This window comes from Pristiophorus japonicus, chromosome 22 (assembly GCF_044704955.1).
Source record: "Pristiophorus japonicus isolate sPriJap1 chromosome 22, sPriJap1.hap1, whole genome shotgun sequence".
NCBI lineage: Eukaryota > Metazoa > Chordata > Chondrichthyes > Pristiophoridae > Pristiophorus > Pristiophorus japonicus.
This window is the reverse complement of record NC_091998.1, coordinates 19,532,928-19,604,481: the sequence shown is the minus strand read 5'-3', so window position 1 is coordinate 19,604,481 and position 71,554 is coordinate 19,532,928. Positions and strand designations below refer to the sequence as shown.

General features: G+C 42.2%; 3 protein-coding genes across 7 annotated transcripts in view; 2 read left to right on the top strand and 1 right to left on the bottom strand.

Moving 5' to 3' along the window:
* Window positions 1-1,835, top strand: part of msx3 (muscle segment homeobox 3) — a 3,713-nt gene extending 1,878 nt beyond the window's left edge. The window contains exon 2 of the mRNA XM_070865374.1: window positions 1,107-1,835. Within this exon, the coding sequence (XP_070721475.1) occupies window positions 1,107-1,522 (416 nt within the window). The 3' untranslated portion in view covers window positions 1,523-1,835. The remainder of the gene's footprint in view (window positions 1-1,106) is intronic.
* An 11,369-nt stretch (window positions 1,836-13,204) lies between these two features.
* Window positions 13,205-25,309, bottom strand: znf511 (zinc finger protein 511). 3 transcript variants are annotated; one of them, XM_070865737.1, is made up of 6 exons: window positions 25,024-25,309; window positions 20,276-20,346; window positions 19,948-20,149; window positions 17,504-17,628; window positions 16,188-16,397; window positions 13,205-14,234 (listed from the first exon to the last, which is right to left on the bottom strand). In XM_070865737.1, exons 1-6 carry the CDS (start codon window positions 25,255-25,257, stop codon window positions 14,165-14,167), a joined length of 912 nt encoding a protein of 303 aa, XP_070721838.1. In that variant the 5' UTR covers window positions 25,258-25,309; the 3' UTR covers window positions 13,205-14,164. The 3 variants fall into 3 exon arrangements, with proteins under 3 accessions (XP_070721838.1, XP_070721839.1, XP_070721840.1); XM_070865738.1 differs by lacking the exon at window positions 25,024-25,309 and adding an exon at window positions 24,533-24,782; XM_070865739.1 differs by lacking the exon at window positions 25,024-25,309 and adding an exon at window positions 24,274-24,625.
* On the top strand, window positions 24,946-68,074 carry tubgcp2 (tubulin gamma complex component 2). 3 transcript variants are annotated; one of them, XM_070865736.1, is made up of 18 exons: window positions 24,946-25,077; window positions 29,709-29,867; window positions 30,442-30,570; window positions 31,699-31,872; window positions 34,090-34,249; window positions 34,950-35,157; window positions 36,401-36,600; window positions 37,338-37,527; window positions 38,593-38,738; window positions 42,076-42,256; window positions 45,072-45,252; window positions 48,259-48,431; window positions 52,658-52,786; window positions 54,743-54,863; window positions 57,414-57,557; window positions 64,160-64,288; window positions 65,780-65,943; window positions 67,723-68,074. In XM_070865736.1, exons 2-18 carry the CDS (start codon window positions 29,718-29,720, stop codon window positions 67,832-67,834), a joined length of 2,691 nt encoding a protein of 896 aa, XP_070721837.1. In that variant the 5' UTR covers window positions 24,946-25,077; window positions 29,709-29,717; the 3' UTR covers window positions 67,835-68,074. The 3 variants fall into 3 exon arrangements, 2 of the variants coding, with proteins under 2 accessions (XP_070721837.1, XP_070721836.1); XM_070865735.1 differs by having other exon boundaries at window positions 25,076-25,163; XR_011588355.1 differs by lacking the exons at window positions 65,780-65,943; window positions 67,723-68,074 and adding an exon at window positions 57,639-57,895 and having other exon boundaries at window positions 25,076-25,163; window positions 64,160-64,234.
* Window positions 68,075-71,554: the final 3,480 nt, after the last annotated feature.

Here is a 71,554-nt window from a genome sequence, read left to right as displayed (position 1 = left end):
GCTAACAAAATAAGATGTAGCGGGATGTGGCTGGTGCCAGATTTGCGAACTCCTAATATCTATCGAAGGGGATTCGTGCCTGCCTTTAAATCATGGGGCTCACCCTCAATTTAACTCGGACCCTCCTCGCTTACTTCGAAAATTTCTGGTTGTCATAAAAAAATGAAAATTCGCATTTCCCTCTTCAGAGTCAAGACTCTTGTAATGGGATAAATGGAACGCTGACTGTTAATTGAAATGAATCGATGACATGTTGAAGGGAAAGCGAAGGCATTGACCAGGGGCGAGCTAAGATGGGCGTTCGGTGCAGTACTGTTTGCAGTTCCGAACCACCAGCCCTTGGAACACTTTGCGCTGCCGAATATCAGGCGTGCCTGGCCGGCGTTAGCACAAGTATGGGTGTGCTGTTGGTGCATTTTCGCCAGCCCATTAACTTGCACTGGATTCTTGTTTATTTATTCGTTTAATAACCCTAAATCGAGATGAAAGTCCTGCACGGGCTGTCCAGTTTAAAATTGACATGACCGCAATTCAAAGGTCGTAACTCAATATACCCCTACCCCCACCTCATCCCGCCCCCATTCTTAGTAATTGGGAATCGCCGTAAACTTCTGAAGGGCGAGGAAGTGGGGGCTTTGATTTACCCTGGATCCCAAATTAATGGGACTGACTGTGGCGATGAAAGCGCTTGTGTGATCCCAATAAACTCATTGCCGAGTTCTGCTCAAAAGTTCTGTGGAGTCTTTTTCGCCCTTCTTCAGTGGAACATTGAACGAATTGTCCATTAAATATCGATTTTATTATCGTTTATGAAAGATAAATTTTTTGAAAGTGTCCCGCACACGGATAACATTATTCACATAAAACAGTGCCCGGTTTAAACTTAAAGTTCACAGCTACTAAAATGTGTAGCAATGTTGCTAACTATATAACACTTCTCCATGTCCATGTCCATTTAATTTAGGCATCTTTCGAAAATGTCTATTCTTCTAGAAATAATTTCTGCCTCTTTCCAGTGCTTTGATTTCCGACTGAGTGTTTTAAAATTCCGCTGCAGACAGAGAGGCTGAAATGTGTGTTGTTTTTCTCTCTCTGTTTTATTACAGGGCATCCCAGTCCTCCTCCGTGCACTCTGAGGAAACATAAAAACAACAGGAAGCCCAGGACACCCTTCACAACCTCGCAGCTCCTGGCCTTAGAACGCAAGTTCCGACAGAAACAGTACCTATCCATCGCCGAGAGGGCAGAGTTCTCCAGCTCGCTCAACCTGACCGAGACCCAGGTCAAGATTTGGTTTCAGAACCGCAGGGCGAAGGCAAAAAGACTGCAGGAGGCCGAACTGGAGAAACTGAAATTGGCCGCCAAACCCTTGCTTCCCTCCTTTGGGTTGCCATTTCCCATCGGCTCCCACCTCACATCCCCGTCTTTATATGGACCGTCCAATGCCTTCCAGCGCCCCGGTCTTCCCGTCCCGGGACTCTTCACCACCCCAGTCACATATGGAATGTATTATTTATCGTAAATTGTAACTGTTACCCTGACTTGAGAGAGACCTCCCCTTTTTTTTATTCCCCTCCGATATTGGACAACTAGCCAAATGGCTAAGAACTTTCTTTTAAATAATTCAGATAGCCCTGGAATCACTGTAGTGGTCGGTGCTAGCCGCGCTTAACCCTCGCAAATTTTGTCTCGTTAATCCATCAAAACTGGGTCAACAAAGATTATTTTATTATCCTATTTAGTCATTGTTTCCCGGTATTATTAGACACAAACGTGCAATTCAATTTCATCAAAAAAATACAGAATAATTTATATAGAAAGACAATTCTTCTAAATCTATGCCGTTCAACTCGATTTTTTTTAACTTTCGAAATTCCACAGCAAAAAGACGGCGATAAATCATTCGCATAATAAAGCTGTCATCTTATTTGGTTTAGAGTGTCCTGGTTCTCATGATAAATGGAAGAGACGTTTGAGCCTTGCAGTGACTCTAGTCTGCGCCTTATTCCTTGGGGAAAAATAAACTTTGGTGTGAATTATAAGTAATTCCCTTGCTCAAAGAGTTCTGTGCAACACTTAAGTTATGAAGTTCGTTGAATTGGCACACCCGTCCCTCTGAAGAGATTTTCGGCGGTGTGATTGAAGCGATATTGAGGAATAGGCAGCTTAAAAGCCCAGCCCTGCCACAGGCCACGACAGTGGGAAAGAGCTATCTGCTCTTTAAAAGGGAGGACTTCATACATGGCACTGTGTCGTTTTTAGAAAATTGTCACGTACAAAGCAGCCCCTTTGAGAGAGAAGTTGCACCTATACCGTGAGTTTTATTAGCGTGATTTGACCATTTGCTTCCGAACAAAATCGATTCCTTCACTTTATAAATAGAGTGGCGGCCACGCGTTGTAAATATAGTGAACGTGTATCCATAGGACTAGGGCTGGTTTGTGTTTGGGTTTGGCATGTGTTGTCAGCCACAACATTTATAAATCAGACCAGACAACTCTGAAAATTGTTTACCAATATTTAAATATATATTTTAAGTGCATTTAAAGTACGTTTTTAAGAACTGTTTACATTTTCATAAATAGTGTACAGGTTATTGTATGTACAGATGGTAAAATGAGTCACGAGGGTTCTACTTGTGTTTTTGTACATTGATCGTCCAATAAACTCTTAATTCTTTGTTTTTTCTAACTTACTTTATTCTTTTTGATTATTAGCGCGCTGAGGTTACTAAATATGTTTTGCCAAGCAGATTAGAACTATATATAAAACAGTCCCCGAGTTTTGGATTGATAACTCGGGAAAAAAAATAAACAGGTCTGAGTGTGGGTCATTTATTTATTCGGTGTGGGGTCTGGGGGGGTGGGCAGTGGTCGCGGCTATTTCATTGCTGCAACCAGCCCAATAGTCATGCGGCTCGCAACAGGCACGTCGGAGCTCGCTGGGCAACCGAACATCAAACGAGTGCCTCTCGATCGGGCGATTTATGAGAATTATGCAGAAAGCAGCGGATCTCCGGTGTTGTTCGGATACAGCTCCCGGGTAGATGACACAGCAGCAGTCGGAAATTTGGTTTGTGTTTTGGAGGGAGGGTGGGAGAATTATTGTTTGTAATTTATTTATTTCCTTTAAAAAAAGAAACTTTTTTTAAATGAGTCTCTTCTGCGGGGTGTAGTTTATGGATGGTAAGCGACCCCTTGAGGTTTTAGTTTGAGACTTTTTTTTTACAACTTTAATTTTATTTTCTGCCATTTAAAATAAATGTAAGGAATCTTCTAACAATCAGATTTAAAAATGAATTTACGAAGCATCCGTTTATAAATGCTTGATCACTAATCTAACAATTATAAATGTTTTAAACTGTGTGCTTTGTTGATTAAATTATTACTTAAGGGAAGATGTTTTTGTTTTAGATGTTTTTTAAGTTGTTGATGATTGCGGGAGTCTTTGGCAGTTTGTTGTATGCCAATCCTGTGCTTACATTTCTGTTTGGTCGGAGGCTGCAAGTCTACCCGTTCTTTAACGGGATCCCCTGTTTGATGACTCCCTTAGCCACATTAATCTGCCACTTTAACGCCGCACGCAATACGCTTTTCTTTTTACCTAACAAAAAGTTTTGTAACAAATTGTCTAGGAAGCTGGAGGGGGCTGCAAGGGAATTTGATGATGATTGTAGTCATTTAAATGAGCAGTACGAGTCTCCCGGCCCGAGGAATGTTTCCTCGCCCGTGCAAAACGGAGAGATTCGCAAAATTTGCTCAAATGATCGTCGGCACCCAGCCCTTTTATTGGTTTATGTAACGGTGGGTTGGGAGGCAACATTTCGCTCTTTGATGTTTACTATCCAAGTTGAAAAAGGACTTGTAGACATTAAAATATTAACAGGAGTGTTACGCTATCGAAAACACATCGCCACCAATCCGTGTGCTCGGGGTTATTGCACAGAGTTTAATCATTTTTTAAAAAGGGTCACTTTCGATACAATTAGAAGCTATTTCAGCTGGATTTGGGCTGCATTTCAGTTAAAACAAGCCCCCCAGTGTATGTACAGGGCTGAAGTGGCCCAAACATAATGCAATCGCCCCATCTAGCGGTCGTCTCATAGATTGCCTATTCAATAACCCTTGTGTTGTTTGGGCAATTTACAGTCCAGATTCCGCCACCCCTCCCTCCCACTGGTCTGCCTCATATGTGTCATCACATAAGTCCCATTTCTTTTTTAAAAATTGGCTTTCTTTGTATTCACCGTAACTGCGTTTAGCTCCAGGGAGTGGAACCCAACATTTAATAAAAGACAAATGAGCCAAGATTTCCAGCCATGCATTTTATTGTGAAAAATTTGCGTAGACATGGATAATATCCCCCAAAACCCCATGTGGCAGAAAGATCCAACGATCATAATGCCCTTTACACTAGTCCACTTGTGTGCGTTCCAAATCATAACCTCACTGCTTATTGCTGAGGGGATTGGGCCCCGTTGAATTATAATGAACGAACTAACTTGCTAAGATATATGCTTCGCTCAGCATTGAACACAGACTGCGAATTCCTACCTTTAATCACCAACGCAGCAAGTTAATTTATTTAAAAAAAAAACCAATTTGCCAAAAAGCAAATGTTGCTCTGGAATAATAATATTCAGGATGCTGAGCAATTAAGGTATGAATAATTGGAGGGCATCTCATCACGTAGCAGGATTATATGTAAATATAATGCAAATATATGTAAATGTTGGGCTGGCGCTCAATAGGGTTAAATGGGAACCAGCGCATCCGAGTTAAATGCTTGGATTAGAACGCTCATTGCATTACTGCAAAGCCCACCGAAAGTTAACAGTACATTTTATGGCTATCATTACTCCCTCCTTCAGTCTGTTTTGACTGTTTATAATTCTGCTTTTAAAATCACCAATAATTCCTTTACACCGTGCTGTGAACCATATTACCATCTCTCAACCTTGTATAAAATACTGCTGTTCTTTCCAAATGTCTTCTTTCTTGAAGACACTCACATGCTGAGATATGATTCCATCCGCTCAAGAGCCATTAAAGTGTCAGCCGTGGCTCAGTGGGTAGCACCCTCGCCTGAGTCAGAAGGTTGTGGGTTCGACTCCCACTCCAGAGACTTGAGCACCCAAAAATCTAGGTCTACACTCCAGTGCAGTGCTGAGGGAGTGCAGCAGTGTCGGAGATGCTATCTTTCAGATGAGACATTAAACCGAGGCCCCGTCTCCTCTCTCAGGTGGGCATAAAAGATTCTATATCGAAGAAGAGCAGGGGAGTTCTCCCGGTTTCCTGGCCAATATTTATCCCTCAACCAAAAACTCATTATCACATTGCTGTTTGTGGGAGCTTGCTGTGCGCAAATTGGCTGCTGTGTTTCCTACATTGCAACAGTGACTGCACTCCAAATATTACTCCATTGGCTGTAAAGCGCTTTGGGACGTCCGGTGGTCGTGAAAAGGCGCTATAGAAAAGCAGAATGGTGGGCGTTCAAAAGCTCTTTGACTACTGGAGGAAATCACAGTCAATCCTGACCACACTTGCCATCAATGTGTGTTCATTTTCCGGCAACAGTCACTGGTTATGAAAAAGGAGAGGGAGCCATATCTGATTATAATTAGTTTTAGAATTGCAATTTGTTTGCCAAGAAGTGCAAGATTAATTTTAGTAGCTGGACTGCAAACAGCTAACTCAGCGCAGACCACATGTGGGACTTCCTCGGTCTCAGTTCCAAACCAGGAAGTATATTTTTCCGGTGATCTATCAGAGTAGCTTCATTAAACATTCTCATGAGCGTAGGTGCCTGGAGCACACCGTTTGTATTTTCATGTCCCACCTCCAGGCATCCTAGAATGCTTCATATCAGTGTTGACGGTACACTTTCTCAATGTCCTCTGGAGTGTCAGACTGCATAGCAGTCAGTGCAGCAGTAATTCCTACTGCTGTGACAAAAACTATCTGTACAGAGACCAACAAAACCGCGCCACAGCTTTCAATCTTTGAGGAGCATTAGTGTGGCTTTTATTTCATTGAGTTTTTATTTAGATGTATTCTGATCTCCCGTGGTATTGTTTATGGGTAGACCTGGAGATAGATTTTGTTTCTCATGTTTATCGCTGCGTGACTATCATTGTAAAATAACAAATTTATTGACCCACATTATTCACGATTTTAAAAGCTGTTTTTACTTCTCCCTCACTTCCACAAAGATGGGCAGTTCTTGCTGAAACCATCATTGGCACAGTACTACACCTGCGTTTCCAATGAACAGCACTGTGGGCACATGTCATTTACCACGCTCTAGGTCTTGCTGCAGTGTCTGAGGTTCAGCTTCAAAGTGCCTCAAACATGACCTCCTGGGACTGGTCCAAACATTGGTTGACACAAAGAAAAACCTGTGGAATACTCTTGGCTTAAACTGCACAAAATGTTGGTGGAAAAACATCTTTTAATTTTTTTATGCTTCTTATAAATGTTATGCTTGGCTGTCATGTGGCATGGATTGTGATGGCGCTCTCTGCATTTGTAGTTCCACAGAAACAGTGTACAAAGTCAACTCTCATGATTTATTTTGCTCCCCCACATAGAATTTGTCAACAGGAATATGAAATCCTGGGCCAGTGATTCTTTTCTAACTCATTGTCTTGTCATATTGATTGGCAGGGTACAGTTCCACAGTGAGGGATGAAAGGAAAGGAAAGACTTGCATTTATATAGCGCCTTTCATGACCACCAGACATCTCAAAACGCTTTACAGCCAATGAAATACTCTTGGAGTGTAGTCACTGTTGTAATGTAGGAAATACAGCAGCCAATTTGCGTACATCAAGCTCCCACAAACAGCAATGTGATAATGACCAGATAATGACCAGATAATCTGTTTTTGTTATATTGATTGAGGGATAAATATTGGCCAGGACACCGGGGATAATTCCTAAGCTCTTCTTCAAAATAGTGCCATGGGATCTTTTACGTCCTGAGAGAGCAGACGGGGCCTCGGTTTAACGTCTCATCCGAAAGACGACACCTCCGACAGTGCAGCGCTCCCTCAACACTGCACTGGAATGTCAGCCTAGATTTGTTTTGTGCTCAAGTCCCTTGAGTGGGACTACAACTCACACAAACATTCTGTTCATAAGAACTGGAAATCCACAGAACACAAAGCTCATGAAATTTGTAATACTCAAGACTACAGCATAGTTGGAACCTCAGCCCAAAAAGGGCAGGCCTCAGTGGGTGAGATTTATTTCAAAGATATCTAGCCTGAATCAATTTTATAATTTGGGTCCCTGTCATGTGTTATACAATTTATTTATATACTTTATATTCAGTGGGTTTAGCAATCACAATAATGACCAAAATCATCTTAAAATAAAATAATTCAGCAATGTGATTTATTCAAATTGCAGCGTTTGAATTCATTGGTTTTTTTCTGTAGGTTCTTTCCCCAATCTATATTTGAACCAATCAGTATCGTTGCATGCCAATAAGAAAAGTATGACCAGATGGTTTTTTTTGTTACAAATTCTGTGCCACCCTGTCCACAAAGCAGGACAAATCCAATCTGACCAATTACCACCCCATCAGTCTGCTCTCAATCAACAGCAAAGTGACGGAAGGTGTTTCACCTATAATCTGCTCATCAATGCTCAGTTTGGGTTTCACCAATACCACTAGGCTCCAGACCTCATTACAGTCTTGGTTCAAACATGGACAGAAGAGCTGGATTCCAGAGGTGAGGTGAGAGTGACTGCCCTTGACATCAAGGAGCCCTCGTAAACTTTAAGGAATCAGGGGGAAACCTCTTCACTGGCTGGAGTCATACCTAGCACAAAGGAAAATGGTTCTGGTTGTTGGAGGCTAATCATCTCATCCCCAGGACATCGCTACATGAGTTCATCAGGACAGTGTCCCAGGCCTAACCATCTTCAGCTGCTTCATCAATTAACTTCCCTCCATCATAAGGTCAGAAATGGGGGTGTTCGCGGATGATTGCAGTGTTCAGTTCCATTCGCAACTCCTCAGATAATGAAGCAGTCTGTGCCCGCATGCAGCAAGACCTGGACAACATTAAGGCTTGGGCTGATAAGTGGTAAGTAACATTCACATGACACAAGTGCCAGGCAATGACCATCTCCAATAAGAGAAAGTCTAACCACACCCCCTTGACATTCAACGGTATTACCATCGTTGAATTCCCGACCAGCAACATTCTGGTGATAATGTTGAACATGACACCACATCTTGTAGCAAAAGAACCAGAGACGACATGAGGAAACATTTTTTTACACAGCGAGTTGTTGTGATCTGGAATACACTGCCTGAAAGGGTGGTAGAAGCAGATTCAATAGTAACATTCGTAAGGGAATTGGATAAATATTTGAAGGGACAACATTTACAGGACAATGAGGAAGGAGCAGTTGAGTGGGATTAATTGGATAGCCCTGCCAAAGACCTGGCACAGGCTGAATGGCCTCATTCTGTGCTGTATCATTCTAGGATTGTTCAGTTTATGTTCATTAATATTCCAGAGACAATTTTATCCAAATTTCTCAGTCATTCTCCACACCGTCTCTCAGGAACAGAACTTGTGATTTGAATTTTACACCCACTGAGCAGGGCCAGGTTTAGATGTCAGTAGCCTTATGGTCTCCTGCATTCTCTCAATCAGCAGTTAAACACATTGCCACTTTGGCCCTATTCCATACAGCATGGTTTTCCTTGAGCTACTGTGCTCTTCTATGTTACATACAGAGATCTGATTAATGCACAGATGCAATTAAGATAATTTTTGATAGTATATTTAAAATAGAAAAATTGAAATTAGATTATCTCATATTGAGACCTAATTAGTTTGTTCTTTGGAACTCATATGCCAACTATAACTTGATAGCTTGATTTCCCTCCAACCCCATTCCTTTCCTTATTCTATGCTACTTTCATCCTTTTGCATAGCACTTCAAAACCACACATCTTCCTCCAGCTAAGTGGTACGGCAATGGATCGCAACTGCCATCACAGATACTCAGCCCATCTTGTAAGTGGTGCAGTTTAAGTGAAGCTGTTGGAAGGGCACAACTAAATATCACCCCTCTTTGCTCACTATTATTTTAGCAAATATATCATCTTAGCAAAGGCAGAGGGAGTTATAGGTCCTACAATGGCCTAGTGGGTAAAACACCACCCCATAACACAAAGTTATAATGTCTAGTCTGTGCAAGAGTTAATCAATAGCACCTATGGCAGTAGTTGGGGAAGTACAATTGACCTTAGCCCCATGTTTGGGAAGAGAGAAAAAAAGCCATTGTTCTCACTCCTGTTTTTTATCTGGGGTCATGCCTGAAGTCCAGTGTGTATGTTGCACGAGAACAGGATCACAGTCACATAGCCTCCAGACACTGACTGTCCAGTCTATCACATGAAGAAGAATGCTTACTTGGACGAGGTACTGCAGGCCTACACCCTCGGAACCATATCTCAATATGAATGAATGGCTTGAGGAGAAGATGGAGGAAAATTGGAGGGAAAAAAAGAGGGGCTTCTCAAAACCAGAAGACGTGAGTCTCAGCGTCAGAGTCTTAGGACTCGACTGTCAAACTTATTAAGAGCAAAAAACGATACTTTTTATAATAATCAGGGTGCCAGATGCAATCAGCTTTATTAATGCATTTATAAAGTTGCAGCAACACATTGTAATTGAAGACCAAAAAAACATATACTAACCAATCTGGCTCATATTTATTTTCATTAATTACATGTCAACACTTACACTGTTGTGTATATAAGTGTCAAATTCAATTAGCTCATTTTAGCTGTATTCGGATCGTTATACACAACATGCTGGACAGTTTCCCGGTAATCAACTGCAGCTTGTTTTTACAGTGATGGTGTCATAAAAGGCAATTCTCTTTTTCCATCAGGAAAGGAACAGTTGGGCATCTGTGCTGTTGGTTGCTCCTGGCTCACGTGCAGAAACAAAAGGCTCCGAACTAACTCAAACCCCGATGCCAATAGGATGTAAATTAAATCAAGCGCTGCAGCATGATTTCGGAGTTCAGATGATAATTATAAAGTTTAATCCTTGCTTGGCATAAGCCAAATTCCAATTGCCTTGTGATCATTTTCAACTATCTACTATTTTCAGTTTAATTCTTACACCAGCACAAAAGACAGCACTCAAAATTGCATAAAACTAAATCACTTGATACTGTATTTACCACAAAACTGGTATCTGTGCATTAAATGAAGTAACTGCAGCAGAGTGAACCGTTAAATCTTTTCATTTCTATTAGTTATAGAGGGAATGGCTCATGGATATTCTTCTCTTTTTCTCCAATGTAGTGCTTTCCTCGAACTGGGACGGGAGTTCAGACCTTATCTGCTTTCGGATCATTTGCAGAAAATATGTTTGGTAACGTTGATTGGAGTACATGTACTGTGGATGTAAAAAATCCCCAGGCAATCGATTGGCGAGCATTTCTCGGTAACCTTTCAGTCGTGATGTAATCGCCATCATCTTGTGCGTCGGGGTCACGGTGTACCATCATCATCATCATAGGCAGTCCCTCGAACGAGGATGACTTGCTTCTACAAGAGTTCACACGTGTTTCAGTGAAGGACCCGATGTTCTCGTCCTGAACTCCAATTGAAGGGGTGGAAATGAGTGTCCACTGTCAGCGCAAAAAAAAATCAAACCCCCTCCTCCCACATAAAACTGTAACACGACACAGAGTAAATAATTAATCCGATTTCATGGAGTGACTTTAAAGCTGTAATCTGATCTTGGAGTTCAATCCCATTACCAACTCCTCAATGAAAACATTCTCTTTGAGTTGGTTCCATATTGCCACTATTGCACATGAATATTTGCCTCATAATAAATTTTAATATAAAATTGCTTCAGAGCAGGAGTGGTAGTTACACACAAGTCCCAGTGTATCACTGCATTCTCAATTTTAAGCTGAGGTGAGTGAAAGCCAGGCATTTCCCCACGGAGAGGGGGAACTCTCTCTGCTCTGCACCTCATAGAAACATAGAAAATAGATGCAGGAATAGGCCATTCGGCCCATTCAATATGATCATGGCTGATCATGCAACTTCAGTACCCCATTCTTGCTTTCTCTCCATACCTCTTGATTCCTTTAGCCGTAAGAGCCACATCTCATCATCATAGGCAGTCCCTCGGAATCGAGAAGACTTGCTTCCGCTCTTAGCATGAGTTCTTAAGTGGCTATACAGTCCAATACGAGAACCATAGTCTCTGTCACAGGTGGGATAGTCGTTGAGGGAAAGGGTGGACAGTAAGCCTGGTTTGCCGCATGCTCCTTCTGCTACATGCGCTTGATTTCTGCATGCTCTTGGCGACGATACTCGAGGATCTCAGCGCCCTCCCGGATGCACTTCCTCCACTTAGGGCAGTCTATGGCCAAGGACTCCCAGGTGTCAGTGGGGATGTCGCACTTTATCAGGGAGGCTTTGAGGGTGTCCTTGTAATATTTCCTCTGCCCGCATTTGGCTCGTTTGCCGTGGACGAGTTCTTAGTAGAGCGCTTGCTTTGGGAGTCTCGTGTCTGGTATGTGAACTATATGGCCTGCCCAGCTGAGCTGATCAAGTGTGGCCAGTGCTTCAATGCTAGGGATGTTGGCCTGGACAAGGACGCTAATGTTTGTGCGTCTGTCCTCCCAGGGGATTTGCAGGATCTTGCGGAGACATCGCTGGTGGTATTTCTCCAGCGACTTGGTGTCTATTGTACATGGTCCACGTCTCTGAGCCATACAGGAGGGAAGGTATTACTATGGCCCTGTAGACCATGAGCTTGGTGACAGTTTTGAGGGACTGGTCTTCAAACACTCTTTTCCTCAGGCAGCTAAAGGCTGCACTGGAAGCGGTGTTAGATCTCGTCATCAATGCCTGCTCTTGTTGATAGGAGGCTCCCGAGATAGGGGAAGTGGTGCACTTTGTCCAGGGCCACGCCGTGGATCTTGATGTCTGGGGGGCAGTGCTGTGCAGCGAGGACAGGCTGGTGGAGGACCTTTGTCTTACTAATGTTGAATATATCTAACGAACTGGCTTCAACAACTTTCTGTGGTAGAGAATTCCACAGGTTCACAATTCTCTGAGTGAAGAAGTTTCTCCTCATCTCGGTACTAAATGGCTTACCCCTTATCCTTAAGACTGTGACCCCTGGCTCTGGACTTCCCCAACAGCGGGAACATTCTTCCTGCATCTAACTTGTCCAATCCCGTCAGAATTTTATATGTTTCTATGAGAGCCCCTCTCATTCTTCTAAATTCCAGTGAGTATAAGGCCTAGTCGATCCAGTCTTTCTTCATATCAGCCTTTTCCAGAGCTGCACTGAAGCCTGTGGGCTGGTCAATTAATTTATTTTATGGCTAAGTGTACTGTATGGTTTTGGGAGACCAAATTTGGGAAGGCAGAAACAAATTATTTTTCACCCAAATTTGCTTCACCTCTCCTGAAGGCATTCATTTACTGTCTGCAATACTAAAGTACCTCGCCAAAGTAATCATTCTTCAAGTGTGCCAAGCCTGCAAGTATTCAACCAAAATAGGCTGTCCTCTCCAAACTTCCTCATGTATATGTGTGGCAGGAGTCACAGGAATAAGAATCCTTGGCTGTCACATCCCATCCCATCCTACAGCACTGAAAAGAATACATTTACATTTTTTTTTCAGGCTGTCACATTAAACAGTATGCTACTTTCTTATTTAATTTCTGCAAGATACGTTTGATGGCTGTTTAGTTTTGAGAACTAATGGGAAGAGACAGGAACTAGAAACAAAAGCAATTAGAAAATAAACCATAAACAAACAGGTTTCTCAGAGAGCATCTGTGTGCAACGAAGATGAAAATCTTGGTCAATACTGAAATGTTTGTACACGATGAAAGTACAAAAATCCCCCCCACCCCCCCCCCCCCCCCACCCCACATTTAATGAGATTCCCTTCACATTTTTGGAAAAGGGGAACTTAAACTTTGTTGCCTCTTTTATCCCTGGGAGTGGAGAAAGGCTTTTACAATCATAGAAATTTATGGCGCATGTGACAATTGTGTCTGTGCCTGCGTAATCCTGGTGGGAGTCCCACGTTCCAAGTAATAACAAACGTTAACTGTCCAGATTTATTCAATTGTAATAAAGAAATGATTTATACCTGCTGCAAAACACCATTCAGATACCAATGTTAAAAGAGATGCTTAAATGCTAAGCAGTGATTTAATTTCCAATTTCAAAATTATTTCGACATCTTGAAATTCTTATAGCTGGCGTTAAATGTGTTGTCCAAAGTCCAACATTAACTCAATCACAATTATACTAAAGTCCTTGATATAGAACTTTTTTTTTTTAAAAAACAGAGCAAAAACCTAGCTCGGTGTTTGTGCTGGACATCAAATAACTGCTTAAAGCAGTAGGGACCAGAAGGCAATGCAAATATACAAAAGAAAGGAAAACAAGTCCTGGTGAGTAGAACTAAGCATTATAGGGGAACGCTATCTTATTGAAAATAAAGTGCCACATTTCAACGATTTACTCACAAAATACTCTGCCAAGTATTTTGAACTATGTCATTGTACTGTTCCAAAACCAGGCTCATAATTATGTATTTTATCACCAGCTTAATAGGGGGAGTGCCATCAATTTTTCCATTGTGTATTGTATTCTAGTAAATTACAGAACTGTGGTTGGCTTGTGCTCTTTAGCTGTCCTGGGAATCATTCCAAAAAACGTTGGCCTGAGTAAATCAGACCATTTTAATATTGAATGAGCTAAAATTACATGGTTTCTACAAGCAATACGATGAATTCAAACACCTAATGGTGTCATCCTATCCAGAATTCGGTGGAAATTTGCTTGGAAATGAAGGGTCTCCAATATGGATCACAGAGCTGCGAAGCAAAGGATTTATTTTGCTCGTATGTAATCAATATGTATCTGTTTTCTGAACAGTATTGGTCATTCCCTTTAAAAAAATACAGTTGCGAAAACATTGGTTGATAATTGTATCCGATTGCCTCTTGGGGGCTGAGATTGCTTCACCTGAGCAGGGCAAAAGTGACGAAGTATTCTTCCAAGTTCACATTTATAAATGTCCTTCACAGGAAAACGTTCTTGTATCCAGTGACTAATCGTTTCACAACACAGATCACTTCTTTCTCCTTGTGTTCTTAAAGCCGCGTACTGACCCATGGCCAAAACAAATTGTCGCTGGCACCCTATAATGACAAAAAATAAAATATTAAGCCTTACAGATGACGAAGGTTCAGGTTACATACTCTGTCTTTGCTGAGTTAGCTCATCTCACCCAAGGCAATGGTGATGGTGTTAACAGGCCTCAGTGCGCCAGTCTATGAAGGTGGGGAAAATAAAATGTCAGTACAGGTTCCCACTCCCAATTGTGACCCAATGGAAAGTGCACGTGTTTAGATGTCAGGCAAGGATAGAATTGGTACAGCTGTGATGCCTCCCACAGTCAAACATCTCCCAATGCTCATTGCCTTGGCCTATGTGAAGGACTGCCACTTGGGTGAGGTACTGAAGGGCAGGTAGCACCCATGGAACTGTACTTCAGCGGCTTTGAGAGAGACCGGGAGAAATATGTGGGTTGGGCGTTGAAGGAGAAATTAAACCGCAGTACGGCTAAAAGGACCAAAAAAAGTAAAATAGGTTCCTATTAATAGGAAATTTCACTCAATGTAAAAGGGAGAATGTGTCAGCATTTCCACATTTTCTTTACATTTTAGGCTGCAATGCATCAATGAGTTATAACAAACTCAAATTGAGAGCGCAAAGCTTCAGCTTGACCCCAATCTGAGTAACTGCTTTGAAACACATTCTGGCTCATTCTATATATTTACTACTGGAGCACCCGTCAAGCTACATACCGGGAGGTAAAATCAGGCGTAGTCTTCAGGTGAAGCAGGGTTAGAGGGTGGGAACTCCTGGATTAGGGTACGCTGAAGTAATCCAGTCCAATTTGAAAGTCATGCATTCTATCCTGATTTTTATATTTCCATTTTAGATTGCTATGACATTTATAACGGAAATTTGTTATGTAATCTTGTCACGCCATAATTACACCCATCTTTTAGTGGTAATGATGCAATTGCTCCACTGGCAGGACGGTGTATTTACAGTGTGACAAGTTGACATGAGCAGTTTTCATTATAAATGTGGATGTAGGAGTTTATAATGGAAAAAGTTGACTTGAAATGTGCAGACGCCAATATTTTTTAAATTATAGATTGAGTTGAAAATCTCAGGATGAGGAGGCGAGAAGGTGGTTCCATTTTTATAACTTTTTATTTGTTAGCAACTGGTGTGATGGTTGACGGTGGCAGAAGAGCAGGCCGCTGGGCCAAATCACAGGACTTAAAACTGAAGTGAATCACATAATTCACGTTACAGTGCTGCTAGGCCTTATTTTCATACCTGTATATTTCATGTGTAGGGAAAGCAGCTTTGAATGCAACTTCAAGGCATTATTTATTCTTCAGTTTACTATTTTGTTTCAGATAGTGAACTTTTTGAACTCCAGCTGATTTTGGTTTTCTGTGTTCTGTAATTCTGGCAACTCCCTCCCCTCTCCCCTCACACCCGCCCCCCCTCCACCCCCCGCCAACATGATTACAACCACGGAATTTTGCATTATGAAACGAGTTTAAAGAAAAACACATACTCTGTACCACAAGACTGTCAACTAACATTCAAATAACAGCATCACTTGCCAGCTTTTTAGATTTTAAACAGAGTTACAGTAATGATGTATACATATTGTTCACAATGCCACTCCCATTGTATATAAAATTATGAGGGGCCTAAACAGAGAGGTCAATAACCAGTGGGTATAGATTTAACGTAATTGGTAGAAGGATTAGAGGGGAGTTGAGGAGCACTTTTTCACCCAAAGAGTGGTGGGGTCTGGAACGCATTGCCTGAAAGGATGGTAGAGGCAGAAACTCTCACCACATTTAAAAAGTATTTGGATATGCACTTGAAGTGCCGTATCCAAAAGGATCAAGAGCTGGAAAGTGGGATTAGGCTGGATAGCTCTTTTTCAGCCGGCACAGAAATGATGGGCTGAATGACCTCCTTCTGTGCGTAATATTCTACAATTCTATTCTTTTGTACTTAGAAGGTAAAAGTAATAATGGTAACAGGGCAGTAACCTGTAGGAGAAATATGGCCGTTGCTGCACTGTAGAAGCCCTGGATCTTTCTTGTCCTGGTACAGATGAACTCTCAGCCTCCATTGATTCTACTGGCGCATCGTCCATTGATTCTGTGGATATTCTGCGTAAAATGTCATATGTTTCTTTTTGACAAATAGGTGTTTCCACATCCATGTCATGTGAACTCCTATCTTGATTCTTTTGATTGCTGTGGGGCAGGAAGGAAGAAAAAAAAAACACGTTTGTTTTGCTGTACTGTCACCTTAAAGAGTAGCGACAACAGAAATTATATTTAAAATGACTACTTTCAAAATGGTTCACGATTTTAAATTTGCTTTCACCACTTGTATTTGTTAAATGAACACAGAAATACAGCCAGGCTGGGAGTATGGCATTTACTGCCACATGGCAGAACTGTTTGGCCTGTGCTGTTTGTTCTGACTGCTACAGGGACACACTGCTCATCTAGTCACTAAAAGACAATGGGATATATTGTCCTGTTCCTGGTAGCGTACACAGAACAGAATCGGGTGGGGATGTTTGTATGCCTATAAAGCAGTGTGCCCAATTAACGATCCACTAATCCTCCCCATCCGATTGTGTGGGGAATGAAGAGCATTTTGTGGAATGGGGCCTTCTCTTGGGAACACTGGAGATCCTTCAAGGGGTGAAGATGGAGGAAGGTGGGTTGTAGGATCTACCTGTACTTAGCAACGGTGTGGGAGCAATTGGTAGAGAGTTCTGTCGTTTGGGAATATGCAGGGGGGAGGGGGGAGGGCTGAGGAAGAATGTGGCAGCACTGAAGGGATGCAGACAGCAGAAGTTTTCTTACTTTGGGAGATATATGCATCTGAGGAAGACACTGAAATTGGGAGACTGAATGGGGCAGTGAGGTTGCTCCTGCACAAAGTCATAATAAAATAGAGCAGGAGACCTAGCTCTACCAAAGAGCCGGCACAGGCATGATGGCTTGAATGGCCTCCTTCTGTGCTTTATTACTCAATGATTTTGGTACTCTCACTTCTGTCTGTAGCGTTTCACAGTGAGGATGGCAAATGCTCAAACACTCCATGACTTCAGTGTGAGGAGTCATTCACAATGAAGGATTAACTGAAATTTCTTTATTACAATTTTATCAAGAAATAAGTTTCAATTGATTGTCCTGCAGCCAGTATGAATTCTAGGACAATGAAGTAGAATTAAAGAGGAAGACATCTGAAAAGCATGGCTCTATTGTTTTGAGACATTTTACTCAATTTATTAACTCACCCCACTGAGGTTGGCATAAAATGCTGCAGGGAATAATTTCCTTACCGTTTAGGTTTCTTTGGTTTATCAAATCTAAAGTCAGATGGATAACCGTGAACTTTGATCAAATGTTTTTTCCGGTCACTGGACGTCTTGAATTTTTCTGTGCAACTCTCCACCAAACACAAATACTAGAAAATAAAATAAAGCGTTTGAGTCACAAACATAGATTGTGAAATTCTCGGGGCCCACTGTGATGGGGTGGGGTGGCTGCAATTTGGAGACAAACCTGGTACTGCCCTGTGCAAAGTGCCCTACAAATCCCAGATTGGGGAGACTGAGCGAGTCTTGCATCCACCCACTATCACAGGAAGTCTGTATACCCTTTTGAAGCCCCAAAAAGTCCTCCAGGAAAGGTAATCAATCCAATAAACGTCAATGAACTTTCTGGAGATGGGCATTTGCGCCATTAGGGGCAGATGATAATCACCTTTCTGGCTTATCCTAGGCCTCCCTACCACCCTTGGAGCACCATTAATACACCTTCACAGGTGTGGGGCATCATTCTCAACTGTGCTATGACCCCCTTCCTGCTGGAATTTTGGACAGGGTCAGTGTCTTCCTCAACTGACACGTGCAGAATCCTTCCTTGGGCAAAAATTTGAGCTGCTGGAGATTGGACATTGCTTTTATCGTGGCAGATGAAGCAAATGGCTCCAGTAAGTAAAGCCTAGGCATTGCTAACACTCCTGACTGACATTCGAGCTGTTTTCACAACAGTTTTCAAATTAAGAAGCATGTATTTATTTGCATAGCACAAGATTACACTATTACATTAGCATCAGAAAGTATGGAAAGAAGGCTGACATCCCAAGCCCAAAAGATGAATGGAGATGACTGAATTGAAATCTCCTCCTACAGTAAATGGAAGGTAGATATGGCTGCTGCACACATCTTGATAGACCCAAGCTTAAATTTTGCATCCAGCGTTTTTTGAAAACAGTACAAAACTGGTTGTACTGTCGGCTAAATTGTTAAGATCCTCAAAGTAATCTCAATAATAGGCCATCGATATGGATCTGGATGACTGGATATTAGACTACCACTCTATAGGGTAGAGAAATAGGAAGTATTGAGGTACTCTAGGCCTTTATCGTCACCTTAGGATACTCTTGGTCCCCATCCCTGTTCCTCTTCATGAATTTGAGACCTGCTAAATAGATCTGTCAAATGGTTTGTCACTCCAGCTGAATGGCCAGAGACCTTGTGAGATATCACAAATATAAATTTCCCCAATATCCTATTCAGTGGAACTAGGAACTAGATAGGACCAGGGTTCTTTTATGAGTATTAGTCAATAAGGATATAAAAAACACCATGAGATCTTTAATGTTGGTCTTCATAGCGAGAGGATTTGAGTACAGGAGAAGGGAGTCTAACTGCAGTTGTACAGGGCCTTAGTGAGACCACACCTTGAATATTGTGCACAGTTTTGGTCTCCTAATCTGAGGAAGGACATTCTTGCTATTGAGGGAGTGCAGCGAAGGTTCACCAGACTGATTCCTGGGATGGCAGAACTGACATATGAAGAAAGACTGGATAGACTAGGCTTATATTCACTGGAATTTAGATGAATGAGAGGGGATCTCATAGAAATATATAAAATTCTGACGGGATTGGCCAGGTTAGATGCAGGAAGAATGTTCCCGATGTTGGGGAAGTCCAGAACCAGGGGTAAGCCAATTAGGATCGAGATGAGGAGAAACTTCTTCACTCATTGTGAACCTGTGGAATTCTCTACCACAGAAAGTTGTTGAAGCCAGTTCGTTAGATATATTCAAAAGGGAGTTAGATGTAGCCCTTACGGCTAAAGGGATCAGGGGGTATGGAGAGAAGGCGGGAGTGGGGTACTGAAGTTGCATGATCAGCCATGATCATATTGAATGACGGTGCAGGCGCGAAGGGCCGAATGGCCTACTCCTGCACCTATTTTCTATGTTTCTATGTCCATCACTGGCAGTCAGTCTTCTAACCTCACGTGAGGGATGGTACTATTCGTAATTTGATGTCTTTGAAAATGCAAGGTAAAGTGAGATGTGTTAGTGCTGATTCGGAGCTTGAACCCACAACCTTCTGTTCCAGAGGTGACTACAAATGCAATTGATACAATTCTGTTCTCCAACAGTGACATAACCTTGCCTTGATTAGCATAAATTTGAATTACTTGTACATCGTAAGAGCACGAAGTGTCTGCCTTCCTTTCCTCCAACTCAACAGCTACATTGTACACGGAGTACCCAAATAGTTACTCTTAAAACTGTATTGCCACTGTATTACATTACTAAATGTTAATGAGATTCCTGGAGCATCCTGCCACTATACACATATAGGTGTTCTTGGATCCGTATGGAGTTCAGACAGCTCTGTTCTCTAAATCAAACATAAACACATACACAGATGCAACACAGGCCAGTGAACAGCTCAAGTATGAGAGTTTCATAGTCACTTACCATGTTCTGTTTTGCTGCCAGAATCTGGAAAAGTGAGTCGTGCCATTCCAGGATGTGAATATCGAGCAGGTGACTGGACGGGAAAGAGCGTTTGCAGGAGGAGCAAACATTGCGGTGGAATGTGTTATAATGATGTTCGTAGTTTGCTAGGGTGTCGAACCGTTGACTGCAACCTGCTATATGGCAACAGAATTCAGAAACCCTAAATTAAAAACCAATGGATATACACAAGTTAGTGCTTCAGGAAAAAAAAGAGGGGAAATTCAAATAGCTTTGATTCAATACAGTTAGAAAAGAGATATCCTTAAAAGCAAACAGCTATTCTTACTTGGGTCTTTCCACTTCTCCCACACTTGTTATGGCATTTCGCAGATATAAATGTCGATGGATATCACCATCCTGAAACAAAATCAAAATTAAAAGTAACAATTATTTTCTGTAAATCATTAGCTTGCTAATTGCAGATTATAGTTACAAGTTAATCAATTACTCACAAACTTTTATCCTTCATTGGTAAAAGCTCCTTGTGGTGGAGGACTGAGCAACAATATATCTACTGGCTAATTTAACCACTGTCAAGAGCAATGTTTCCTATAAGCTGTGCAGTGTTCCAGGGACCCCGTGCAGCTGGTTTTACAATGCATAAAAACTGCACATGTGCAGCATTTTGAACGGCAGGGACTATGCATCACCAAACAAAATTACAGGGAACATTAGTCAAGAGCTGATAAAACACAATAATGTACCTATAAATTCAGCCAAAGGAGTCATTATTGGGTGAGGCGGTGGACCCCGGGTGGCGGTAATGGCATCAAAAGACAATGAAACCTTCAACTTTGCTACGTTAACAGCAACCACAGAAACTGCTATATCTGAGCGGTCTAGGATGTAATTCCAATAAACTGGCTGTCAGCAGATCAGCCTACAATGGCACCAGGTAGTAATGCTTCTTCCTTTACTGTATGCTCACACTCTGACACAAGAATATAGTTTACTTCCTTTATCAACCCTGAAACAACCAAGAACAGTGAAACTGGAAGTAGCAATAGGCTATAGATGCCCATATGATTTATTTAACACTTTAGTGAAGTGAATTTCAACTCCACTTATTTTGAATGTCAATTGGCTCAAAGGATAAGGAAACATATTTGTTGCAATATCAAAATCCCAGCAGCCTGCCATCTAGTCACCAATTTGGCATCTGTGCAAATTGGCTGTGATGCTCTTGATCTCATGATCCAGAAATGATACCCAGCATGGAGTTATAGCAGTATCCATTATGTTGCAGAGAAGTCAACAAAGTATGAAATCCTAGCCTTAACAGGTTGGCCTAAGTGTCAGCTGTGAATCTAGGCTGACACCCCAGTGCAGTACTGAGGGAGTGCTGCATTGTCAGAGGTGTTGACTTTTGGATGAGACATTAAACCGAGGCTACGACTGCCGGTGGATGTAAAAGATCCCATGGCACTATTCTAAGAACAGGGGCGTTATCCCCAGTGTCCTGGCCAATATTTATTCTTCAATGAACATCACTAAAACAGACTATCTAGTCATTATCACATTGCTGTTTGTGGGAGTTCGTTATGTGCAAATCCACTGTCGTGTTTCCTACATTACAACAGTGACTGCACTTCAGAAAGTACTTCACTGACTGTAAAGCGCTTTGGGCCATCCGGTGATTATGGCCCCAAGTTTCCACATGATGTGCTCCTAATTTTTAGGAGCAACTGGTGTAGAACGGAGTATCTTAGAAATCGGAATTCTCCACATTTAGTTTGCTCCAGTTCTAGTCAGTTAGAACAGTTTCACTTTGGAACAGAATTTTTTTTTCAAAGGGGGCGTGTCTGGCCACTTATGCCTGATTTCAAAGTTTCGTGAGTGAAAACTTACTCCAAACTAACTTAGAATGGAGTAAGTGAAGATTTTTGTACGCTCGAAAAAACCTTGTCTACACTTTAGAAAATCAGGCGTAGGTTACAAATTAGGCGTAGGGAACGAGGTGGGGGGGGAGGGAAGGGAAGTCATTAAATTCTACAATCAATCCTTAGTTATACTTATACAAATATTATACAAATAAATCCAACCTAAATAAAAATTTATAAGCAAAGAAAAGATTAAATAAACCATGTTCCTACCTGTGTGAAAGTGCTTCAGGCAGGCCTTTCATGTTGGAGACAGGCAGCGGTGTGGCGTCAGTGTCTCGACGGCAGCGGCAGCAAGCTTCGAGCTGAGCTGCAGTGCTTGAGGCAGGCCTTCATTCTCTTCGTGGCTGGCCGCGAAGAAGCAGCACCGGATGGACCCGAGGCCATTTGGCCATGAGATATCAGCGGCGTCAGTGGCTGGCTGGCAGCCAAAGAATCAGCGGACTGAATCGAGGCCATTCGGCCATGAGATAGCAGCGGCGTCAGTGGCTGGCTGGCAGCCAAAGAATCAGCAGCGGACGGACGTGAGGCCATTCAGCCATGAGATAGCAGCGGCGTCAGTGGCTGGCCGGCAGCCGAAGATACAGCAGCAGCCTTCGAGCTGTGAGGGGGACTGAGGCCATTTGGACAGGGAGAGGCAGCCACATCGATAGTTTTATATTTAAATTTGCAGAATGGGTGCTGCATTGTCAACACCACGTATTATTGCAAAGTTGAATTGGCACTCTTATTTCTCCAAACACACAGTCCTTAATTTGCATGCACCAATCCTTAGTTATACTTATACAAGTTCTGCAAGTTTAGCAGTGAAAAGCTGAACTCACTGATTTCAGCAGGTGATTTATTCAGCAGTGCTGCTAAAAGCACTCCCTCACACACAGAAATATCAAAAAAAATTAAATTACAAGCCTTTGCAGGATCCAAGAAACAAATCTTCACTTTTTCTGCAGTATTTTTAAAAATGTCCGAGTGCCAATGTTTGTGTGAGACTGCGCATGCGCGCATGCTCCAACGCGCACGCGCAGGGTTGCCGGCACCACGAAGGCTAATTTAAATTGTACCCGCCCCCTGCTACTTAGAAAATCGGCGCGAGTGTTAGGCTCCGTCCCCTGCTGCGAAGAGCGCGCCGCACCAAGCAGACATTGAGCTCCAAGGAGCTCGAGAATATCGGACTTTTTTTTAGGCGCAGTTTTCGGCGCGAAAAACAGGCGCCCAGCTCGGAGGTGCGCCGTTTTCGCCGCGGCACGAAACTTGGGGCTTATGAAAGGAGCTATATAGATGCAAGTTTTTCTTTTTATTTTGTTAGCCTCTGAATTGAATGCACAAATGTGTCAGAGGGCATAGGCATTGGTTCATTACAAGTGGCCCTTTATCTTTGTATTCAAAAAGCTATAAAGAGATACCTCAGGGTAGCATGCTTGGCTCCACTCATTTTCTTATCTCCAACAATACCTTTGGATATATAACCTGCCTATTTACCTGCATTCTAATTGCTGAATCTCTCCACAGTTACACAGATTCAGCTGCTTGACTCGATCATATCTTCTCTATCCTGGAGCAAACTACTTGTAAGGGTAGCTGCAAAAGCTGATAGAAGAGGAATCCTCAAGAAAGCTCAGTGCACTTCTCATTGTCACCAGCTTAAATGCTCAATAAAAACCTTATCTGCCACTAATAAGAAAATGATAGATCTCTTTGGAGATGTTCCAGCAACAACATTTGAAGTGTAGTCACTGTTGTAATGTAGGAAACGCGGCAGCCAATTTGCACTCAGTAAACAACAATGACCAGATAATGTTTTAGTGAAGTTGGTTGAAAGAAAAAAGACTTGCATCTATATTGCACCTTTCACAATCTCAGGCCAACGCAAAGTGCTTTACAGCCAATGAAGCACATTTTGAAGTGTAGTCACTGTTGTAATATGTGCGGCGGCATACCACTGCAGGAGGGCGATGGCTGACTGCAGTGCGGGCACGTACAGCGGGAGCGGCGAGGTCGGGGCGAACGAGCGGCAAGAGTTCATAGAGAGATGTGATCGGGGCCATGGGCAGCACGGGCCAGGCACACTGCGATATGTGTGCGCGTTAGGTCCGTGCAGCAGAGCAGGTCTCCAGTCGTCTTGGTTAAACCTTGCCACTGGACCAAGACCTAGTTCTGTCAAGCCCGTGTGGTGGCTGGTGTGCAATGACCACCACACGTTAAAAAAATCCACGCACAGGCATCTTCCACCCTTCGGGACCTGGAATATTAGGTCCTTCATTGAAACACCTGTGAACTCATCCCTTTTCGGCGTGAAAGCAAGTCATCTCGATACAAGAGACTGCCTATGATGATGATGATGAGATGAAACGCGGCAGCCAATTTGCGCACAGCAAGCTCCCACAAACAACAATGTTTCAATGACCTGTTCATCTGTTTTTAGTGATGTTGGTTGAGGGATAAATATTGGCCAGAATAAATGCCCCGCTCTTCTTCGAAATAGTGCCTTGAGATCTTTTACGTCCATCTGAGAGTCGAGACGGGGCCTTGGTTTAATGTCGCATCCGAAAGATGGCACCGCCGACAATGCAGCATTCCCTCAGCACTGCACTGGTCCCAGCCTGCTCTTCTTCGAAATAATGCCGTGGGATCTTTTACTCGCGCCTTGGCGCAAGACAACCTACTTCGAAGAATTCGTCGTCCTTGTCCAAACGGATTCTCCTGGAGCTGAAGGTAAAAGGTGACGCTCCCGGCGGCAGGGGCTCCGACTCCCCCGTCGCCCCGTCCCCTCCACCGTCAGAAACGGCGACCGCCAGCCGGAAAACCCGCTGATCTGCCGTCCACTCCCGCTGGAGCTCAAGCAGCCCCGGGCTCAGCATCCCATCCGATCCGCGCCCCTCCACCGCCGGCTCACCGACCCGCTGCACTGCCGCGCCTGCGCCAACCGACCAGCGACGCTGAGGCGCCTGCGCCAACCGACCAGTAGTTCTGCTGCGCCTGCGCTAACCGGCTAAAGGGCACTGAGGCGCCTGCGCCAACCATCAACGGTTCTGGCGCGCGCGCACAACCGTCGCTCTCGCTCTATCTCTATCTCTCTTCTGTTGCCGCGTCTCCCCCTTCATCTCCTCCCCCGGGTCCTAAGGCCCGCCGGCTTCTCGTCCTCTGGCGCTTTTACCTTACAGCGAGGCGGAACGGAGCGGCGGCGCCTCGGCTTTCCCGGAGGGAAGCGGTGAGGCACTGTTTTGCTTGGCGGCGGGAGGAGAAGGCAGGCGGAACGGGTGAATCCGAAGCGGCCGGCGGCCTGGAGCGGCCGGGGTGGGTGTGCGCAGCAAGGGCCGGCAAGATTCCGGGGGCGCCAGGAGCGTTGGGCCTGTCGGGATCTTACAATAGCGCCGCCCCGCTCAGCCATTTGTTGTGATAAATAACAACAGAGCGGATTGCCGCCGCGCGGGTGACCATCAGGCCCACAAGCGGCGGCACAACTGGCTGCTGCCGAGGGCGCACCGGGCCCCGGCCGAGCTGTGAGGCCCCATCCCGGAGGCCAGTTCACCCCACCCCAAACCCAGCCTAAAGAGCAGCGGGAGCGCGGAGCTGGGTCTGTGGGCTGGGCAGACACACACCAGGGGCAACAGGCCTGCCACAGCTCGGCGCATTGTTAGGGGCAGAGGGGTATCCCATTCTGTGCCTGTTTTTAAAAGTAGCTCGGCTCTTGTTTATGTTTCATTGTGAGTTGTGTTGGCCTCTCTCCATGACTTGCTTCCACTCTAAAAGTGAGTTCTCAGGTGGCAATATGGGAAATACAGTCTCTATCACAGGTGGGACAGACAGTGGTTGAAGGAAAGGGTGGGTGAGGAGCCTGGTTTGCCGCATGCTCCTTCCGCTGCCTGCCCTTGATTTCCGCATGCTCTTGGCGACAAGACTCGAGGTACTCAGCGCCCTCCCGGATGCACTTCCTCCACTTTGGGCGGTCTTTGGCCAGGGATTCCCAGGTGTCGGTGGGGATGTTGCACTTTATCAAGGAGGCTTTGAGGGTGCCCTTGAAACGTTTCCTCTGCCCACCTGGGGCTCGCTTGCCGTGTTGGAGCTCCGAGTACGCTTGTTTAGAGAGTCTCGTGTCAGGCATGTGGACGATGTGTCCCGCCCAATGGAAGTTAGTGGAGCGTGGTCAGTGCTTCAAAGCTTGGGATGTTGGCCTGATCGAGAACACTGACGTTGGTGTCAGTGGATTTGCAGGATCTTGCGGAGGCAGTGCTGGTGGTACTTCTCCAGTGCTTTGAGATGTCTGCTGTATATAGTCTGTGTCTCTGAGCCATATAGGAAGGCGGGTATCACTACTGCCCTGTAGACCATAAGCTTGGTGCCAGATTTGAGGTACTGGGCTTCAAATACTCTCTCCCTCAGGCTGCGTTGGCACATTGAAGAAGGGATCCGTGCAGGCACTGTTTTGGAGTTGAGCAGACACTTATACCGTCCGTTGGTACTCCCTGCATGCACGCGATGTGCTTCTGTTTTTATATATCATGGTAAATCTGCAAGGCTCATTGCATCGTGCAGCAGTTGCATCCCAATGCTGCATCGTTTTGGGATATTGGAACAGGTATGGACCCACACCTCTTCCAGCTTCCTCATTTAAAAAAATCTTGATTTCACATCCCTCCATGGCCTCACCCCTCCCTATCTCTCTAACCTCCTCCAGCCTTACAAGCATTCGAGATATCTGCGCTCCTCCAATTCTTGCATCTTGTGCATCCCCAATTTTAATCGCTCCACCATTGATGGCCGTGCTTTCAGCTGCCTTGGCCTTAAGCTCTCAAATTCCCTCCCTAAACTTTCCGGTCTCTTTATCGCTCTGCCCTCTTTTAAGACGCTCCTTAAAACCTACCTCTTTGACCAAACTTTTGGTCATCTGTCTTGATATCTCCTTCTTTGGCTCGGTGTCAAAGATATTTATTGATAATGCTCTTGTTGATGATCATCATGGGACATTTTGCTATGTTAAAGACTCTATATAAATGCAAGTTGTTCCCTTATCGCAGCCAGTGCAAGTTCAGCAGAGTTGTGCTGCACAAGTTATGTCGGTGCAGTGCAACAAATTGCTTTCCATTCTGTACCACAAGCATCTACAAATGTTAAAACATTTTTTCAAAAGGCACAATAGTTACCTAATTGCTGGATTTATTAACGGATTGATGTGATGCAGAATGTACTGATGTCTGAGAACTGTGAAGACATTTAAACAAGGGTTGAGACCCTGAGAGGTTCTGTTAATACAGCATGTCCAATCTTTGAGTTTGAGACACTATGCAATCCCAGTAACTGTGTGAGAGAGAAAGAAACCTGCAATGTGATAGCAGAAATGAGAATGAGTAACCGAGAGCCAAAAGTGAGAGAGGGGGAAATTGGGAATATGAAGGAAGGAATGAAAAACAGAGGACAAAGGGTAGAGATCATTAAACCAGATATTGGGAGGAAAGGAGGCACAAAATGATAATCCCAATATTTGAATACACACCAGCTCTCTCGTATAACTTTTCCCCCTGTTGTCACCAATGCCACATGAGGTCAATTTATAATATATTCTACATTACAAGGTATATACACTGACTCACTGAGGGCAACACCATAGGATCCACGCATAATGAATGATGTTAACTATCCAGCCTGTTTTACTTGTACAAGATGTACTGCAATTCATGGATTTTAAAATATTGTTTATTTCCAAACTAGAAGATTTGAAACGGTTTTTTGTGACTGTCAGTTAGTGTATTTCACTGCAGCTTAGTTTAAGTAACTGATATATTATAAACAAAGTATATTTCTGGACAGCGATGCAGATCTTTTCCTGAATGTGTCACAAAATTCAAACATCAGTGATTGTAATCTATGCTCAATTGGGCCAGCGATGTTCTTTCCACTGCTGCTAAGATGTGGACCGGTGAAGCTGGTGTTCACATTAGTAAAAGAAAGAAAGATTTGCATTTCTATAGCGCCTTTTCCACGACCACCGGACATCCCATTGCACTTTACAGCCAGTGAAGTACTTTTGGAGTGTAGTCACTGTTGTAATGTAGGAAACTCGGCAGCCCTCACAAACAATAATGTGATAATCTGCTTTAGTGATGTTGATTCAGGGATAAATATTGGCCAGGACACCGGGGAGAACTCCCCTGCTCTTCTTCGGAATAGTGCCTTGAGATCTCTAACGTCCACCTGAGAGAGCAGCTTGGTTTAACATCTCATCAGAAAGACGGTACCTCTGATAGTGCAGGACTCCCTCAGTACTGCACTGGAGTGTCGGCCTAGATTTTTGTGCTCAAGTCTCTGGAGTGTAACTTGAACCAGCGACATTCTGACTCCGAAGCGAGTGTGCTACCCACTGAGTCATGGCTGACACAGTTGTCCCAGTAGTTTTTGTGGTTCCAAAATAAAACTTTTCTCGCTGAAAAGTTAGGAAAAGCTCTCTTTCTCTACATCATGCATTTGATTTTAAGCTGTTATCTGCATGTGGAGAGTTGCCAGCTATAATTACTGAATTTATACTTAATTATATTCCTAAAATGAATAATATAGTGGGAATTGGGGATGTTTAGTTTCAACTCTGAGTGTTCTTTGAATAACAGTTAGCAATTTGCTCCCCACAATCGTCACAGGTAATTTTGTTGCATACTCTTGAGGAAAGTTAGTCTTGTGATGCATTGGCAACTTATTGCTCTTTAACCATTCTGCTTTGATTTCATGTTCTTGTACAAATTGTTTATGCAAATTATAGATGAGAATTTTCAACCTGTTCAAGTATCATAGTGATTAGGTGTAACTCAGTAACGTGCCATAGACACACATCTGAGAAGTGGCTCCACTAATCTGTTCACTTTACCTCTGTGATTCTTATCTAAAAATTCTTGACTTTTTAAATCCTTTGTTTCAGTTAAAATGTTACTTACTTATAACGGACTCTACAGCAGACACCTCAAAGCGCTGGAGAAGTACCACCAGTGCTGCCTCCGCAAGATCCTGCAAATCCATTGTCAGGACCTGCGCACTAACGTCAGTGTTCTTACTCAGGCCAACGTCCCCAGCATCGAAGCATTGTTCACGCTCGATAAGCTCCAATGGGCGGGCCACATCGTCCGACACGAAACTCCCAAAGCAAGCGCTCTGCACAGAGCTTCGACACAGCAAGCGAGCCCCAGGTGGGCAGAGGAAACGCTTCAAGGACACCCTCAAAGCCTCCTTGACAAAGTGCAACATCCCCACCGACTCCTGGGAATCCCTGGCCCAAGACCGCCCAAAGTGGAGGGAGAGCATCCGGGAGGGCGCTGAGCACCTTGAGTCTCATTGCCGAGAGCATGCAGAAATCAAGCGCAGACAGCGGAAGGAGTGTGTGGCAAACCAGACTCCCCACCCACCCTTTTCTTCAACTACTGTCTGCCCCACCTGTGACAGAGACTGTAGGTCCCGCATTGGAGTCCTCGGTCATCTGAGAACTCCCTTTGAGTGGAAGCAAGTCATCCTTGACTCCAAGGGATTGCCTATGATGATGATGACTTATTTTACAGAGATTTGAAACACTTATTTATTGAGTTAAAGGAGAACTCTAAGGCTATTTTCAAAATGGCATCTTTAAGTACATAGTTTGGAATATTGCAACCTATTTCCATGATTGGTCATATCTGCCACTTCCTTGGTTTTATGATTTATTTGTTTTAGACAGGTTTCTTGGGGCAATTAAAATTGTCCTCATGAAATACTTGGCTGTAAAGTATACTTGGATATATTGAAGAGTACTGTAATGTTGCGATGAAATTATTTTAACTCTTCAGTAGACTTTTCCAGCACGTTTACAGTTTCTTGTTAACACAGGAAAGAATCATGAGTGAATTCCGAATCCATCATGATGTCAATGAACTGCTCAGTTTGCTTCGAGTGCGTGGTGGCGATGGAGCTGAAGTGTACATTGATCTCCTTCAAAAAAACAGAACTCCATACGTCACAACTACTGTATCTTCCCACAGTGCAAAGGTAATGTGTCCAGCATAGACCCTGCTGCTTCATTTTCCAGCAACTTAAATTTGCTGTATTTAAAGTACATTTTTATTTGTTGCGATCTGGAACGCACTGCCTGAAAGGGCGGTGGAAGCAGATTCAATAATAACTTTCAAAGAAGAATTGGATAAATACTTCAAGGTTTAAAAAAAAATTCAGGGCTATGGGGAAAGAGCTAGGGAATGGGACGAATTGGTTAGCTCTTCAAAGAGCCAGCAAGGGCACGATTGGCCAAATGACGACCTCCTCTACTGTATCATTCTGAGAGTGGTGATGACGTCATGTTACAGATTTGCACACTTATGTACACTACTATTGAGTGGAATCTAGGGAGTTGCTGAACAGAGGCTGGAGATTTTTTGCAGCGCGAGTGGAAGGGGAAATTGGATATGGGGTTTTCAGCTGGCTAACTTTGACAAACCTGTTTGTGGCTAACTAAGGGCACCATTAGTGGCCAGGGAAAGGGCTGATTGAGGTGGGGAGGGAACAGAGAATGCTATTTTGTATACACTGCTTAAAAGCAAATGCATTTTTTATTTATATTTGCTAGGTAAAAATAGCTGAGTTTTCAAGAACTCCAGAGGAATTTCTCAGGAAATACGACGAGCTGAAATCGATAAATGTTCGGAACGTGGATCCATTGGTGTACCTGTTGTCAAAACTTACCGAAGATAAAGAGGTTTGAAATATATTTTCAGTGTTTCTGAATCTTTTGATGCGATTGTCTATAAAATTGACACCGTTTCATATTCTTGATCTGTCTGCTCACTAGCGTTACTTTCATTGAAATTGTTTTTGGAATCTTTGATGAATTTACCTGTGACGTTGCTCAGGGGTTTGGAATCCAGTTGCGATTTGTTGCATGGTTTCATTCCACGCTGTGCAGTGGAGCACAGGGAGCTAGGGTTTTCTTTCAGGTATCTGTTAACTTTAAAACAATTTGACAACGCACCAGACCAGTCACAAAATCCTGGTGGTTTCAGTTCCACACAATCTGTTAGTTATTACCAAAGTGCTCCAGAAGATTCCCTCCTCCTTACCAAGCAATGTTCATATTAGTTTGACTAAGCACTGCCTGCTGGTCCATGTACCTGTTTGAGTGCCAGGGACACACTGAACTGTTCTGACAGAATTTCTTTCATCTGACTTCTGATCAGAAAGCTTTATCTGGGTGAAAAGTCATAAACTTTGGAACAAATCTCTCTCTTTTGATATTGTAAATTCTAGCAGTCTGGTCATAGTCACACAGCCAACAGACAAAATCCAGTTCTTGAACTAATTTAATCAAAGGTGGATTTGCCAAAAATCTATGGGAGTTTGGATTTATTTTTCTTGTGGTTTGTGGCATCGACATGACTCACCCAATTTTACAGATGGTGCTTGTGCAGCTTTTGGGGCACTGTCTCAGCACTGATGCTACCCATACAAAAGCAAGTTACTGCGGATGCTAGAAATCTGAAATAAATACAGAAAATGGTGGAAATACTCAGTAGGTCAGGCAGCATCTGTGGAGAGAGAAACAGTTAAAGTTTCAGGTCACTGACCTTTTGTCAGAACTGGAAAAGGTTAGAAATGCAACCGGTTTTAAGCAAGTACAGAGACAGGGAAAGGCATACCAGGCTTTTGATTAAAACAAAATTGATAGAAAGTTCAGCAATTCAGTTTCATAAATATGTTGAAGGGCAAGTTGTCTTGCATGTCCTGTTGATTAACAATGATAGCCATGAAATTGTGAGTTGTAAACATTCTCAATAAATATTTAAATGCTGCAAGCTTAAAAGCAGATTTATCTTTCATTTTATTGCAGACCCTACAGTACTTGCAGCAGAATGCTAAGGACAGAGCAGAATATTCAGCCAACGTCTTAGCTAGCAGTAGCACATTCAGTCTCCCGTCAAGTACTGCCAAGCTTTCTCTACAGGAACTTGAAGAACTCCGAAAACAGCTCGGTAGCATCACTACTGGCTCAAGTTCACAACAGGTAAAGAAATTGAACTTTGATCAATCTAATTATTTACAGGATCTTTCATACACTCGGTATAGATGAATTACAACTAGAGGATTGAAATGTGTTGAGTCTGTACTAGTTTTGTATGCTTGTAAATTTATTCAATCCACTATTTATAATTTTTTTAAAGCATATTAGTTAATACTCTCCCTTCATACTGATCTGGGCACTCCAGATCAGTGCTCCTCCTCCAATTATAAGCCCCATCTATTTGTTAATTGCTGTTTGTGGGGCCTTGCATGCGTAAATTGGCTGACGCGTTTCCTACATTACAACAGTGACTACACTTCAAATTACACCTCCAATTATAAGCCCCATCTATTTGTTAAAAATGGTTTACAACAGAGGTATAGGCAAGATATTTTTCTCCAAATATGTAAATAAAACACTAGTCTACTCTGCTTAATTCGCATTGTGATAATTCAATGTTTTAAAGAACATTTTTTATGTTAATTCAAATTGTTAAATTATTTAACATTTCCAACGCAAAAACTGATTGAATTACACTTTTCTCCCCCCTCGATTTTCTCCCCTCCTTTACCAAAGGTGCTAACACTTGCTGTGGTTACATGGAAGCCAGTGGTGCGCTCTGGTATTTTTGAAGGAAAAAGAACGTCTTGCATTTATATAGCGCCTTTCACGGCCACTATACAGCCAATGGAGTATTTTGTAAAGTAGGAAACGCGTCAGCCAATTTACATATGCAAGGCCCCACAAACCAATTTCCGAGTAGCTGTTCTACAGGCTCAACAGGCCAAATGGCCGCCTTCCATGCTGTAACCATTCTATGGGCCCAAGTTTCGATTGGATTTGCTCCCTTTTTTTTGGAGCAACTAGTTTTTTTTTGGAGTATCCTAGAAATTGCAATTCTACACATTTCGTTTGCTCCAGTTTCAGTGAGTTAGTTTAGTTTTGTTTTAGATCAGTTTTTTTTTCAAAAGGAGGCGTGTCCAGCCACTTACACCTGTTTTGCAAGTTTAGACCGTGAAAAGTTACTCCAAACTAACTTAGAACGGAGTAAGTGCCCAGTTTTGTACGCTCAGAAAAACCTTGTGTAGAGTTAAGAAATCAGCGCAGCTAGCCAGAGATTGGGGGAGGGGGGTGGGGAGGCAGGAGGGAAGAGAGGGCATTAAACACCATCATTTTTTAAAAATAAAGAACCACCATCAATAATAAATGATCAATCAATCAATAAATCAATAAATCAATAAATTTAAAGTTCCTACTTCACCGACTGTAGCACCTATCCATTCGGGAGCACCGGGAGCCCTCCAGCAGCACACGCAGCCCTGCCTGCCTGATTACATTTTCAAGTAGTCAGATGCGCGGGAAGGCAGCGGTCGACCTGTGTGGCAGGCCACTCGGCCCGGGCTAGGGACGGCGAACATTGCGTCATCCCTTCGGCCAGGGATAGGGTCGCCCAGAGACAGGACGCGCTGGGAGTACTAGGAGCTACCGCGCACGCGCGCAGACTCCACTGCGCATGCGCGCAGCTGCCGGCAGTCTTTTTGGCACAGGGCTGTAGCTCCGCCCCCCGCTGCGCCGCGCCGAGTGGAATGGAGGCCTGCAGACCGTCCAGAATACCGAGGTACTTTTTAGGGGCACTTTTAATTCTACAAACTCGGCGCATCTCTGAGGTGCGCCGTTCTAACCAACATTTGAAACTTGGGCCCTATGATTTTTTTTACAACTGTTCAAGAAGACTTATGTGTCGGCAGGTTATGTGCTGTGGATGGCATCACTGTTAAGCCTCTGATCCTGCCCTCATCCCAATGTCCACATATATGTGCTTTTCCAACAGAGATTGTTGTGAACAGGAGTGGGAACATTGGTTAATACTTGGGGCTTTTTAGAGGATTTTGGTGAGAGATGAAAGTTGTTTCACATGTCTTAAGGAAGTAAAAAATCCCCTCCATTGTTACAGAAGCCCCCCCCCCTCCAAAAAAAAAACTGAACACAAAATATTTTAGAACTGATTTTAAAAACTGAAGAATTAAATATTTAACAGATACCTAAAATATTGCATAACCCAATAAGAAGAATGCATTTGTAGTACATTCAGGAGTTTTGATGTCTAATTTATGACAATTCATAGTTATGTTAAATAGCCACTGTAATCATTTAATGTATCTGGTTAAAGTGTTGTGCTTATGGAGTCATTTTTTAATATTTTTAAATTTCAATTTCTAGCCGCTTGAAGTAGTCCGAAAGCTCCTTCGTGACAAGCACAACAAGAGAAATCCAGGGCTGATTATCCCACATTTCCCACCGTGGGTATATGAGAGGCCAGCTCTTCTGGGGGACTTTATAAACAGCTCCAGTCCAATCACTGAGACAATAGTATCTATAGGTATGTAGGGTATACATCATTGCATTTTTATTTTATTATTAGTCTCATTCAACACTGAATTGAGTATTTGAAACTAGAAGTGCGATTTTCTCACATATTGTCTGTATTTTTGGATTCTTCATTACTAAACTTATTTAACTTACTGCCATCAATACACTGTAGGAAAAATCCTACCTGCCCTTGTGTAATGTTGCGCTGCAACACTTTTAGGTGATGAAGTAAGAATAGACTCTCATTCCACCAACCATCAATACTTCACCATATATAGCTCTAAATGTTCTCTTCAAACATCGCTCAGATTTTGAAGCACTCTATCCAAGCAGAGCTCTAATATGTTGAACAAATTTCACATTTATTCTGTCTAGTTGAAATCTCTGATTAAGCATAACGTATTCCTAAATAGTCTTTTTGCAATATTTTGCTGACTAAATAAGGTAAATCTATTGCTAAATGTCACTGATGTATGCTAGTCTAGAAATCCCTTCCTCTTTTATACAAAATGTTTCAAATGTTTTTTGTTTTTGAGATTGAAATCTTTTGTGAATGGTTTTGCTATGACGTAATCTTGCAGATTAACTGTTTTTAAGATGCATCTTGTAGAAAATTATGGTACAGAATCTTTCAGAACAAGCTAGTTGTGACTAATCACAACTCAGCTTCATTACATCTGTTTCACTATCAAACCGCTCCTCTCCATCAGGAACTGTTGCACTTCCCGCACAAGAGCAAATGATAGTTGAAGACTTGCTGTACGTTTTGATTGGAGTAGATGGGAAATACATCACAGCCCAACCATTGATGGGAAGACAGAGTCGATCCTTTGCGGTTGACCCCACATTGGACATGTCTGTGAAAGAACTTGTAAATAGGATCCTTCCAATAGCAGCAAGCTATTCCTCTGTCACCAGGTAAGCAACCTCAAATGTATTGAAAACGTGTGGCCCAATTCTGGCCATGACTTGCATCAATTTTTTGGGAGTAAGTTTTTTCTGGCGCAAGTTTAAAAAAAAAGCCATTTTCCCCCCAACATTTCCTCGAGTTAGGTACCTTTTTTTTTAGGTTAGTTTTTTTTTCCAAAAGGGGGCATTCCCAGACACTTACGTGAGTTTTGGCCATTTATGCCACTTTGGCCAGCAAAAACTTACTCCAAATCGACTTAGGTCAGCGTATGTGGCCAGCTCTGAAAAACCTTGCGGGCAGTGAAGAAAAAGCAGCGCACTTTCGGCAGACATTCGGGCAGGGATAGGGGAGGGAAGGGAACTGGAGAGGACCTCAACAACCAAGCACCAAACATTGCAAGGAAAAGCTCAAACAATTAAAATACTAATAAAAATGAAGTAAATCCAACCGGAGAAATGTGAGCTGCTGGCCGCGACGTCACCCGGGGGGGGGTAGCTAGCCAGAGAGAGAGAGAGAGAGAGATGCTGGTATACAAAACACTTTTTCTCTTTCTCCTCCCCCTCCCCCCCCCCTCCCCCCAAAACTCTCCTTCTCTCCCGCCCCCCTACCCCCCAATCAAAAGTCTCAAGCATAGCCACTAAATAAAAAAATAAAAGCGAAGTCCTACCTGCCCAGGAACTCAGCAGGCCGGCCAGCTGGTGCGGGAGACCACTCGGCTGGATATAGGGTGCGGCGAGACCGGGCCTCCATTTGGCCTGGGATAGGGGCTGCGAGCATTGGGCCCTGCTCACAGCCCACAGGAAACGCTGGGAGGGCAGGAGCATGCGCGCAGGTGCCGGCAGTGCTTTCTGCGCTGGCCTGTTGCTCCCCACCCGCTGCCCCCCCCCCCCTCCCCCCCAGTCTCCATGCCACGACTCCGAAGAGCGGCCAGGATGGGACCCCTTTTTTTTTCTGGCGCCCTTTCCAGTGCGCAAAGTTGGCGCGCTTCAGGTCAGTACGCTGAAAAAACGGCTTGAGAAATGTTGGGCCCCTAATATTTACATGGCTTCTTCCTGCACCAGAAATGTTTGAGATTTTAGTGAATGTTCCAGACGGTCATGCCCTACAGACTGACTTAAGGGACTGTGGTGGAAATAAGTGTGTATGAATATTAGGGATGGGCAATAAATGCTGGTCTTGCCAGCGATGCCCACATCCCATGAACGAATATTGTTTTGAGCTTTAATAATTCTGCTTTGTGTCTCTGCTCAGGTTCATTGAAGACAAGTCCTCCTTTGAACATGGCCAAGTAAACCATGCTTTGGCCGCAGCAATGCGGACACTCGTGAAGGAGTACATGATCCTCGTGACGCAACTGGAACACTTACAGCGACAAGGGCTGCTGTCATTACAGAAACTTTGGTTTTATGTTCAACCAACCATTCGAACAATGGAGATTTTGGCTTCAATAGGTATTGTTTTGTGTTACACCTGTGTGTGTATTTTTTTTTAAATAGCTGGCTTAATCCGTCTTTCGGATGAGACGTTAAACCGAGGCCCCGTCTGCTCTCAAGTGGACGTAAAACAATCCCATGGCACTATTTTGAAAAAGAGCAGGGGAGCTATCCCCAGTGTCCTGGCCAATATTTATCCCTCAATCAACATAACAAAAACAGATTATCTGGTCATTATCACATTGCTGTTTGTGGGAGCTTGCTGTGCGCAAATTGGCTGCCGCTTTCCTACACTACAACAGTGACTACACTCCAAAAGAACTTCATTGGCTGTAAAGCGCTTTGAGATGTCCAGTGGTCGTGAAAGTTGCTATATAAATCCAAGTCTTGTAATTTCCATGTAAAGATGAGGTTCCAAAATCTTGGAAGTAAGTACAAAGTTCACTCATGTAGAATGGCCTATTTTTGAAAAAAATAAATCACCGACAAAGCAGGAACTATAAATCGAAAATTACTCATACACATTAAAATATTTATAATTGGAAGGAATCTTTGAGTAATGTTTACTGTGAACAAGCCTTGGTTGTAGCATGGAAACTTTTAATAGCTGATCACTACAATATACATAGCCAACAAGATTTTTTATTTTCCTGCAACAAACAGCAATAAATAATTTTTGCAAAATAAATGATAGCCAAACAAATATAATTAGTAACTGATTCAACAGGACATTATTCCTCTTTGTTTTGTGTCAGCTACTTCTGTGGAGAAAGGAGAATGCATGGGAGGATCAACGCTAAGTGTGCTCCACGATCGGACGTTTAACTACACAGGTGACAGTCAGGCACAAGAGCTGTGTCTCTACCTGACTAAAGCAGCAAGTGTTCCTTACTTTGACATTTTAGAGAAGTGGATCTACAGGGGAATCATACTAGATCCTTACAGGTATAAGGTTGCCCACTGGAAAAGCGTCACTCCCGGTCCTGTTATTTTAACATAGTATTTAATCTGTTTGGTACTGAGGCTCTCGTGCTTCTTCCCTATCCTTTCCCACTGGCACCATTCTCTCCCTCTTCCTCCTCCCCCACCCTCTCTTGGGCTCTGCTGTTTGTGGAGTTGTTCTTCCCCAACTTCATCACTTCTGGATGTTGTTACTCCAGGAGATTAAATGTTGCTGTATGGTATGACCTGGAATTCTGGATCTTATGATCTGGCAGTGTTGCACTTAATTTTTATTTCCACCTCCGTAACACTGCCCGCCTCCGCTCATATGCTGCTGAAACCCGCATCCCTGCCTTTGTTGCATCTAGACTTGACTACCCCAACGCACTCCTGGCTCGCCTCCCACATTGTACCCTTCATAAACTTGAGGTCATCCAAAACTCGGCAGCCCGTGTCCTAACTCGCACCAAGTCCCAATCACTCATCACCCCTGTGCTTTCTGACCTACATTGGCTCCTGGTTAAGCAACGCCTCGATTTCAAACTTCGCATCCTTGTTTACAAATCCCTCCATGGCCTCGCCCCTCCCTATCTTTGTAATCTCTTTCAGCCTCACAATCCCACGAGATGTCCGTACTCTAATTCTGCCCTCTTGAGCATCCCCGATTATAACTGCTCCACCATTGGTGGTTGTGCCTTCAGCTGCCTGGGCCCTAATCTCTGGAATTCCATCCCTAAACCTTTCCACCTCTCTTTCCTCCTTTAAGATGCTCCTTAAAACCTACCTCTTTGGTCATCTGCCCTAATTTGTTCTTTTGTGGCTCAGTGTCAAATTTATTTATTTTGACTTGAAGTGCCTTGGGATGTTTTACTACGTTAAAGGCTCTATATAAATACAAGTTGTTGTTTTACAGAGGTAACCGGCTTGTATATTGCAGGTGATCTCTGTCATTAGTGGGGCAGATAATGCTGTGTAAATAAAATGTATCCATCTGCTTTGCTTGGGATATAATTACTTTGACGCGAAGTATTTTGCATCATAAGAATAAACTTTTTTTGTGTTGTACAGTGAATTCATGGTGGAGGAACATGAACTCCAAAAGGAGAAAATTCAGGAGGATTACAATGACAAGTACTGGGATCAGAGATACACTATCATCCAGCACAGAATCCCTTCGTTTCTGCAGAAGTTGGCTGATAAGATACTTAGTACAGGTAATACAACACTTTCTGGACTCTTTCCATTATCTATTTGTCCCTTCATATCATGTGGTCACCCTATAATCTGTTTAAATTGCAATTAAATATATATCTTTCTCTAACGTTGAAGTGAATTGATTTATTTTTATTAAAATATTAAATTAAACCAGCTTTCTTGGTATCTCTATTGAGGAATATCACTGTTCTAAAAATACACTATAGCTATACCCATTTAACTGTCATCAGGTAAGTATGTTGTGCATTCTCCACATTCAGGCTCTGAATATCTTGTTAAATTGCTGCAGTCAGGCTATGTTTGCCTGTGGACACTTTAAATCAACTGAGTACCCTTTATGTACGACCACAATACTTTACACAGCCTACATGGATGAGTTCTATTGCGACAGAATTTTCTGAAAGGAATGAGAAAAAATAAATACACTGTTAATAGGGAACTCAAAATTCCAGGTTTCTGTATAAAGATCTAGCTACAGAGGAAGATTTCCTGGGTGGGGTTTGCACAACATAAGTTTAGTTTTACTCTTTATCATTGCTTTTGTCCCTAATTCTTAGCAGGAAAGAACCAGCATGACGACCAGGAAGACTAAATAGTTGCATGTTTTGACTGAGAAAATTAACCTTTTTGAAAAGGAAACCTTAGAAACAGATATTATCCTTGGGCTCAGTTCCATTTAATAAACTTTTTGAATAAACAAGCAGGGAAGACTTGCTTTATGTCCTTGTTGCAGAAAGCTGAACGAATCTCCAAGGAAATGAAATGTTAGAATGTCCTTCTCTGGTGTAAATACATGTTCTTTATGAATTTCTACTATAATTAGGAAAATAATCCCATCCTTCACTTGTCCAAACAAGATCCACTGATGTAACCTGTATTGTTTATAGCTCCTTTTATTAATTCATCACGTATAACTTGTAAATAGCGGGAAGGAGTTTCTGCTCAATTGCGCTGTTTTTTTTGACCAAACCAGTGCAAAAGATGGTGAAATTTTAAAGAAAGACTTGCATTTATATAGCGTCTTTCACAACCACCAGATGTCTCAAAGCATTTTACAGCCAATGAAGTACTTTTGGAGTGTAGTCACTTGTTGTGATGTGCGATCCGGGTGCAAATTGTACTAGTTTTGGGAAGTTAAGCGCAAATTAGCTCAGCCCAAGTTGAGTTTCTGCAATTTTTTTTTTTTAAACTAGTTTAAGAAACATTGCGCTAGAAGCTCACAAAACTAGCCACGCCCCAGATCAAATTAATCACCATTGGTGGTTTCTGTTAATTGCGCTCGTTTGCAGTCTTTGAGGGAGGCTCTAAAAATTAAGCTATTTTTAATATAAAAGGACAAGGACCACATTTTAAAATCTTTTGAATATAATTTTATTTTTAATTTACTAAAACTGACTAATGTACACCAATATAACTAGCAAATGGTTCTGTGTTTGTTTTTTTAAGTCACTTCTGTTATTTAAAATCGGGTTACTCACTGGTGGCGCACATCTGTGTGCACACACACGCTGAACTCCAGGACGTAGTCGACATATTTACTGAGGCGTATCAAAGCATAGGCCTTACGCTAAACATCAGTAAGACAAAGGTCCTCCACCAGCCTGTCCTCGCCGCACAGCACTGCCCCCCAGTCATCAAGATCCACAGCATATCCCTGGACAACGTGGACCACTTCCCATACCTTGGGAGCCTCCTATCAACAAGAGCAGGCATTGACGACGAGATCCTTTGGCCGCCTGAGGAAAAGAGTGTTTGAAGACCAGGCCCTCAAAACTGCCACCAAACTCATGGTCTACAGGGCTGGAGTAATACCCGCCCTCCTGTATGGCTCAGAATCATGGACCATGTACAGTAGACACCTCAAGTCGATGGAGAAATACCACCAACGTCTCCGCAAGATCCTACAAATCCCCTGGGAGGACAGATGCACCCTCGTTAGCGTCCTCGACCAGGCCAACATCCCCAGCATTGAAGCACTGACCATACTTGATCAGCTCTGCTGGGCAGGCCAATAGTTCGCATCCCAAAGCAAGCGCTCTAGTCGGAACTCCTTCACGGCAAACGAGCCAAACATGGGCAGAGGAAACGTTACAAGGCCACCCTCAAAGCCCCCCCTGATAGTGAAACATCCCCACTGACACCTGGGAGTCCCTGGCCAAAGACCGCCCTAAGTGGAAGAAGTGCATCCGGGAAAGCACTGAGTCTCATCGCCGAGAGCATGCAGAAATCAAGCGCAGGCAGCGGAAAGAGCGTGCAGCAAACCAGTCCCACCCACCCCTTCCCTCAACGCCTATCTGTTCCACCTGTGACCGAGACTGTGGACTGTACAGCCACCTAAGAACTCAGTAAAGAGCGGAAGCAAGTCTTCCTCGATTCCGAGGGACTGCCTATGATGATGATGACGACTAGACACTGATTTAAAAATGCTTATTTTTTTTGTGATAAACCCATTTTCAGCTACATTAATCAAACTGCACCAATTGACCTCTTAAATATTTTTTAAAGCTAACTTAATTTAAAAAAAAAAAATTACTTTCTGAAACGCTGCCCGATTGCGCTGATTCATGGCAGCTTTTACGTTTGGAGATATGCAAATGAGCGAGCGCAAACTTGAGGGAAAGAGACACTTCCCAAAACTAGTGCAATTTGTGCTCGGCTCGCCAATTGCGCCCTTGGCGGAAACTCTGATTAAACATTTTTTTTTCCAAAGATGCTGTTAATTGAGGACGTTTTTAAGTACTAGTATAGCCCAGGGTAAACATTGCACATGTCCTTAAACTACTCTTGCCATCGTTGTGGGGTTTCAGGTCCGATATGACAAGAAAATTGTCTGTTCGCTATTAAAGAACACGTTTGCAATTCAGTTATAAACCGTGAACAGAGAGAGTCTTTCCCCAGCAAAAGTTACTGAAATTCAGGTATTTTCCCCAAGGCACTAAGAGATTCTCTGTTTAACACCAGGAGTACATGCTGGTGCACCCCAGCCTGTAACTTTCATTAAAGTGAGCAGAGAGAAAATCACCGAAGAGGGCTGTGCAATTTCCTGATGTACAGCAGCAGCTCTGAAGTGGAAAATCTCCAACTGTTTGTCCCCCTCTTTTCCATTTTAAATAAAGCACAAACCAAGAACTCCATTCATTTTTTCCTCCTTTGTTTTCATTTTGCCTGATCATATTTTAATCAGTTATTTTCTCTCAAATGCACTCAAAAATTAATTCCTCCTCCATCCTGGACTGGATGGCTCGGGGACAAAACAATGGTCTAACAGATAGAAGTGAAAGTGACTTATTTTGGCCCGTCAGTCTGAAGGTAAAGAACTTTGCTTTTTTTTTGTAGGAAAATATTTGAATGTTGTTCGAGAATGTGGTCGTGATGTGTCCTGTCCTGATTCCAAGGAAGTGATCTATACTCTGAAGGAACGAGCATATGTGGAACAAATTGAAAAATCTTACAACTATGCCAGCAAGATTCTATTAGATTTCCTAATGAAGGAAAAAGAACTCCTGGCACGACTCAGGTACAAGGCCTCAAATGGTTTATTGAAAAAGGAAATATTTTCTTATGTTTATTGCCTACAGTATTTGAGTTGTCATAAAATGGCTCTTAATTTCCCAGTTTGGTTTAACAGCACTACTTTGTACTATGTATGTGCAATCTAGTAGATTACACAGCCAATACTCCTATGGAGGGGGGAGCTCTGAAATACTAAGCCATTTAGTGTTTTATGTAAATTAATTGTGCATTTCATAGTTCCGTGATGAGGATCTATGTGTGTCATTAGTATCTGTCCATGTAACCTATTAAGAAATCAGAAGGGATGTTTATTCAGAAACTAGCAGAGACCTGCAAAACATTTGCGGTCACATTAGTTTCTTTATTACAGCAGTACTTGTTTAGACTGTTATCATCATCTTCGTCTATAGAATCAATGCTAATGTCCTCCCACTCTCTCTCTCTCTCCCCCCTTCCTCCCCCTCTCCCCCCTTCCTCCCCCTCTCTCTCTCTATCTCTCTCTCTCTCTCTCTCTCCTCCTCCCCTCTCTCTCTCTCCTCCTCTCAACCACCCCCCCCCCCCCCCAGCGCACGCTCTCTCTCCCCCGCCCCTCTCCCCCTCTCTCTCCCGCCTCTCTTCCCCTTTCTCTCTCTCTCTCTCTCTCTCTCTCCCTCCTCTTCCCCTCTCTCTCTCTCTCTCTCTCACCTGCCCCCCCCTCTCTCTCTCTCTCTCTCTCTCTCTCTCTCCCCTGCCCCCCTCTCTCTCCCCCGCCCCCCCTCTCTCTCTCTCCCCCGCCCCCTCCCTCTCTCTCTCTCTCTCTCTCTCTCCCGACCCCCCCCCTCTCTCTCTCTCTCTCTCTCTCCCGACCCCCCCCCTCTCTCTCTCTCTCTCTCCCGACCCCCCCTCTCTCTCTCTCTCCCGCCCCCCCCTCTCTCTCTCTCTCCCGCCCCCCCCTCTCTCTCTCTCTCTCTCCCGCCCCCCCTCTCTCTCTCTCTCTCCCGCCCCCCCCCTCTCTCTCTCTCTCTCTCCCGCCCCCCCTCTCTCTCTCTCTCTCTCTCTCTCTCTCCCGCCCCCTCTCTTTCTCTCTCTCTCTCTCCCGCCCCCCCCCCCTCTCTCTCCCTCTCTCCCGCCCCCCCTCTCTCTCTCTCTCTCTCCCTCCCTCACCACCTTTAAATGCCTCTATGCCCCCCACCACCCCATTAAAGAAACATTTCACTCGACTATTTCGTTCACAAAACAGGTTGTGATTATTAGAGGTCAAGGTGCAGGGTTGAAGCTTTCTGCTCTGTGGTTTAATATATAAGGCCAAAAAAATACATTTACAAAATATGGGTTCAACTGTTGCACATAATTAAAACTCACTGTCACGTCTTTTATTCCATATAATGGTTCATCGAATTTGGAGTGTCTTTTTAAAATCCGTATTTTTGTTTTTAAATAAAGTTACAATTGGCACTCCACCCAAACAATATAACTTTGGAATGCATTCTATTTTAGGCCGAGACAGCCTGGTGAATGTCATTCTTCATTTGATGAGGTGACTTTGTCAGGGAGGTGGAAAAACTATTTGCCAAATCCCTGTGGTTTGTATCCAATATGCAGAGATGGTTCTTGGTAGCCTGACCCATATGTCTGGGCTTCTTTATTAGCATGGTACGGATTTGTGTTAAAAATGCATTAAATACCAATAAACATTCCCCTTGAAACGTTAACAGTGAATATGAAGTCTTTACAGTAAGAATTTCACCAAATTTCTGATGTTTATGGTATAAGTCTTAGTAGAATCTCTCTATCACTGACTAATTTGTGCAACATTCTTTTATCCACTATAGTTGGCAGTCTCTTTTATGACCTCCCCAATATAGCAATCTTTAATTGCATATACCAAATGAAAGTTAAAGTATTATTTTTTTTATATAATGATATAAAGAATAACATTGGTGTGTTCTTTAAGCTTTAACATTGGAAAACTTCTTCCCTTCTGAAAAACGCCCGTCATTCTACTCGGCCGAGTACCATGAGCAGAAGCAGTTTAAACGTTTGTCCATGAGCCTGTTACTTTAACAAAATATCGTGATTGATGAAGGGCATCATGTTGGCAGGTACTAACTGTCCAATTAAAACAACAGTAGCGCCCACTAAAAAGATTAATGTGGTTTGAGAATTTTAAACTTGTCCAAAAGAAACCAGTTTCCAGACTAATGGAGACTGCTACAAGTGGAGCAGGTTATGGTAGGATTTTCTTCGAGCCCCACAGAGGGAAGACGACACTCTTACCTAATATATAAAATACAATTAAGAATTATGTTTTAAAAGGAGATAAGGCAAGATTAGTTTACTGTCAGTTAATAAGTACATACTGTTAAAATGTATTTAAAAGCACAACGAGTTATAAACTTGTTTCTGTGGTATTAGTCTGGATTTGAGAGAAGAAAATTGATTGTGTGTCTTATTGGCTGAGGCAGGGACTTAGTTAACTGAATTTAGCAGTGCAATGATTGATGTTCTTACCCATTCTGTCTCCATTCTAATGATGTCTAATCTGTTTGGAAGCCCTTTTGATTGTGACCTATTGTCTGGTAGGGGATGAGGGATATTGCTTAAGAAGTTTTGATGCAAATTAATTCCAATGCAGATTGTCAAAAGCTGTATTTCATTACGTGTTCTGTGCAAACATAATAAGACGGGGTAAATTGCTTCCAAATGTATTTTAAGTCGTCTTTAGTCAGACTTTATGCTTGTTAATTATCATTATGCTGTACTGTGCCATAAAAACAGCATGCATTCATCAATATGATTCTTCAGTAAAATGCTTGCTGTGTCAATTATTATTTCTCCAGGTCAATAAAACACTACTTCCTGATGGACCAAGGAGATTTCTTTGTCCACTTCATGGACCTTACAGATGAGGAGCTAAAAAAGTCAGTGGATGACATCATTACCACCAGACTGGAAGCCCTGCTGGAGCTCGCGTTGAGAATGAGCACTGCCAACACTGACCCATTTAAAGATGATTTGAAGGTGTGTTGGAACATAATTGATGGAACCTTGGGTTTAAGAATAACTCCTGTAAATGTAATAGTGATGGAAAAAAAGTTCAATTGAATAAAGCTGCATTAATAATGTGCCTGAAATGTGTGGTAGACAGAAGTATGAGGAGAATCTTCATAACAATTGTGAACAGTGCAGCATAATTTCAGTATTAAAAATAAACTCTAGGTATTATTCAGTGGGCACGCATTCAGGTAATATCGAGCCTATTGTGTGTAACTGTGTAAATTCTATATTGGAATAGGGGATAGTAGGGCTCAACTGCTTTAACAGCTCTAAGGTCCATATACCAGAATTAAAAATTCAATGCTTGTGAGTGATGTATGCCAAACACCTTGCATACCCAGTAATTAACCCAGTTAACCCTTGCCCTGAGGCACACCGAAAAATCAAAGTGATAGAACTCCCGCATCTGTTTTCTAGTGGTATTGACTGAGGCCTGTCAGTTGTCCAGCCTCTCATCCAGGCAATGGTGCATGATTGGGAAAGCAAGAAGGACAAATAATCAGACACCAGGCTTAGTTATATTGCTAATTGAAATCTATAAAATAGGCTTTGCTCCACTCCTTAATTTTGGCTTTGTCAGTCCACAACAAGAAACTAAGACTGCAGGTTATCCTCTCACTCTTGGAGTAAGAAAGAATGATTAATCTATGTCACTGACTCAAGTCCTGTGTCAAGATTAGAAATTCAAATTCCACACCCAAGCACACATTAAGATTATGGATTAGTAGCTGATACAGTGCCCACAATTGATGTAAGGATTACATGGAATTCACCTTTTGCATAGGGCTTAGTATTAGTTGCCATATTTAGGGCAGAAAGCAAAGGGTTGCGATAAAAGGAAGATTTTCTGACTGGCTGGAAATATTGGAAGCTGTGTTCCACAACGGTATTGGGACCACTTATTTATTATGGAAACAGTTTGGGCCTAGAAATCAAGGGAACAATTAACATTTGCTGATACCAAATAGGGGTATGGTAAATTGTCATCATCTGTCGTATGGTAGCAGTAAAGCAAAAGAAACGTCAATATCTAAGTCAGATATCCAGGCCAAAGCTTCCGGTGTAACAGCGTAGATATCTTGTAGGCTGCCTGTGAATTTCCTCTGAGGGCAATGCTCGATGATGTGCTCCAGGGTCTGATTAGGAGCTCCACAGTTGCATGATGGGGATACTTTAATCTTCCATCTATGGAGAAGGTGGTAGCATCTACCATGACCAGTTCTAAGGCGATTGATAGTTATCCACTGTTTGCAAGGAAGGTTCGATCCTTCAGGTGGTATTGTGGGGTCCTCTTTAAGGAATCCATTCCGTGTGTTACAATTCTTCCAAACGTTTCGCCATCAGTCATCAAGGCTTCGGCGACAGTCCAAAATGGCCTTTTAGATTTGAGACGGGTTGGTGGTAGATTGTTCAAGTCAGCCTGGATCGGCATGTCTTTGCTGGTGTAGCGGTTGTATTCGCTGGAGACTGCATATTTGCGACATAGATTTGGTGGTGCGATGTTTGCAAGCACAGGCAGACATGGTGTTGGTGTCGATAAAAGGGTATCAGTGATACCTCTCATAGTAGAATTCGGCTGGACTTCAACGGATATGACTTGCGGACTTGATAGCCGTGCCACAGATCAGTACTCCGCTGTAGAGTACACCAGAGAGAATTGTGATGAGGATTGTGTAAAACTGCAGGAAGACATGGTCTGACAAGATGGGCAGATATGTGGCAGATGCAGTTCAATGTAAAAAGAAATGCCAAGGAATACATTTCTGAAGTAAGAATAGAGAAAGGAAATGTACCTGAAATGGTAAGTTTTTTTTAAGTAGAAGAGCAGAGGAACTTTGATGTGTAGGTATACAGGACTTTAAAGATGAAACACAAATAAATAAAGCCACAAAAAGGGCAGAAAAATTTTACATCTAGATGCACAGATAATGTTAATCTTGTACAAGACGTTAAGCCATAGTTGGAGTGTTGTGTACAGTTTTGGCACCCCATTGTAGGCAGGACATTGAAAAGGAGCAGCATAAATTAGGATCTTACAGTAATGTTCCATTTAAGCTGTGCAGCAGCGTAGCTGTCTCAAGGTACCGCACAGCCGGTGAGCCGGCTTCCCAATGCAAAAAAAATGCACATGCACAGAAGTTAGAAGGGGCGTTGCGCCACCCCACCCCCCCAAAATAAAATTAGGGGAACATTGGTTACCAGGGTTGAGAAGTTACAGATCTGAAGAGAAACTTGAGAAGCTGGGATATTTTTCACGAGAGCTGAGAAGGTAAAGGGGTGACCCAATAGAGTTTTTTGATATTACGAAGGGTTATGATGAGGTAAATAGTAATGGATTGTTTCTACAGGTTGGGGAAATTATAACAAGGGCATAAAGATCATTGCAAAAAGAATTAAAAGGGTAGGGTTAGAAAAAAAATAATTGACAGTGATTGATTATTTTAAAAAACTTAGATAGTTGCTTGAAAAAAAAAGGTATCCTGAAGCAAGGGATAAGCCTAGGTGGCTCATGGTGAAAAACAGCACAGACTTAATGGGTTGAATGACCTGTGTCTGTGATTCGCCACTGTAACTGAATTAACTGGGGAGGGAGGGAATAAATGAATCACCAAACACTTCCAAACTCCAAATTTTCTACAAATTTCTCGCCTTTTATGGGCTTTCTGGTGCCTAAAAACTGTCTGTGTTGTAATCAAAGGAGGAATTTGAATGTGTCTGTTGTTTTTTTTTTATACAGTATATAGGTTCTGGCTAGATATTTGAGATCTACTGAATTTGTGTACCTTTCCAAAGAATGTAATCATTCAGTAGTCTTAAATCTATTCAACCTGTTTCCACATTCTAAAACGATATTACTAAACAGTTCCATTAACCAAAATCCTAAATGACTCCCCCTGCCAATTCTTTGAGTTAATGATGCCACTTTAGATCGGGTAAATTAAACTAAATAATTATTTTATTCTTCTGCAGATTAATCTTATGCCACATGACCTCATCACCCAGCTCCTGCGGGTTCTGGCTATTGAAACCAAACAGGAAAAGGACAGTATCAATGCAGATCCAACAGAGATTGCTCTGAGTGGCCTGGAAGCCTTCTCTTTTGATTATGTTGTGAAATGGCCACTTTCGTTGATTATAAATAGGTAATTGATTTTGTTTAGGTACAATGCAGCATGCAAGCCTACCCGCAAATTTCTTCCAGTTTAGCTTATTTAGTTGGTTGCGACACAATAGTGCCTGATAGAGGGAGTGCGGATTTCTGCTGATGATGGAAACATAAGTGCTTCCTTACACTATAATGTACTTTCTGGAATTTTACTGCAGCTTTACGAAAGAATTGCTGCTTACCAACTGAGCTAAGCTGCCTTAGTGGCAGTTTGCCATAGTTGGTAGCACTGTTGCCTTGAGTCAAGGGTTGTAGGTTCAAGACTCGCAACCAACTTGTGCACACAATCTAGACTGATAATTCAGTGCAGTACTAAGGAAGTGCCATCTTTCAGATGATGCATCCAACAAGAGGCCCTATCTGCCTACTCAAGTGGACATAAAAAATCCCATGGCACTTTTCAACAGAGAGCAGGGAATTCTTCCGGTGTCCTATCCAACATTTCTCCCTCAACCAACATGAACAAAGATGAAATTTGTTGGTCAGCTGTTCATTTGCTGTTTGTGGGATGTTGCTGTGCACAAATTGGCTGGATAATTTGCCCACATAACAACTGATTGCAGCTCAAAGGTAATCCACTGGTTGTAAAGTCCTTTGGTACGTCTGATGAGGGACTCTATGGATACAATTTCTTTTTTTTCCACTGTTGAGGAAACCCAGCATGAATAAATGAGTGCGAAAGCAAATCTAATATTGATGATTAAAAGGATTAATCTAACGTTGATCCAAACAGTTAAGGCTATATTATGGCAAATGTTGCTGGAATTACTTTAAGCCTAATGTTTAATATAATAATGCATGAATAACTTAAGATTTACCAACAAAAAGTTTCAAGTGAACACCCAAAGCTGGATGTCACTTGACATTGCCTTGTTTGGCTCAGTACTATTAATTCTTAAATGGGCTACTAAATATAGGGCCATACAATAGTGAAGAATTCTAATGTTTGAGAAAGGTTAAGCACAATATTGCCAATCCTTCTTCCGTTGCCTGATTGCGTAGAGTTGTCAAACACCATTTTCACATTCATGCAGCTTGATTTTAGATTCCATAATTGATCCACATGCTTACATTCTGTAATCTGTATATTTTGCCCTCTTGTAGAGATAATGCATCCTGTTTCAAGCGATTAGTCCTGATTACTGTAAACCGCACACTGGAATTTATGTAGGATTTCTAATATGCCCATAGTCTATTTAATCCTGCAACATACCATATGCTGAACCAGATTTGTAATCAAAATGACTAATCAAATTTGTTTATATTTAAATAATTTACAACCACAAGATATTAGACATACACTATACAGCACAAGAAATAGTTGATGATGCATACAATAGAACCAGTTGCTTTTATAATCTCTTGGGATAATAGATCCTTGCTTCATGTAGAATGTGGGACTTAACCATAACAGCAGAATTCCCTGACAGCTCTTCAGTTCAGCAACGTTTGGAAACCCAAAAGTACGAAAGAATATAAAAAGAACCACTTGTTTTAAAACATGAATGCTTTTGATTATAGGGCTGTCAATCCATTGTGATAAAAGTAAGAATACAATTTTGATAGACGACATATTGTAGATTCTTTTTCTAAATTTGATCACAATATCATGACTCAAGGACTAATGGGAAGGTAAGTACTGTTGTCGGGAAAGTTAGCTGATTTAACATTTAAGTGTCTAACAGCAATATTGTGAATTCTGCTCCCAAAAACCATGGCCACCATAATAAATTAAGATCCACAACACAATCCACATATAAATAAAGGAATTATGTGACTGGAAAGTCAGATGAAGTATCTCTGAGCAGCCATTTTAGTTTTTTTTTTAAAAGAGGAAAGTATAAACCATTTTTAGATTCGGGTTAGCACAGATCTTAGGATACTTCAGAAATTCCTAAATTTGTCATATTGATCATGAAGTAGCATTGAAACCTGTCAGAAAGTTCCCATTGCAGTGGTTATTTAGATAATTTATTACCATTTATTTATCTTTCTTAAAATACCATGACATCAGTGGAAAAGATTCGCAGACTGATGCCAGGATTTTTTTTCACCACAACCCATTATGCTATGACATTTCAGCTTTCTGACTGATTTACAGGCAGGATCTGTCACCCGGCTCACTGAGAATTCATATGCCAGCAATCATCTGTCTGGCAGGAAATTCAGTTGGCAGATACTCAATGGAATTCAGGGTCATTAAAGGTACCTGGGAAGCTTGGCAGTAAATGCCTACCTGGGATTTGAATCTCTTATTAAATCAGATTATGTTTGATGCATTTCACAGATTTGTTTTTGTAGCATTTTAAATTTCTTGTATTTAACAATGTGTCTTGACTGCTTTAACTTAATATCTAATAAAATGAAGTGGATGTGCACCAATGCACATGGTTCACTAACCCTTTATACTGAAATAAAAGTAAGCACAGCAAACGTCTAGGGAGTCTTTCATTTTGCTTGTAGCAAAATCCTTAAGTAAATTCTATCACAGCAGCAATTGGAAATTTGGTTTGAAAAAATAAACATTTGTAAAGCACCTTTCATGTATCTCAAGCATCTCAAAGTGCTTCAAATATTGGATTACTTTAAGTGTGGTGAGAGTTACGGAGGCAGAATTTATAACGTTGGTCAAGAACTAAAGAGAAAGTTAGAAACTATTCTACTTGAGGTATAGTCACTTCATGGCCGAATATATGGAAAGCTTCTGCAAGACATCTACTTGGAATGATGAACCCATTATTGTTTGGTGACCATTCAAGCTAACGAGTGCTCTGCTCCAAGCTGGCCTCCCTCTGTGTGGTCAGTTTTCTACCTCCCAGATTTTGTTTTATACATAAGAACTAGGAGCAGGAGTAGGCCATTTGACCCCTCGAGCCTGCTCCACCATTTAATATCATGGCTGATCTGATCATGGACTCAGCTCTACTTCCCTGCCTGCTCCCCATATCCTTTTATTGCTCAAAAATCTGTGTCTCCACCTTAAATATATTCAATGACCCAGCCTCCACAGCTCTCTGGGGCAGAGAATTCCACAGATTTACAACCATCTGAGAGAAGAAATTCCTCCTCATCTCAGTTTTAAATGGGCAGGGCCTTATTCTGAGACTATGGCTCCTAGTTTGAGTTTCCCCTGAGTGGAAATATCCTCTCTGCATCCACCTTGCCGAGCCTCCTCATTATCTTACATGTTTCGATAAGATCACCTCTCATTCTTCTGAATTCCAATGAGTAGAGGCCCAGTCTACTCAACCTATCTTCATAAGTCGACCCCTTCATCTCGTGAATCTTCTTCGAACAGCCTCCAATCCAAGTATATCCTTCCCTAAATACATTGGGTAGAAGTCACTTGTTTGTGGAGGACAAATGAATGAATGAAGAAGAATGTTACAATGCTGCAATAAGTATGTGACAGTCCCGATATTCTTTGAATCCAGTTGAGCCTCCATTTGAAAGACTGTTCTTCTTGCCTTCAGGTCTTTTTTCAGACATGTGCAGCTTATAATTACTTGTGTTTTAAGCTTTTGACTTGTCATTATTTGCTCTGCTACTGCCTGTGCTCAACAAAAAAAGCTACGGTGTGGCTCAGAACAAGGCTCCTATACACAATGGAACTGAAGCCAATATGGCCCTGGACTGGTATAAATGAATTTCTTCAAAGGGAGACTATCCAAGTTTCCTTTCTTCCTCCTTTGGGGTGAATGGGTATTCTTTTGTATACGGAAGGAGAACGATATTCAAAGAATGGGGAAGCCCACACTTGTGTAATCTTAAAACGTTAAATACAGATAGCTATGAATATTAACTTTTTAAGCACAAAGAATTTTAACCAACATCAAATTCAGTTGCTTTCACGATAAATGCTGGAGAACAATTATTCAGGCCTATTAAGACATCGATGATTTCCCCAGCCTGGCATAAAATGACTAAGTGTGGTAGAATGCTAGATAGCATAAGCTAAAATGACTAAACATGCTTTTTTTTTTAAACACTTAATTCTGTCAAGTTGTATGTTTTGTTTGGATTGCAAACTACTCCAGTGTAAAATTATATACTTGAAAACACAATGCCATAGATCCATTCCAAACTTCTGTGCAAAAGAGGCTTTATATAGTTGTTCCAATGAATGTTGCCAATAAAGATCTTATTTCTCGAGCTAGAGTTGTATTTCTGTAAGCTCACTATTCATTTATTTATTCTCAATAGGAAAGCTTTGACTCGGTATCAAATGCTCTTCAGACATATGTTTTACTGCAAACATGTGGAACGGCAGCTGTGCAATGTGTGGATCAGTAATAAAGTTGCAAAACAGTATTCATTACACTCTGCTAAATGGTAAGTATGATGCTTTTGGAACAGTGTTGTACAGTATATTTACAAAGTGTACCGTGCATTCTCAGCATTTGCTGCATTCGAGCATTGCAACTGGGACAGTAAATTTCCAAGAGTTGTGAGCCTGTGTCTGTGGGCATGTTGGTTCAGAACACAGTGTCCAAATGTTCAGATCCTTTTGAATTTTGCTGCAGCGCCAGTTTTCTGCCAATAGAACCTTACAAATAAATAGTATTGCTTAAATGAGTATAGCATCATTTCCGTTTACTTCACCGGTTTAGAGGACTTGCGATTTGTGTAACAGGAGCAAAATTAGAGTGCAGGCTCACAAGATCAGTGTGTACTCTGAGCAATAATGCTTTCATCGTGGCGAAACGGTCCTTTAAAATGCACGTACCTATAATCTGGATGATATAAAATAATGAGATTTAGCTAGTTAGATCATGGATAAGATTAAAAAGAAGATATAGATCTACTGATTAAAATGCTATTTGTGAGCCTTTTTTGACCATTTTGCTTCATTATTATGTGAATTGATAGTTAGCAGTTTTGAATATAAATGTACTGTAGCTGATTGAAACCACCTTAAAAATTGCGGTTCTTGCCTGAGAATTCCATTGATCAGATGTGTTTTGTAAATTGAGAAGCCTTGTGATATTTATCCACCCAAAATATTTAATGAACTCCATCAAAGCCATCTGCACAGACGAAGGTGTGGCTCAAACTTCGTATCACGCAAGACACAAACACTAGAAATTTCCTTTGGTTCACCCGATCAGTTGCCATAATTCCGGCGGCAGTTCGGGCGAAACCCCAAGAAAATGTCTAACGAAATTCATTTCAGCCCTATAATTGGAAGAATATTCAATTTAAGCTGTCTTTTTTGTTTTGAGATACTATTGCCTACAGTTGTTTTTTTTAATGTTAACCATGTTTATTCAATCCTTTTTTAAATTGAAGTTAGTCAAAATGCAAAAATATGTATTCATGATGTGAATTACTCCCAGTTATTCAAACACTGCTATAGGTATTTCAAACCTTATATGCAAAATATCGGTTTCTCAAAAGCATTTTAACCTTTTAAAAGCTGGGCTATAATACTGTGTGCTTCTGTGAAGAGATTAATTCTGAATTGGTATCCATGAAAACAAGTATTTTTGGAGTCTAGGGGAATCAAAGGATATGGAGATCGGGCGGGAAAGTGGAGTTGAGGTCGATGATCAGCCATAATCTTGAATGGTGGAGCAGGCTCGAGGGGCTGTATGGCCTACTCCTGCTCCTATTGTTCTCTTCCATGTCTAACTGCACATGAGGCAACCCATTCCCATAACTAAATCTTTTCTTGCGTCGACCGGTCGTTAGGCTGACTCAACTCCAAAACAGGAGAACCGGTTAGTTGCAAAGTGGGGGTCACCACTCTTCCCATCGGAAGTGTCATGCTGGATATCAATCCTGTATTTGGATTCTGGAGCTCTGGTCTCCTGCTTGCCAGGGCTACGGTGGGGATGGGAGGGGGGGGGATGGGGGAGCCACTCCACTCCCCTCCCGTCGGACGCGAGTATCCCGCTGGATGTCAGCCCAGTATTCAGAGAGCAGAGCTCTCGTCTCATCGCCGGGACTGTCTGGAGAGTGGGGCCTATGGCTCAAGTGGGAATGCTAGCACTGAGCCAAGGTTCACTCCACTTGGATGTTATAGTTTCAGGTGACTCTTCCTTTTTACAAGGATGTTAGACTCTGGACTTAACCTTTTATGAGGAAGAGAATGGGGAAAAAAGCCATTTTAACTTGAGGCAAAAATTGGTACATAAATCGTGTAAGGATTTATATGGTGAAGAAATTACGGAAAGAAACAATCTTCATAACTTGTCACCTTCCTGGACCTAGCCTGCAGATTTTATTTATGGGGTTTTAATAGCTCAGATTACAGAAGCTCACCATCAGGGTTGCTTTATTCTTTAGGTTTGCTGCTGCATTCACCTTGAGACAGCGAATGCTGAATTTTGTGCAGAACATTCAATACTATATGATGTTTGAGGTTATGGAGCCGAATTGGCATATTATGGAAAATAATCTAAAATCTGTAAGTAATGAAAAACTTCTAATTAGCTGGAGAAGAATTTACAGAAATCTAATGGTACCTCACTTTTGTTTAATATTTTGCTTTAATGTACAAAATATTACAGAAGTTAAGTTTAATGTCTCCCGGCCTGTCGTTACTGTACTTGGTGCTGTGCAACTTTTAACTTAGTCAATATGGAAAAGATTAGCTCAGTATTTCTTTTCAGTTATAACCATGAGCTAAATTACATTAAGCAAATATAAATTACCTGCATTTAGCTTTAATGAATGCACTGAATATGTTTTGTTTTTTCCTACTTACTACCCTCACATAAACCTTTTGGCATTAATGGAAAAATGCTAAGGAATCATAACCTAAATGTGGAAGACATTACAGCAGAGACAGATAATTAAATCAAAATGTGTGCTAACCATATTTTTGTCATGTAGTCTTATGGTAGTTATTAAAATGTTTAAAGACAAGATTTCATAGTTATTTATGATCTTGTTAATAGTGGCTATAATGTGTTCTGTTAATATTTATAAATGGAAGTATTTGAAGTAGAGATTTATCTTGAATTTTTTCACATTGCAAGTAATGCTTTTGATTGTTATGTTTGTTCGAACTCTCTTGTCATTGCCCTATTTCTTATTTTGGACAGTGATAAGGATGGAAAAGTTTGGATTAACAAGTTGGGGATCACTCAGTTTGCCAAACTCCAGCACCAGTTTTAAAATATTAGTGTTGTTCACACTTGAAGCAATGTGGCCTCTGCCCAGGATATGGTTTAGAACCGTGGATCCTATTGTGTGACTTCCGGCATCTCTAAGTTTGATGTAATTGGTGACTCACACCCAGCCTTTCTTTCTTTTGCTCACACAAAGCATGCCTTAAAATGGCAGCTGTGCTTGCGCTGTGCCTAGAGAGGGTGATTTATACAGGGCAGACCAAGGGAAGGAAATTGTCTTATGGTGCCCAGAAGTACAGGACGGTTCCTGTTCTGTGCCGTTCACACCATAAAAGGATTTTGAATTTTTTTTTGTTGCCTGACTGAAAATAAAAACTGCTAGGCATATGCGAATGCCCAGAAAGCAGCATCAACGACCAGAATAGTGCCATATCTATAGCACAAATATCTTCCGGCACTTAAAATTCTTGAAACCCAAATCAACTTGCTGTTGCATCACAGATTTCTTCGATCAATTTGGGATCAAGTGTAGTCTGCAATGCGACTGCTCATCTGGAAATGGATTTTGAAACTATTTTGTTTCTAAAAACAAGTACAACCAGTGAGAGAGAGTTGATTTCTGTTACTGAGGCATGCTAATCCACATAGTTGCAGCTGCTTATAAACCTATGAAGAGGGTAAAATAAATCAAATTGTCCTTGTGTCGAACGTATTAATACTAAACAAGAAGCTATCTCGCATGCAGTCACCAGTTATGGATCTAATTTTCTTTCAAATATTTAACTTTTATTTCTTTATATGTAATGAGTTCCACATAGGCAAGTGATTTGATGCTGAAAGCTTTGCTCAAAATCTTGGGTTTGTGGGTAAAATTGGGTACGTTACGCTCCTTGAAATCTAGGATTGAATCACTGCTCCTAGCCTCCCTGTGTCCCGTCTCCACTATATTGTAGCCATTTGCATTCGACAGTGTTGCTCAGTCAATTCATCCTGGCAAGCAGGCAGCTTGCCAAATTGAAGGGGTTGGGGATGGGAACATCTCTCAAATGGACATTGTTCCTTTCTTCCTCCCAGTACCTAAATTTTGTAATGGTGTCCATTGCTTTCTCATAGCCGGCTCCCAATATTAATCCTGACTTCTGCTGCTCTATTCCCTCTGGATTCTACCCAGAAGACATGATTAATAGTCAGGCTACTCTGAAACAAAATCATGATTGCCATGATTGATCATTTACAACCTATCACTCGACTTAGTTATGACCTGTGAAGCTAATTTTTTGATCAGGAGCAAGGTATAGATTTAACTACTATCTACATGGTTCTCGGCATGAAAATAATTTAGCTCCATCAACTGGTCACTAAGAAATCAAAGGTGGGCATTGATATTGGGAATCACTGGATTTGTATACTGAATGATAATTAGCACTGAAAGGAACTGAGCTGTATATCTGGGGGCGGGGAGTGGTGGAATTCAGGCCTATCGAAACAAACGTTAGCGGTTCTCCCGATTGGCCACTAACTTGGCGACAGAAGATAGTCAGAAACCCGTTCACGTGGTCCATTCAAGGTTTCCGCTAATTGTTCACCAAAACTACTGCAGCCGATCGGGAGAGCCTCCCACGGACCTGTTAAACAAAATATAGGAGCTTATGAAGTTATCTGTTCAATTTAGTGTCTCTAAGTGAAGCTACTTCTAACCCGAGCAGCATGTTTTTGCAAGTTTAAATTATGGATGATACTCAGCGCTCCTCTTCGCCCCCCCCCCCCCCTGTATTTCCAATCATAATCCAGCCACACAGTATTTAACTGAAGGTCAGGTGCAAGGTTTTTTGGGGCGAACCAACACCTTTCATAATTTATGACATTCTTTGGTACTTTGTTAGGCATCCAACATTGATGAGGTTTTGAGCTATCATACCAGCTTCCTGGACAACTGTATGAAGGACTGTATGTTGACCAATAAAGAGCTGCTGAAGATCTCCGCAAAACTTATGTTAGTGTGTGTCATGTTTACCAACTGTATGCAGGTAAGCCCATTTCTATACCATTGTGTGTAGTTATGACTATTTTAAGTTTCAGTCCATATTTTCTTATTTCTAATCCTTTAGATCTCCTTCCCACATCTTCATTAATCCTGAGTACGGGGCAATACCAGTGATGCTTTGCTTTAAGCTGAAATGAGTGACGGGCTGCGTAGGCGGAGGGGAACGGAGTTTCTGTCGAGAAACCCGGAAGTTCGGATTCTCTGCATGCTCTGGAATTTTGACTCCACAGCGTATGTGGTTTTGCTTTGACAGGTTCCCCGTCCAGAAGTCATCCTGATTGGCTTCCAGTCAGGTAGGGAGTGCTCCGGAGGAGGCCGCAGGTAAGATGTCTGCTGCTGCTGGAGAGGTCAGATTCCTGACCTCCGGGAGTGGGGCGGTGTTTGAATGGTGGGGCTTGGGGGCCAGGGAAAAGTATTTACCTTCTCCTTCAAGCTCAACTCACCTCCCTTCAGCTGCCTGGTTTCCCGAGGCCTGGGAAACTCAGCCGGCCAGAGTTAAATCAGAGGCTGCCAGCCTTATTAAAATGAATAATTGGTCAATCTGCCTCCTGGAGCAGGTTGGCTGCCCGTCCCTTGTCCCGCCTCCGTTAAAGAAAGTGGGCATGTTGGGGGGTCAGGTTTGAGATTGACAAAAGTTTTAACATCTCGCCCAACCCCAACCCACCCGTTTTTGGGGGTTTAGATTCAGCCCCATCTGCTTTCCCATTTCAGGGTAAGAGAAAATGGATACTTGTACACTTTCAAGCGGCATGGATAGAGGTCTGGAAACCAGTCACATGCACACTTCCCAGGCAGAGTGTCCTGTATTTTCTGCTGGGACGGGAGGAGGAAAATAGCTTTTTTTATTAATTGGGGTGGGGCGGAGGTGGAGAAGACTTTTTAATTACTTTTCATAAAGTATTTATTTAATGTTCATGCGTGTTTACCTGATGTACAAACCAATTGGAGCAAAAATAAATGGGAAATGAGTTTGTTTGTTGCCTCTTGGTCAGTCAGTACTGGTGCAAATGTCAAGAAATCCAGCTAACTTATTCTGTAAATTGTAGATATTTGCTTATTAACGAAATGCATTCCAATGACAGGATCTAATCTTGGATGTTAGTCCAGGAGAACCCATAGGTTTGATGGTGAATCAATGTATATGCTGCTCCTCAATGGGTGGCTAGGCTTTTTTTGTGACTCCTTAACTGTTATAACTATTATCTGTTGTTTCCCTCTTTCTTCCCCCCTGTTCCCCCCCCCCCCGCCCTTGCCGGTCCCCCCCTTGCCATGTCCTCCCTTACTTCCCTTCCCATTTCCCCCCCCCTCCTCATTTCTTTTGAAGTTACAGAGTCCTTGTTGGAATCTCCATGGTATTTCATCTACATGATCACTATTCACAGTGGGTCACAATTCACTGTGGATTATTTGGCCACAAGAGGCATCATAGCCAAACCCCGACCGGTCCTATCGGTGATCTCAAACATACAAAATTCTTACAGGGCTTGACAGGATAAATGCAGGGAGGATGTTTCCCCCGGGCTGGGGAGTCTAGAACCAAGGGTCACAGTCTCAGAATAATGGGTCGGCCATTTAGGACTGAGATGAGGAGAAATTTCTTCACCATGATAGATTTTTGGATATTAAGGGAATCAAGGGTTATAGGGATAGTGCAGGAAAGTGGAGTTGAGGTAGAAGATCAGCCATGATCTTATTGAATGGCGGAGTAGACTTGAGGGACCGAATGGCCTGCTCCTAATTCTTATGTTCTTATCTTTCCCCAATGGCCACGCAAGCTCATTTCAAGTAGGGGGATCTCTGAATAACGTTCTGCAGCAGAGGCACTGACCAGTTTTTCATTCCCGAACCTGGATGGACTACGGCAAATTGTTGCGCCTGAACCACTGTCCCAGCTGCCATCAATTAAGTTAGTGCCGAGTGAATGTCAAAGCTAGGAACTCCTTATGGTTATTGCTCAGCTACAGGGCAAACTTTGACTGAATTAGTCAGTACTGCCTCTCTGTTGACACTTTTTGTAGTTTGAATTCTACAACAGTTCTCAAAATAAAAAATTGTATCCAAGTTCTGATTTATTCAAAAGAATGTAGAGTCTGGAAATGGTCTACAGTTCCATATGACCACTTAATTTTAATGCATAGTATTTATTATATAAATTTCCCAGAATGTCTGCTTTTAGAACATAAGAAATAGGAACAGGAGTAGGCCATACGGCCCCTCGAGCCTGCTCCGCCATTCAATAAGATCATGGCTGATCTGATCATGGACTCAGCTCCACTTCCCTGCCCACTCCCCTTAACCTCTTATCGTTTAAGTAAGAAACTGTCTTTTCTGTTTTAAATTTATTCAATGTCCCAGCTTCCACAGCTCTTTTGAGGCAGCGAATTCCACAGATTTACAACCCTCAGAAGAAATTTCTCCTCATCTCAGTTTTAAATGGGCGGCCCCTTATTCTAAGATCATGCCCTCTAGTTCTAGTCTCCCCCATCAGTGGAAGCATCCACTTTGTCAAGCCCCCTCATAATCTTATACGTTTCGATAAGATCACCTCTCATTCTTCTGAACTCCAATGAGTAGAGGCCCAACGTACTCAACCTTTCCTCATAAGTCAACCCCCCTGATCCCCGGAATCAACCTAGTGAACCTTCTCTGAGCTGCCTCCAAAGCAAATATATCCTTTTGTAAATATGGTACCCAAAACTGCACGCAGTATTCCAGGTGTGGCCTCACCAAAATCTTGTATAGCTGTAGCAAGACTTCCCTGCTTTTATACTCCATCCCCTTTGCAATAAAGACCAAGATACCATTGGCCTTCCTGATCACTTGCTGTACCTGCATACTATCCCTTTTGTGTTTCATGCACAAGTACCCCCAGGTCCCGCTGTACTGCAGCACTTTGCAATCTTTCTCCATTTAAATAATAACTTGCTCTTTGATTTTTTTCTGCCGAAGTGCATGACCTCACACTTTCCAACATTATACTCCATCTGCTAAATTTTTGCCCACTCACTTAGTCTGTCTATGTCCTTTTGCAGATTTTTTGTGTCCTCCTCACATTGCTTTTCCTCCCATCTTTGGATCGTCAGCAAATTTGGCTACGTTACTCTCAGTCCCTTCTTCTAAGTCGTTAATATAGATTGTAAATAGTTGGGGTCCCAGCACTGATCCCTGCAGATCCCACTAGTTACTGGTTGCCAACCAGAGCATGAACCATTTATCCCAACTCTCTGTTTTCTGTTAGTTAGTCAATCCTCTATCCATGCTAATATTACCCCCAACCCTGTGAACTTTTATCTTGTGCAGTAACCTTTTATATGGCACCTTGTCAAATGCCTTCTGGAAGTCCAAATACACCACATCCACTGGTTCCCCTTTATTCATCCTGTTCATTACATCCTCAAAGAACTCCAGCAAGTTTGTCAAACATGACTTCCCCTTCATAAATCCAGCTGACTCTGGCTGACCGAATTTTGCTTATCCAAATGTCCTGCTACTGCTTCTTTAATAATGGACTCCAACATTTTCCCAATCACAGATGTTAGGCAAACTGGTCTATAGTTTTCTGCTTTTTTGTCTGCCTCCTTTTTTAAATAGAGGCATTACGTTTGCAGTTTTCCAATCTGCTGGGACCTCCCCAGAATCCAGGAAATGTTGGTAAATTACAACCAATGCATTCACAATCCCTGCCGCTACTTCTCTTAAGACCCTAGGATGCAAGCCACCTTTAGTCCCATTATCTTACTGAGTACTACCTCCTTAGTGATTGTGTTATAAGTTCCTTCATCCCCCCCCGCCCCTATAAAGCCTTGACTATCCACTGTTGGAATATTGTTAGTGTCCTCTACCCTAAATATTTGTTCAGAGCTTCTGCCATCTCCATGTTCCTCATTACTAATTCCCCAGTTTCGTCCTCTAAGGGACCAACATTTACTTTAGCCACTCTGGATATTCTGTAGTAAATCTGTAGTAATTTCTGCAATAAAAACGACGAGCATTGCCTTTGAAAATTAACAAGGAAGTTAAAGAATGAAAAGGTTAAAAGTGACACTGCTTAAATTAGTTGCATACAATAGGTGATTCCAATCACTCTGAATTTGAAACACAACTTGTGCCTTACACATTCCTTAGTCCTTGGTAGAGGACACACAGAGGCTGCAAAGAGATTTAGATAGGTTAAGCGAATGGGCTAAGGTTTGGCAGATGGAATACAATGTGAGGTCATCCACCTTGGAGAAAAAAAAACAGTAAAAGGGAATATTATTTGAATGGGGAGAAATTACAACATGCTGCGGTGCAGAGGGACCTGGGGGTCCTTGTGCATGAAACTCTTTTTGGATCCCAAAAAGTTAGTTTGCAGGTGAAGCAGGTAATCAGGAAGGCGAATCGAATGTTGGCCTTCATTGCGAGAGGGATGGAGTACAAAAACAGGGAGGTCCTGCTGCAACTGTATAGGGTATTGGTGAGGCCGCACCTGGAGTACTGCGTGCAGTTTTGGTCACCTTACTTAAGGAAGGATATACTAGCTTTGGAGGGGGTACAGAGACGATTCACTAGGCTGATTCCGGAGATGAGGGGGTTACCTTATGATAGATTGAGTAGACTGGGTCTTTACTCGTTGGAGTTCAGAAGGATGAGGGGTGATCTTAGAAACATTTAAAATAATGAAAGGGATAGACAAGATAGAGGCAGAGAAGTTGTTTCCACTGGTCGGGGAGACTAGAACTAGGGGGCACAGCCTCAAAATACAGGGGAGCCAATTTAAAACCGAGTTGAGAAGGAATTTCTTCTCCCAGAGGGTTGTGAATCTGTGGAATTCTCTGCCCAAGGAAGCAGTTGAGGCTAGCTTATTGAATGTATTCACGTCACAGATAGATAGATTTTTAACCAATAAGGGAATTAAGGGTTATGGGGAGCGGGCGGGTAAGTGGAGCTGAGTCCACGGCCAGATCAGCCATGATCTGGCTGAATGGCGGAGCAGGCTCGAGGGGCTAGATGGCCTACTCCTGTTCCTAATTCTTATGTTCTTATGTTCTATGTAAATGGCACAAGTGCTAGCACTTGGTTGAATTCAAACCTCAGAACCCATCTACAATCTCAGCCTTTATGATTTGTCATTTTGTGCCAAAAACAAACAATCTAACGAGCTTGATTACAAATATTTAGTTCACTCGCAGTAACGCTGGTTCTAATTCCGCTTCAGTATTACAGGGTAAAAAGTGCACATTACCTGACTAGCTCTTGCCTAATGGAGATGCACATATTTTTATACCATCATATTAAAGGTTAAACAGCTGCTACAGCTTTCTCTCCCATTAACATTTTGGAGATTTTAAACTGTCCTTGTATACATCAAGGAAGGAGGTTACAAGGTTTCACCCTTCAATTACCAAATTCCTTTTGAAGATCCTATTCCATCCATCCTAAATTAAAGTGTAAGTTATACCAAAGAATATAAGGTGCTTTAACCCAAAATATTACTTATCAACATTCTTTAACCAGCTGAATAGAGCCATGTCTTACATTTTTCAATTTTGGGGAGAAGAAAAATTCCGAACTAGTGAGGTAATGTTACACTGTCTGAGGTGCCATCTTTCGGATGAGATGTTAAACCAGGGCTCTGTCTGCCCCCTGAGGAGGTTGTAAAAGATCCCATGACACTATTTTGAAGAGGAGCAGGGGAGTTCTTCCCAGTATCCTGGCCAATATTTATCCCTCAACCAACATCATCAAAACAGACTTATCTGGGCATTATCACATTGCTGTGCGAGAATTAGCTGTCACATTTCCTACATTACAATAGTGACTACACGTCAGAAGTACTCCAATGTAAAGCGCTTTGGGCCGTCCTGAGGTTGTGAAAGGCGCTATAGAAATGCAAGATGTTTCTATATTTTTCGTGGAGGAACGCATTGGCACAGACTTGATTGTCTGAATGGTAGGTTTCTCTTCTGTGAAATACAAGATTTAGCAACAACTCGTTCTTTACCCTAAATATAGGCCACACTTCCATTATCATTAAAAACCATATCAATGAATTATTCTTTACAGGAATTTGGATGAATAGGTGCTACATATGGAATTAAGCATTGAATTAAACATGAAATGAACAGAGATAACTTGAAAATGTGTCGCTTTTCTTCTAGCCAATGCTTTCAACTGATGCTTTCCATATCTAAGCATCCAGTTCAGGGCATCACTTAGTCAGTAGGTCAATTGTTTGTACAATTCTAACTACGCTAAAATGTATCAAATATAAAATACGCACATCACATGCCTCAATCAGTGAGTTAAAAGTGTAATTCGATCAGAATCAAGTCACAGCAATTGACTTTGCACAAATGAGAATATGTTCTACATCTCCATTTTATTTTAGTTCCTAATTAAATTGCACACTTCCAAATGCTGGCAAGTCCAAGATTTGTCCATTGTATTCAACTTGGGTCCTAAGCAAAGCCAGACTGGTTATGAGAACAGAATTGTTGTCTCATGAATAGTTGCCACCCCCTACCTCATCATATACTTTGTATTTATTTAGGAATCTGAAGTAACTGCACACTACAGCTTTAAATTTCCTTGTTATATTCTCAGAGGTTTACTGAAAGCATAAAGATTGATAGTGAGATGATGCGCCTGACACTGGCACATGGTACGATGAAGGGTCCGCCAACGCAGTCAGAACGTTCCGACGAGACTGAAAAGAAGCTGCTCACCAAAAAGGCAAATAATCCGTCTAATACCTCTTACTCTTGGCAACATCCTGACCTTGGCAACATAGTGACAGCACATATTTTGTATTGAAAATGCAGTATTCTTGTAAAAATTCAGCTTCTGTAGTTTATGGCAGTGGTTTAAAAAGAACACAGTCCCTTTGTCTTTGGGACCTGCAAATTAAATCCATCCCATCTGGAATGAAGTGGTTCATTGTGAAATTAATTTGGCAATCACAATCCTCTTTGTTAATCAGTACAGACCCACAGTAGAAAACTACCAACAATTTTGTGCAAGTTGGCAATATCACTGGATGGCTGGTGTAGAGAATAGAAATATCGGGCCCAAAATTCCACACGGATTTTTTTGGCCCCGACTGCACCAAAAAAAAAGTTCCAAGTTTCGCCGGCATAGCACTTTCATTTTGGAGCGGCGCAGATTGTCCTTAAGCTCTGTGGGTGGAGCTTAAGTTCTGCACTGAAAAACTGAGGTTGCCAAATAACGAGGGACGCTCTGAAGGGCTGAGGTACAGCATTTCCCCTTTTTAAATAGATCACTAAGTGAGACTTTTTTCACTTCTGCAGTACCGGTGTCGCTCCTATCCCAGGCCGAAAGGCCCCCCCACCCCCACCCCCACCACTAGCCCACTCCTATCCCGGGCCAAAAGGCCCCCGCACTGGCCTGCTGCCATTCGTGTAATTTGTCTTCTCTGCATTTTATGATCATGGATTATATCTCACCTCATTCTTTTCTCCCATGAAAACAAGTTTAGTTCTGATTCTTTCTTCATAATGAAAGTCCGCTTACCGATCCAATCCCCCGCCCGCCCCTGGCCCCCGAGTACACTCCCGGTCCGCTCCTCGCCCCTAGCCCAGGCCAAATGGCCTCCTCCGATTTACTTACCTATGCCGATTTCTTTAACTCTCCGCAAGGGTTTTTTGGAGAGGCCACATGGGTCTAAGCAGAAGTGGAGTAACTATCAGCTGGCCAAAGTTCCCTAAATGGCCAGAATTGGCATAGGTGGCTGGTTAACGCCCCCTTTGGCTGAAAAAAAAACTGACCTAAAAAAAATCGTAACTGGGTTACGCTGGTGCAAATTTGATTGGGGAAAACTGGATTTTTAACTTCGGCCTAAAAAAGCAGCCTGCTCCAAAAAAACGGCACCAATCACTGGGGAAAATTGAGCCCATCCATTCTAATGCAGTTGGCGTGTTCTTTTAAGATGAGGGTTAGGGTACACAGTGGGGGGAATGCAGAGTTTCATCTCCATGTGGGAGTGCTTGCTGCAGACACTGGCAGAAAAAATGGGAAATGTTTTTATTATCCAGCATTGAATTTTTATATATGTAATTCTGTAGCTTTTAAATTTCTCGAGTTCTATGTAGTCACTTTCTTCATATCTGAATTAGAAACCATAAAGGTAATGATTTAGTGTAAGGTCAGTGAGAAATGTTCCTATTGTTGTTCAGACCAGTTTCTAAAACTTGGCTATTTTCACAGTTTGTAGCAGAGCATGCAGATTCACTGCATTCAACATCTGGGTTCGAGGGGACCATCACTACATTTGACAACAATTTCTCTTCCAATCTGCTTCATCTGCTGGACAGATTAAGTATTTCAAGCACAAATGACTGCGAGCACAGTATGATCAACATAATATACAGGTCGGTCTCCGGCTGGGTATCCTTTCCATATGCAGCATTTGAAAATTGCATATTTCTATTGGTGCTGAATTCAGATTGGTTTGATTAATCTGCACATAAAATACGAAACTTGAGTTATAGCCAGTCTCATCAGATGATAAAGTGCCATTTGGCCGACCGAACCGGTGTATGATTTTTCTTTTTCTGATTAATCATCTTATCTAAGCTTTTATTTTACAAACATCGTAGTTCCTTCCTTCTAGCTTGGAATTAATAGAATCATAGACAGTTATAGGACAGAACTGGCCATTTTTCCTGCTATTGTTCTGCACATGAGCCACACCGTCTAATCCCATCCTCCTGCTCACTCTCCCATTCCTTTTTATAGTCCTCATTTTTAAGCAAATGTGTTATTCCCTTTTTTAAAAGGATTTATAGGCTCTGCTTCAACAATGATTGTGGCAGAGAATTCCACATTCTAACCACTCCTTCGGAAATAGTTATTTTCCTAACCTCTCCTTTAATCGCTAAACTCATTGCCCTCCATTTGTGTTTCTCAAACTGTCATCAGAACAGGTTTTGGGTCAGTACTTTGATTCATCCTGTGTGCGGTGTAAGCAGCATTTTTAAAATCTTTTGCCCTCCGCTTTGTTGTCTTTTGCTGATGTTCTTCAGCTCTGATGATGCCTACTAGGTATAGCCACAGTTGGTGTCACCTAAAAGCTTCCCCTTGGACAGGACTAATGTTAATGGGTCCGGGGAGGGGGGGGAAGAGAGGAAGAGAGGAAGAGCCAGTTAGGTATACCTCCACCTCTTCTGCTTTCAGAATCATGCTCACTTGTAAATCATGTTAAAAGGGAAAAAATGTAACTACAATTGACAATAAAAGCTGATGGTGAATTGAGGAGAATACTTTTGAAATGTCACAGGGAATTTCCTTGGTGGTGCGGGGGACGGGGAGTTGGGGTACTCCTGGTTGGCTGGCGTAAGATCAGCAATATCCCCATTTATATCCAGTTTCCACCAGAGTTACTCCGGTCGATCAGGAGAACCCCGAGGAAATTCCCAGCAACTGAGGGTGCTGGTAGATACTGACTTAATAATATCTGCAAGTGAAACCAGTGATTGAGAAAGTCAAAGTTGGTAATTGGGGAAAACCGTGTAGTCTCTTCAAAGTGATGTTCTGTGTGTATTTATTTGTGGAGGCCTGAAAGATAGATTAGTAATGCATATCTTCAATTTAATCCATTTGATATATACCCTTTAAATCGTCAAGCTCTCTGTCCCTTTTTGTCCTCACGAGTGTGTTTGCTAGCGTGCAGCTTTTTTTATTGGGTAGAAGGAAGGCATTATAAGCTCTGCAGGCGTCTCCTTATTTATAATTCAGGCGCTACATCAAAATACGGACATAAAAGAGGCTGTATTGTAAACAGACCGGAAATTTTCTTTCCACACATGTGATGCCCTGCCAAAGCACAGTGTTCCATCTAGTGGCAGAGTTAAAAATGAATAAGCTTACTGTTACAAGCAATTTGGTAATTTTGAACCCGTGAAACTCGGGCTACAAGTCAGGCACAAGCTTGTCATTGCCAAGTTCCATAATTAATGTTCCATTGATCCAGTTATTTCATACTAATGTCAAGGGTGCCTCAACATTACCATACACCAACCAGATTGTAATTTTGAAAAGAATGTCTTGCAGATCATACGTGCAGCTCAAGAACGCATGATAGATTTTTTTCTTTATTAAAATCAGTACACTTTTAGCTGTTTAACTGGTTCTGTATTTGTCCATTTCAGGTTAGATTTTAATGGATTCTACACTGAACGCCTTGAACATATGTCTGCAGAAAGAAGTAAATCGCAGGGGCAGCAAGGGAATGTTACAAGAACAACTTTATCAGCTCAATAAAATGCTAGAAATGACTTATTGTAGATTTGCCATCATAATGGCCAATAACTGCAAAGAAAATCAGTATACCTGTGTGTAATAACTGAGGCTACTAGAAATTCATACTCTTGCAATGTAAGTTTTCAAATATGTAATTAGATTATTTTGAAGCTTTTGTGAATAAGATTCATTTGTTAATACTATGTTAGTTTGCAACTAGCTGCCAGAAAGAAAAATAAAATGAAGTTATTTTTGTGTTCAGTATTTGAGTGATGAGGGTGCTGGTGTGAATTCTAGCCCCTGCGGAGATTTGCACCCAAACAGAGTCCGTCTCCTCTTCCAACTCGCTCACCACCTCGTGACATGTTGCTATTCTCAGCTGAGTGTCATGCAATTGGGAAAAAGGAAGTAAAGGGAGAAAAAAAAATCAGCAAAATGGAACTCACCCTCTGGCACGACAGTGCAAGTAGAAGCCCACCCCCAGAACGGCACGGGTCACAGCTGCAGGAGTGGGCCATACCATCGCCTGCAGCTCGGTGAAGCATTAACCGAGGACTGAAATGGAAAGCAGGGCACGAGAGGGGAATCTGAAGGGAATGTTTTGAATTTTCTAACAGTGTTACGTTGAGTGCAGCATTGTGTAAATGGGGTGGTGCGTTCTTTTTAAAAAGCCGAGAATAATTTCAGATTTTAATTTTAAAGTCATAGTGCCTTCAATCATTTCACTTTACACACTGCACTTCGATTTTTATTATATTTAGTATATCGAACAATCTAATAAATATTTCAATATGAAACACATCTAAATTGTAGAATTATGCTTTTTCTTTTAGTCCTATGTTTGTGTGAGTGGCGTGCGTAGACTCTAAGGAACTGAAGCAAAATTCCCAATAGGCATCGAATAAAGTACGTTTTTTCATATTTGTATAAACTGGATTCAAACCTGGGCGCGGACTTTGATTAGAGGTTTGTGCTGTGTTACACACCTCAATTTTTAAAATTCATTTTCATATTACAGTTGTCGGTTTGTGGATTTTGTCCACTTGTTCAAACCACTCTATTTTAGCAGGCCATCTAAAGCAGAATCTAAAGAAAAGGCAGCTGCCAGCCAATTGGTTGATGTCCAGTATTGTGACCTTTTCATTCCCACTTACTGAAGGAGACTGTCAGAATTGGGATCCAATTACCAGATATTACAAGCATGAATCTGCACACTATAATGTCTTGTGCTGTTGTTGACAATATTTAACATCCAGTGGAACCAACAAGGAAATGAACTTGAGTAAATCGGAATGTAACCTGTTCTGATGTCCCTCTATTTTTTTTTTCTGCTGATTTCTATTGAAGCTCCCTTTTTTGTAATCTAACCATCATTAATTAAAAAGTAATTTAGACTGGAGATGGAATTACTCCAAGACCAACTCTGCCCATATGCCTCCCACGAGTTGCAACAGAAAAGCTAATTGGCGTTTATCTCACCAGTATTAAAACTTGAACGGTACTTCATATTGTGAAAGTGCTACTCTAGTCACTGATCTGGCACCCCTGTGCTCGCTGACTTACATTGGCTCCCGGTCCGGCAATGCCTTGATTTTAAAATTCTCATGTGTTTTCAAATCCCTCCATGGCCTCACCCCTCCCTATTTCTGTGATCTCCTCCAGCCCTGCATCCGTCTGAGATCTCTGCGCTCCTCCAATTCTGGCCTCTTGCACAACCTTGGTTTTCATCGCTCCATCATTAAGAATATAAGAAATAGGAGTAGGCCATACGATCATGGCTGATCTGATCATGGGCTTCAGACTACTTCCCTCATCGTTTAAGAAAATAAACTGTGGGCCCTGCTTTCAGCTGTCTAGGCCCTAAGCTTCCCTCCTGAAACTGCTCTGTCTCTCTCCTTTTAAGACATTCCTTAAAACCTACCTTTTTAACCACCTGTCCTCATATCTCCTATGTGGCGCTGCGTCAAGTTTTGTTTGTAAGCGCTCTATGAAGCATCTTGGGTTGTTCTTCTACGTTAAAGGCGCTATATAAATACAAGTTGTCAATCAGTTTGTCTCCTGAATGCACCGCCTCTCACTAGGGTTATGGATCCACATGTGCTGATAACCCTGTAGGATGTCATCCAAGTGCACATTCTTCTAATGCTGGTCTAGACAGTGAGCGTCTGCAAGCTGTAGAGGGGCGTCCTCAACCTACGTCCACTCATGAGCATTTTTCAGCGTGGGAAATTGGATATCCATCAGGATGGGAGCCCTAATTGCGATTCTTTTCTCCCCTTCATCTCCCGTCAGCCTAGTTGTAGAGCCCACACTGTTGCCCATGAATCAAAACTGGAACCTCTTGGTCCGTCTGGCTTGATACTGCCCTATGCTGTGTATTTACATTATAGTGTCAGCTGTGGCTCAATGGGTAGCACCCTCGCCTCTGAGTCGGACGGTTGTGGGTTCAGGTCCCGCTCCAGGGACTTGAGCACAAAATTCTAGGCTGACATTCCAGTGCTGCACTATTGGAGGTGCCGTCTTTCAGATGTGACGTTAAACCGACACCCCGTCTGCTCTCAGGTGGATGTGAAAGATCCCATGGCACTATTTTGAAGAGCTGGGGGGCTCCTGACCAATATTTACCCCTCAATCAACATCACTAAAACAGATTATTTGGTCATTACCACATTGCTGTTTGTAGGAGCTTGCTGTGCGTAAATTGCCTGCCGCGTTCCTACATTACAACAGTGACTGCGCTCCAGAATATACTTAATTGGCTGTAAAGTGCTTTGGGACGTTCGGTGGTCGTGAAAAACGCTTTATAAATGCAAGTCTTTTTCATATTCTGCATAAAACTTGTGAAGGAAGCTGCAATTACAAATGTTCTTTGTGTCCACTTGGTGGCACTGTCCTCTACCCAATGAGTTAGTACAGAATTCTTACTTTTAGGGTAATCAGTTAACCAAAGACAGACTCCACTTCAAAACAAATTCACACACAAAGAATGCAGCAGTGAATGAGTGTACAAATGTATAAAATTACTATGTAGACTATTGATTACTTATTCTGATGGCTATAATGCTATAATAGCAAAAACTGGAAGGTAGATTATTATCTGAATGGTGACAGATTAGTAAAAGAGGAGGTGTGATGAGACCTGGGTGTCGTGGTACATCAGTCATTGAAAGTAGGCATGCAGGTACAGCAGGCAGTAAAGAAAGCAAATGGCATGTTGGCCTTCATAGTGAGAGGATTTGAGTACAGGAGCAGGGAGATCTTGCTGCAGTTGTACAGGGCCTTGGTGAGACCACACCTGGAGTATTGTGTGCAGTGTTGTTCTCCTAATCTGAGGAAGGACATTCTTGCTATTGAGGGAGTGCAGCGAAGGTTCACCAGACTGATTCCCAGGATGGCAGGACTGACATATGAAGAAAACTGGATCGATTAGGCTTATATTCACTGAAATTTAGAAGAATGAGAGGGGATCTCATCGAAGCATATAAAATTCTGACGAGATTGGACAGGTTAGAATGTTCCTGATGTTGGGGAAGTCTAGAACCAGGGGTCACAGTCTAACGAGGGGTAAGCCATTTAGGACCGAGATGAGAAACTTTTTCACCGAGAGTTGTGAACCTGTGGAATTCTCTGCCACAGAAAGTTGTTGAGTCCAGTTTGTTGGATATATTCAAAAGGGAGTTAGATGTGGCCCTTACGGCTAAAGGGATCAGGGGGTATGGAGAGAAGGCTGGGGTGGGGTCG

What these genes read in the sequence shown, in the direction of transcription:
- znf511 (XM_070865737.1), bottom strand. Translation starts at nt 25,257, where the DNA reads ATGGCTGAGCGGGGCGGCGCTATTGTAAGATCCCGACAGGCCCAACGC. An exon ending in CCGTTCCGCCTCGCTGTAAG is followed by an intron (nt 20,347 to 25,023) that starts GTAAAAGCGCCA and finishes ATTTTGTTTCAG; the next exon opens with GATGGTGATATCCATCGACA. An exon ending in CGGCCATATTTCTCCTACAG is followed by an intron (nt 14,235 to 16,187) that starts GTTACTGCCCTG and finishes TTGTCATTATAG; the next exon opens with GGTGCCAGCGACAATTTGTT.
- tubgcp2 (XM_070865736.1), top strand. Translation starts at nt 29,718, where the DNA reads ATGAGTGAATTCCGAATCCATCATGATGTCAATGAACTGCTCAGTTTG. An exon ending in GAACTCCTGGCACGACTCAG is followed by an intron (nt 42,257 to 45,071) that starts GTACAAGGCCTC and finishes TTATTTCTCCAG; the next exon opens with GTCAATAAAACACTACTTCC. An exon ending in AGAAGCTGCTCACCAAAAAG is followed by an intron (nt 64,289 to 65,779) that starts GCAAATAATCCG and finishes CTATTTTCACAG; the next exon opens with TTTGTAGCAGAGCATGCAGA.